Source organism: Salvelinus alpinus, chromosome 32, assembly GCF_045679555.1.
Source record: "Salvelinus alpinus chromosome 32, SLU_Salpinus.1, whole genome shotgun sequence".
Classification (NCBI taxonomy): domain Eukaryota; kingdom Metazoa; phylum Chordata; class Actinopteri; order Salmoniformes; family Salmonidae; genus Salvelinus; species Salvelinus alpinus.
Genome location: NC_092117.1, coordinates 3,794,081 through 3,866,169, shown reverse-complemented (window position 1 = coordinate 3,866,169; position 72,089 = coordinate 3,794,081). Strand labels below are relative to the sequence as shown.

Genomic DNA, 72,089 nt, shown 5'->3' with positions numbered 1-72,089 from the left:
TGCCTACCGTCTGTAAGCTGTTAGTGTCTTAACGACCGTTCCACAGGTGCATGTTCATTAATTGTTTATGGGTCATTGAACAAGCATGGGAAACAGTGTTTCAACCCTTTACAATGAAAATCTGTGAAGTTATTTGGATTTTTATGAATTATCTTTGAAAGACCGGGGTCCTGAAAAAAGGATGTTTCTTATTTTGCTGAGTTCATATAAAGTGTAATTTTGGGATGCAAACTCAAAATGTAATACATTTGAACTCTATATCTGACATGGTAGAGGTGTCGTCCTTTTTTTTCCCATAACTATGTGTGTGAGGTGTATACTTTTGTTTCAAACTAGATTTGTTTAAGACTACCAAGGAACACCCTGTGTGACCACTGCAGTAAAACTTTAAAGTGAAACATTTCAGTCACATATTCTTGACAGAACATTTGTACTTTGATAAATGTTTATTTGCAAGTACATAGTGTGCAGGAGTCCAACCATTCTACTCTCGTTTTGGCTTCTTCTACTCACGTGTAATAAAATGATAGGTCTACTTCATGTTATGAGAAAATATTGCAGGTGTTATATGACAATACTTCTGTTTCTCCCCAGGTGGCGCAGTACATTAATTTTGAGATGCCAGTCCTGGATAGCTTTGTAGAGAAACTGAAAGAGGAAGAGGAGAGGGAGATTTCTAAACTGACCAGAAAGTAAGTATGTCACTCTTCACAACACACAAGTTTACTTAAGGGGTTTGGGTGGTTTTTACGTGTTTTACGTGTTTTTAGTGTTCTTGAGCAACATTTCCTCTCGCAAAACAATTCTGAACTGTGCAAAAACTACTGTAAAACACAATTTATGTTGTAACTTTCATTCAAAGGAAGTAAACATTGCGGAACGTGACGCAATGGCTAGCTGCATTATTCAGAACTTGCCTTGGATAATGGACTGTGCCATTGATACAGTTAGTTTGGTGACAGGAAGATGTCTTGTAAGAGTTGAATGTTCATCTTGTCATTATTGCGCTGCTGTATATTGTTTCTATGGTGTGTCTATGGTTTGTCTTTCAGTGTGTTATTAGTGTGTTATTTCTGTAAACATTGTGCTGAATAGAATGACTTTCACCCACCAACAAAATGTTATGTCCTACTGAACAACATTACTCTGTGTTGACAGGATACCTTAAGGAGGATTTAAACTACAGCACGCGCACGCACGCACGCACACACACACACACACACACACACACACACACACACACCATCTCTGTGGTTCAGTTGGTAAGGCATGGCACTTGCAATGCAGGGTTGTGGGTTCGTTTCCCGAGGGAGACCCGTATGAAAAATATCTGCACTCACTGCTGTAGGTGGCTTTGGATAAGCGAATCTGCTAAATGACTAAAATGCTTATGTAATCCTGTCTGTAGCTTCAATCAATCAAATGTATTTATAAAGCCAATCAATACAGTTTATTTATAAAGCCCTTTTTACATCAGCAGATGTCAAAAAGTGCTTATACAGAAACCCAGCTTAAATCCCCAAAGAGCGAGCTGGGAAAAACTCCCTTGAAAGGTTGGAACATAGGAAGAAACCTAGAGAGGAACCAGGCTCTGAGGGGTGGCCAGTCCTCTTCTGACTGTGCCGGTGGAGATTATAAGAGTACATAGCCATTAAGGCTAGATTGTTCTTCAAGACACTTCTGCGAGCAGGCCTTTCTAATCGACCTGGCCCGGGTATCCTGGAAGGATACTGACCTCATCTCGTCAGTAGAGGATGCCTGGTTGTTCTTTAAAAGTGCTTCTCTCACCATCATAAATTCTCACCATCATGCCCCCTTCAAAAAAAATTGAACTAAGAACAGATATAGCCCTTGGTTCACTCCTGACTTGACTGCCCTTGACCAGCACAAAAACACCCTGTGGCGTACTGCACTAGCATCGGATATTCCCCGGGTTATGCAACTTTTCAGGAAAGTCAGGAACAAATACACACAGTCAGTTAGGAAAGCAAAGGCTAGCTTTTTTAAACAGGAATTTGCATCCTGCAGCACTAATTCCAAAAAGTTTTGGGACACTGTAAAGTCCAGCTGCCCACTGCACTGAGACTAGGAAACACTGTCACCACTGATAAATCCACGATAATCAAGAATTTCAATAAGCATTTCTCTATGGCTGGCCATGCTTGCCACCTGGCTAACCCAACCCCGGCCAACAGCGCTGCACCCCCCGCAGCAACTGGCCCAAGCTCCCCCGGCTTCTCCTTCACCCAAATCCAGACAGCTCTGTTGTCTGGATGTTCTGAAAGAGCTGCAAAATCTGGATCCCTACAAATCTGCTGGGCAAGACAATCTGGACCCTCTCTTCCTAAAATTATCCGCTGCCATTGTTGCAACCCCTATTACTAGTCTGTTCAACCTCTCTTTCGTATCGTCTGAGATTCCTAAAGATTGGAAAGCGGCCTCTTCAAAGAGGGAGGCACTCTAGACCTAAACATTCCTATATCCATCCTGCCCTGCCTTTCTAAAGTCTTCGAAAGCCAAGTGAACAAACAGATCACCGACCATTTCGAATCCCACCGCACCTTCTCTACTATGCAATCTGGTTTCCGAGCTGGTCATGGGTGCACCTCAGCCATGCTCAATGTCCTAAACAATATCATAACCGCCATCGATAAAAGACAGTACTGTGCAGCCGTATTCATCGACCTGGCCAAGGCTTTCGACTCTGTCAGTCACCGTATTCTTATCGGCAGACTCAACAGCCTTGGTTTCTCTAATGACTGCCTCGCCTGGTTCACCAACTACTTTGCAGACAGAGTTCAGTGTGTCAAATCGGAGGGCCTGTTGTCCGGACCTCTGGCAGTCTCTATGGGGGTGCCACAGGGTTCAATTCTCAGGCCGACTTTTTTCTCTCTATATATCAATGATGTCGCTCTTGCTGCTGGTGATTCTTTGATCCACCTCTACGCAGACTACACAATTCTGTATACATCTGGCCCTTCTTTGGACACTGTGATAACAAACCTCTAAACAAGCTTCAACATCATACAACACTCCTTCCGTGGCCTCCAACTGCTCTTAAATGCTAGTAAAACAAAATGCATGCTCTTCAACCGATCGCTGCCCGCACCTGCCCGCCCGACTAGCATCACTACTCTGGACGGTTATGACTTAGAATATGTGGACAATTACAAATACCTAGGTGTCTGGTTAGACTGTAAACTCTCCTTCCAGACTCACATTAAGCATCTCCAATCCAAAGTCAAATCAAGAATTGGCTTCCTATTTTGCAACACAGCCTCCTTCACTCATGCTGCCAAACTTACCCTAGTAAAACTGACTATCCTACCAATCTTTGACTTCAGCGATGTCATTTACAAATTAGCCTCCAACACTCTACTCAGCAAATTGGATGCAGTCTATCACAGTGCCAGTTGTTTTGTCACCAAAGCCCCATATACTACCCACCACTGCGACCTGTATGCTCTCGTTGGCTGGTCCTCGCTACATATTCGTTGCCAAACCCATTGGCTCCAGGTCATCTATAAGTCTTTGCTAGGTATAGCTCTGCCTTATCTCAGCTCACTGGTCACCATAGCAACACCCACCCGTAGCACGCGCTCCAGCAGGTGTATTTCACTGGTCATCCCCATAGCCAACACTTCTTTGGCTGCCTTTCCTTCCAGTTCTCTGCTGCCAATGACTGGAACAAATTGCAAAAATCTCTGAAGTTGGAGAATTATATCTCCCTCACCAACTTTAAGCATCAGCTGTCAGAGCAGCTTACCAATCACTGCAGCTGGAGCTGGAGGGCATCACTGACACTACTGACCGAGTCTGAGTGTGTGTGTGCACGCGTGCGTGTTCACAGGACCTGTACACAGCCCATCTGTAAATAGCCCATCCAACCAACTACCTACCTCATCCCCATATTTGTTTTAGTTTTTCTGCTCTTTTTCACACCAGTATTTCTACTTTCACATCCTCATCTGCACATATATCACTCCAGTGTAAATTGCTAAATTGTAATTACTATTTATTGCCTTACCTCCTTACTTCATTTGCACACACTGTACACAGATATTTCTACTGTATTATTGACTGTACTTTTGTTTATCCCATGTGTAACTCTGTGTTGTTGTTTTTGTCGTACTGCTTTGCTTTTTCTTGGCCAGGTCGCAGTTGTAAATGAGAACTTGTTCTCAACTGGCCTACCAGGTTAAATAAAGGTGAAATAAAGAAATGCTTTTTTTTTTTTAGATGTTCAAAGATTCATAGATGACCAACATGGTCAACTAATAATCAGAGTGGTTGTAGAGGGTGCAACAGGTCAGCACCTCAGGAGTAAATGTCAGCTGGCTTTTCATAGCCGAGCATTCAGAGGTTCAGACAGCAGGTGCGGTAGAGAGAGACAAAGAGAGAGAGAGGGAGAGAGTCAGGCCATCAGACTGCTGAACAGCCATCCTGTAGTTAGTGAGAGTAGTAAGTAGTATGAGACAAAGATAAACTCACTTACACAAAACACACAGACACCTTATACACATGCAGTCTCCGTAGACACACACGCACACGCCCATACACAAACAAACACAGCCAACGCTGCTGTCCCATGAATGAGACTTTATTCTAATATATTTCACTACTGTGCATAATTGCATTTTTGTTTGTTTATACACACTACATATTTATTATTATTATTATAAACATTTATTGAACCTTTATTTAACTAGGCAAGTCAGTTAAGAACAAATTCTTATTTACAATGGCGGCCTACACCGGCCAAATCCGAATGACGCTGGGCCAATTGTGTCTGTCGCTCTATGGGACTCCCAATCACGGCCGTTTGTGATACAGCCTGGAATTGAACCAGGGTGTCTGTAGTGACGCCTCGAGCACTGAGATGCAGTGCCTTTGACCGCTGCGCCACTCAGGGTCCCATATTTATATACTGTATTCTTATTTATGTACTGGATTATATACCGGATTCCTATTAATATACTGTATTCTTCACATAGCTCATTCTAAAATATCTACCACTGTACATAATTGCATTTTTGTCACACTGTTTATACACACCGTGTATTTATATACTGGATTCTTGACATAGCTCACTGTAATATTTATACTGCTGTACATATCGATCTTAGTAGGTCTTTTTGGTGTATATTCGCATAGATTGCATTTTGGATAACTGGTACAGTGTTGGGTTTTCAACTGGATTTGTCCTGACATTCGTTATTTCTTGATTCTAGTTTTTGATTATTATTTGTGTACTTGTTTGACATTTTTACTGAACTGTAACACAGGAGCTAGTAACACATGCATTTCCCTGCACCCGCTATAAAATCTGCTAAACTCTGTACGCAACCAATAAGCTTTTATTTGTAGATGCCTTTAGGAGAATATAAACAGGAAATCAGTTTTTTGTCAAAGTTAATAAGGCCACGACCATTCACCACCATACCGTGTTGTGTGTGTGTGTCCATAGGTACAGCGCACTGAAGTCCATGATTCGACAGCAGCTGGAGGGCATCACTGACACTACTGACCGAGTCTGAGTGTGTGTGCGCGCGTGCGTGTTCACAGGACCATTACACTGTTACAGTGAGAGGAAGTCAAGCGGATTGTTTGAGCACTGAGACCTTTCTTCATGTACTACTACAGTTGAACCATAGCATGTATAGCTTTTTCTAGTAATGACAACTACAGACATGTTGAAAGCCTTCTACAGTAGGGAATGTAATTTAAACAGCAATAAGAATGCAATACTGCCATATCTTGCATCAATGTTTGTCACTTTGCAAATTAACTGTATTCATAGAATTTGTAACTTTTCTGCTACTGTATTGTCTATGATTGAATACTTTCCGTTGATCTTGTTGTTTACCATTTTTGGTCAAATACTGATTTCTGTGTGTCTTCAAGGTCAAGGTCTTCTAAAACTGAGCATTCCTCGAAAGGCAACATTTCTGTCAAGGCCGATTTCTGATTTAGCCACTGTGACAGATTATGTGAGAGCTACAGGGCGTGCAGGCTTTTTTTCCAGCCCTGCACGTCTAACACACATCTCCAGCACCAGAGTTGGAGACCTAAACTTGTGTTCACATAACTGTGCTACAGGTTTCTGCAGGGTTAGCAGACCTGATCAGCCCATACTGTATTTTACCATACAGATAAAACACACACAAACACACACCTCATTGTTCTCCCACAGAAAGGGGTAGAGTTGTTTCCAGGGTGACTGAAGCAGAGTTAGTATTGTTCTAAGAGTGAGTGACCCTCTCCACCTGTGTGTGTGTGTGTGTGTGTGTGTGTGTGTGTGTGTGTGTGTGTGTGTGTGTGTGTGTGTGTGTGTGTGTGTGTGTGTGTGTGTGTGTGTGTGTGTGTGTGTGTGTGTGTGTGTGTGTGTGTGTGTGTGTGTGTGTGTGTGTGAGAAAGAGAGAGTTGGTCACGCCAGTCCTTTATTCTGTTACAGTAATTGAATCAGAACAGACCGTTTACAGGATGTATGTCTCTTTCAGAGAGGTTAGAGGTTTTGTTCCATTCTGTTCTAATAAACACTGTAACTCTAATAGGACTTGGACTCCTGCCAACCAGTGTGTGTGTTAGAGAGAAAGTAATGGCAGCCCATCAGGGTTATACAGCAGGTGGGTGGGTATAATAGATATTACCACACACACAAACACAAAGCATTTCACTGTATGTAAAAAAGACAGGAGACTTTTAGTTTGCAATTATATACAGTTTAAAAAATATGACCGTTTGGATTCCCTTTTCAGTGGTTCATCACACAATGGAGACACGACATTGGAGTTATCAAGAGAATATGAGGTGGAAAATGGAACTCCACAGGGTAGTGCTATTAGTCCTATCTTATTCACGTTGATGATTGATGATATCTTTGGGGATATCGGCAGTGTTACAAGCAGATGATGGTGCCATTTGGAAAAGGGGAATGAATATTGGTGCTGTTGCAGCAGTAGAGGAATGGTCATTATCATGGGGTTTCAAGTTATCTTTATCTAAATCTTGCCACATGTTGTTCGCTAACAAAAAGATTAAGGAAGATGTTAGTGTTTAATTATATGTAGAACGAATGGAAAGGGTAACAGAATTGTATTATTTGGGGCTATAGTTTGATGAAAAGCTTACATGGAGATGTCACGTTACATGTATTGAGACTAATTGTAAGGAAGTATTACATCTTATGAGGACAATAGTTGGGCATGATTGGGGTGCAAATAGGCAATCTTTACTGAATATTTATTGTACTTTGATGAGATCGTCCATAGATAATGGGTGCTTTGTATATGGTTTTGCGGCTTTTACATTGCTGTTGTGTTTTGCATTTAAAACTACACCGGTTGGGAATTAGATACTGTGGAAATGCCACTATCCCTTAGATGAGTTAAGCTAGCCCTGGCAGAATAGGCAAGACTGAAGGGTAGTACAGTATATCATCCTACACTGACAGTATTGAAAGAGTGCTGGGAATATGAATGATATCAAAATAAGGGTTTTGGCCCAGAGATTGGAAAAAGGGTTGAAGAATATAGATATTGTTATATGGCCATCTGTGGCATTAGGAAATGTGCCACCATAGTTTTATACAAGACCATATGTTGATCTTAGTCTGAAGAAAATAAACAGTGGTTAATGTAGGAACAATAGTGGATCAATATATTAGTAATATAAGGGCACAAGGCGAGACCCAGATGCAGACACAGGAGGCAGATGGTTAGAGTCTTTGTAGTTTATTTATAATCCAAAAAGGAGTAGGCAAGAGAATGGTCGTGGACAGGCAAAAGGTCAAGAGGTCAAGAGTCCAAGAGGTAAAAAGTGCCAGAAAGGCTCGATGTCAGGGCAGGCAGAAGGGTCAGGCGGGAACATACAAGATGAACTGGCACAGAGAGACAGGAAACACTGGGATAAATACACTGGGGAAAATAAGCGACACCTGGAGGAGATGGAGACAATCACAAGAACAGGTGAAACGGATCAGGACGTGACAAGTAATCAGTTTTATTCTTGTTTTGCAGTGTATACAAATGGTTCAAAGGATTCCATGAATTCTAAGACAGGAGCAGGTGTATTTATTCCTGCGTTTGATATTAATCTATGTAAGAGACTAACAAATTATTTATCTGTATATTCAACAGAAATGGTTGCGATAATTGTTGGATTGCAGTGGATAGTGGAGGTGCAACCAAGAAGAGTAGTAATATGTTTGGACTCTGCATCAGTTTTGTGTAGTTTAAGCTCTGGAAAGTCAGAATGTGAGGATTTACGGTTAGAAATAATGATGCTGCTGTTGGGGTTACAAAAAAATGGTATTGAAATTCAGTTATTTTGGATTCCGGCTCATACAGGTGCTTATGGAAATTATATAATAGCAACAACAACAACAAAAAAGTGAAAAATAGTATTGTGGATGTGCAGTTGGGTAGAGGGGAAATTAAAACATTGATTAGGAAGAATGGGTTAGATTGCTGTCAGAGACAATAGAATGAACGTAGTAATCCCCGTCACATTTTTATAGTACGAGGAAATCTGTACGGGAGATGCTGTCATATAATGGGAACAGAAGGGAGGAGGTTATGTTGTGTAGGATGAGATTAGGGCATACGGGACTGAATTCATCTTTGAAATTGATAGGGAAACATGGTACTGGAATGTGTAATGGCTGTATGGTAGAGGAAACGGTTGTTTTGTGAAATGTACGATGTAGAAAGGGAGAGGTTGTTTAATAGGGTCAGAGAGGTTAGATGGGAGTGGGTGGTATTTTGGGAGGGGGTTATGGGAGTAGTGAGGTTTTATTAGAAATTCAGGGTTAGTTAAGAGAGTATAGTGATATAGATAGATCGTGCCGGCCTCACACTCCAGTACAGTAGGTTGCGGTGTATGCACCTGTCAGCCGGTTGCGATTCAACAATAAAACTTAAAGAAGAAGAACGCATACTGTCATTATGTGCAACGTTTATGGTCATATCACAGCAGTGTGTAGGAGGGAGATTCCAAGATGTGGGAAGGGTGTAGGAGGGCATGGGATAGAAGATTGTGTAGTTTTGCTGGATAAAGTTGTATGCGTCTGTAGGGGTGCACATGTTGCCGGGGATTGGAAGTGTCCGGTGCGAGAGAGGCAGGTCGAGGTGGGTAGAGTCAGAGTAGCGCAGAAGGTGTTGTATGCTGAGGCAGTGAAGAAAGTAGAGGAGTATGAGTCAAGGGTGAGGGATTCTGAGAAGATCCCTGTGAGTAGTAGATCTGTGCCAGCACCGAGGGATAGGCCAATGAGTGATATATGCTTCAGTAAGGTTGGCTTCTTAGTGTTCATAGCAATGGTTATCAACTGTACTGCAGAAATGTAACATAATCACAGAAAATAGATGTTGTGGTGGCAGCTGCAGAGAAGTACTTGTGGGTACGAGATTTGACTTCAGAAGAGTTACAGTTTATGTTGAGTGGTGGTGTCCCGTCATCTCAGGACGTTGCCCTGGGAATAGATCAGATAGGGTTAAAGTACTGATATCATTTAATGAGTGTAGGGTAATTCAAATTCAATATTATTTTTTATTATTTTTTCATTATAAGCAGGCCCTGTGAGGAGAACTATCTGTCAGGCAAGAGGTCATGCTGGCGTCGGTTCTGTGACACCATTGGAAGGGCGACACCTGTGGGGGATGATTAAGAGGATGAGAGGGATTATCCAGTGTTGTCGAGTGGGGAGTATATGGCAGTAACAGGTGAGAAGGCAGAGATTATGGCCAAAGCGTTTGTCCAAGTGCATAGCTCTGCAAACATGTCAGATGAGAGGCAGAGGGGGAAATATGAAGTGTGCTATGTTATGTTGGCCTATCTTACTGATGAGGCACTGGATAAGGTATTGGTGTTGTACAACAGAGTGTGGGGGGAGGGGAAACAACCAGGAAGCTGGAAGGAGGCAGTTGTGGTACCAATCCGTAGGACCATGTATGTTGCATTGATCCGATCTGTAATTGGCTATGGCTGTATAGTGTATGAGCAAGGCAGAGGCAAAAAGCCTGATGTGGACATTGGTGGGGCAGAGACGGCAGGAGCATTGGAATAGTCATTATAATAGCGCCGGAGAGGATGGCTGACAATTTATGGGCTTCTAACTGTGCTATTTTGTGTGTGTTTTTCCCGCATTGTTTGTACCTTATTTTGTACATAATAAGGCCAACGTGAAATCACTGGAGAATGGCCAACGTGCAATCACTGGAGAATAAACTGGATGATCTCCGTTCAAGACTATCCTACCAACAGGACATTAAAAACTTTAATATCTTATGTTTCACCATGTCGTGGCTGAACGATGACAAGATAATATACAGTTGGCTGGGTTTTCTGTGCATGGGCAGGACAGAACAGCTACGTCTGGTAAGACGATGGGTAGGGGTGTCTATTTCTCAATAACAGCTGGTGCGCAATGTCTAATATTAAGGAAGTCTCGAGGTATTGCTCGCCTGAGGTAGAGTATGTCATGATAAGCTGTAGACTACACTATCTACCAAGAGTTTTCATCTCTTGGTCATCATTTAATCATTTAAGTTTTTACAACCACAAACCGATGATGGCACTAAGACCGCACTCAACAAGCTATATAATGCCATAAGCAAACAAGAAAATGCTCATCCAGAAGCGGCGCTCCTAGTGGCTGGGGACTTTAATGCAGGCAAACTTAAAAACTTTGACCTAATTTCTACCAGCATGCCTCATGTGCAACCAGAGGAAGAAAAAAATCTAGACCACCTTTACTCTACACACAGAGACGCATACAAAGCTCTCCCTCATCATCCATTTGGCAAATCTGATCATAATTCTATCCTCTTGATTCCTGCTTACAAGCAAAAACTAAAGCAGGAAGTACCAGTGACTCGCTCAATACGGAAGTGGTCAGACGACGCAGATGCTACGCTACAGGACTGTTTTGCTAGCACAGACTAGAATATGTTCCGGGATTCATCCAATGGCATTGAGGAGTATACCACCTCAGTCACCGGCTGCATCAATAAGTGCATCGATGATGTTGTCCCCACAGTGACCGTACGTACATATCCCAACCAGAAGCCATGGATTACAGGCAACATCCGCACCGAGCTAAAGGGTAGAGCTGCCACTTTCAAGGAGGGGAACATTAATCCCAAGAAAGCGAAGGTAATCTGCCTAAATGACTACCGCCCCATAGCACTCATGTTGGTAGCCATGAAGTGCTTTGGAATGCTGGTCATGGTTTACATCAACAACATCATCCCGGAAACCCTAGACCCACTCCAATTCGCATACCGCCCCAACAGATCCACATATGATGCAATCTCACTCGCACTCCACATTGCCCTTTCCCACCTGGACAAAGGGAAATACCTATGTGAGAATGCTGTTAATTGACTACAGCCCAGCGTTCAACACTATAGAGCCTGGACTTCCTGACGGGCCGCCCCCAAGTGGTAAGGGTAGGCAACAACGCATCTGCCACGCTGATCCTCAACACGGGGGCCCCGTCCTGTACTCCCTGCTCACCCATGACTGCGTGGCCAAGCACGACCCAACACCATCATTAAGTTTGCTGAAGACACAACAGTGGTAGGCCTGATCACTGACAACAATGAGACAGCCTATAGGGAGGAGGTCGGAGACCTGGCAGTGTGGTGCCAGGACAACAACCTCTCCCCCAACGTGATTAAGACAAAGGAGCTGATCGTGGACTACAGGAAAAGGTGGGCCGAACAGGCCCCCATTAACATCGACGGGGCTGTAGTGGAGCGGGTCAAGAGTTTCAAGTTCCTTGGTGTCCACATTACCAACAAACTATCATGGTCCAAATAGACCAAGACAGTTGTGAAGAGGGCACGACAACACCTTTTCCCCCTCAGGAGACTGAAAATATTTGGCATGGGTCCGCAGATCCTCAAGAAGTTCAACAGCTGCACCATCGAGAACATCCTGACCGGTTGCATCACCGCCTGGTATGGCAACTTCTCGGCATCTGACCGTAATGCGCTACAGAGGGTACATCACTGGCGCCAAGCTTCCTGCCATCCAGGACTTATATACTAGACTGTGTCAGAGGATGGCCCAAAAAATTGTCAAAGACTCCAGTCACCCAAGTCAAAGACTGTTCTCTCTGCGACCGCACGGCAAGCAGTACCGAAGCGCCAAGTCTAAGTCCAAAAGCCTCCTTAACAGCTTCTACCCCCAAGCTATAAGACTGCTGAACAATTAATCAAATGGCCACCCGTTTATTATCTATGCATAGTCACTTTACCCCTACCTACATGTACAAATTACCTCTACTAACCTGTACCCCCGCACATTGACTCGGTACCGGTACCCCCTGTATATCGCCTCGTTATTGTTATTTTATTGTTACTTTTTATTTTATTTTTTACTTTAGTTTATTGAGTAAATATTTCTTCAACTCAATCTATTGAGCTGCATTATTGGTTAAGGGCTTGTAAGTAAGCATTTCACGGTAAGGTCTGCACCTGTTGTATTCGGCGCATGTGAGAAATAAAATTTGATTTGACAGAGACAATAAGGGCTGGCATTTATTCTAAGTAAAGAGGAAAGTCGGGACAGGGAGGACAGAAGGAAGAGACAGAAGAGAGGAGGCAATTTTTTTTACAAGATTAAGGGTGGACACAGCCAGTTGAATAAGACTTTAAATCGGAAAGGAAAAGCATCCAACAGGAAAGTGGGATTATTGCCAGGAAACAGAGACAATGGAGCATGTATTGCTACAGTGTGGGCAGTATGAGACGGAAGGAGAGAGGCTGAGATCCAGTACGAGGGAGAAGGGGATACAGGAAATGAGTTTAAAGAGTATACTGAGTAGAACGTAATTAGATACAGCCTCAAACATTTTGTTGTCTTTTTTAGAGAAAAGGGGCTGGCAAGTAGGATTTAGTTTCTCCTTGTCTCTAGCCCACACCCCAGTACAGTAGATGGCGGTAATGCATCGTAATGTTGGATGCCAACAGCCCCACCGAAGAAGAAGCAACGACCCTCTTAGCAAGCTCTTCTGCCAGAAAGCTCTACTGCTAGATCGAGTAGAGAGAGTAGCTGTGATGGATGCGAAAGATGGCGTAAACTGAGGTTTTGTTTGAAACTGCTAGTGAGTCGAGTGAAGCTAATAGTACAGAAGGTGAGAATGAGTGGGTTACAGTGGCGAAGAAAAAGGGAAACGAGAAGTAAAGCTATGTTGGAAAATAGGTCAGGGTTTTGGATCAATGCTACTTGGGGAATCCGTTTTACGTCTCCAGGAAAATCTGGAATGTGTTGGAAGAAAGTGTGGAGTCGGTGAGAGTCACAAGAAGTGGTCTTATTTAGATTTTTTTGTGTGTCTGTGGAGCAGAAGAGGCGTGTGTTAAGACTGAAAAAGACATCAGAGTGGAATGTTTCCTGCATGGATTTTCATAGCAGGGCGCCTATCAAGGGGGTTATTTCTGGGGTGGCGCAAGAAATAAAGGTAGAGGATATAACTGTAGACATCGATTGAGTAGTTGGTGCACATCGATTGACCTGTATGGTGGACGGAGAAAAGAAGTTCACTTCATCCATCCTACTGTTCTTTGATGAAGAGTCTCTCCCTTCCATTGGCGATTTTAGCATGTAAATCTGGTGGGGCAACAAAAAAAAATGATGTGGGATGCATGTCATACACAACACAACACTAAACAGTATATTAATTGCACTGTAGTGGTGACAAACGGTGCCCACAAACTGTTAGGGCCTACATAAATCTGTCCCAACAGCAGTGCCAACATCTTAGCACTGCTACACCTGGCTATCAGCGGAGCCTTGTCTAGCAGTGATACAGTTCATTCAGCCTCATTTACGGCCTTTTAAAAAAACATAGTTGATATGGCTGACTTTCTTAAACAAATGTGGTTTCTAATGACAATTGAGATGTACAAACTATGGCATAAAGGGGACGACAAGCAGATACGAGGCAATCCATCATTTTGATTAAAACGTTAATGAGCGAGCTAGGGTGGACGTAGTCAAAATAACTATTTGTTTCGCACTTTTGAAATGTACAGCGACAGAATTCAGAACATGGGCCGTTCTTACAGTGTACACCAAGTCAGAACCGTAGGATAAATAAAAGTGGCATATAAGCAGACAATGAAAGCTCTTACAATATTCGATGATTACATTTCTCTAAAACAGGTTATAGGCTACATGTGCACCACCAAGTCAGAACAGTAGGCAAAATTAAGAGGGGTAAATATACCAAATTATTAGGGTGAGGCACATGGGCTACTAACATTTTACTACACAACATACACGTAGTATCACTTTCTTAGCTACAGAATACACATCTCCCGACATATTACATAATTTATGCAGCAGCATACAATACATTTTTGGACTCAACTTGTTGTGCTGTGCTCACTTGAACAAGAAGGTGGCACGGCGGTCCTTCGTGGGTAAATTTTGTCATCAAGTCTGGCATTCTCTGGATTTATGATACCTTCAAAACAACTGGGAACTCTGAAAAAAAACAATGTTGAATCATGAGGACGTCATTGGTCTTCAGGTCGTAGCTCTAAAAAGAGGACGGATTTACAAATTCCGAGTTAGACTTTCAAAGCGTTTTTTCCCAGTCGGAGCTCGTTTATTCCCGACTTCCCAGTTCACTTGAACTCACTGAAGTCAAATTTTCACAGTTCCTAGTTAACAGTTTTGAGCGCGGCACAAATCATGCTTCATTGACAGCATGGCATTTTAAACTTGTAAAAGAGCCCCTTAATTCCAGATTTGGGACCACACAGCCACGGTCACTGATTCCTTCCAAACCACTCATTGTTGAATTTGCGATTTCCAACTTGTTGTGCAATGTTTATGTCCAATGGCCGATGAGAACCGATACGTTTTATCCATAATTTCTCTTAATTTTTTCTCATCATATGACATGGATTAAAAATGATTTGCCAGTAGATTGTCGACTTGATTCACGATGATGACTGCTAGCTAAGATTAGGAAAGTATGATGTTTCCACGATCAATCCAATCAAAGCTACTGTACATATAATATGATTTGATGTAATTTTATCTGTGGCCAATGACCTTGAGCCTTCTTGGCTGGGCACTTCTAATGTAACTCTTGACTAAGACTTGGCGGTGAAGTAGTGTCCCCATGAGTGACAGAACACTGAGCCAATCACGGTGCAATGCTCCATATTTTCTGCTGGCTTGCCCCACCACCACCACAAAAAGCACTGAGCTTGGCTGAAACACCTGCCTTTTGGAGCTGCCTTACTCAAGAAAACAAAAAAGAGACAATGTTTGTATGCAGCTTTAGTAACTCAATTATGTATATATTTTTTACATTGTTGCAAACTGATATGTGACACGTATTAATGCTAAAATAACATGCAAAACAGGCAAGCCCCCCCCCCCCCCCCCAAAAAAAAAAAGATGTGGGGCTCCACTGCTCCCTTCTCATATAAACGTAGGATTCATGAGATGCCCAGTAAGATCTTTTGTGCACAAGCCCCTTCAGTGTCATAAATGTAAAATATTTGGTCATGTGTCAAGTGTGTGCAGAGTGGAAGAAATGCTGCATTTGTGGTGGTGAACATGCGCCTGAATTCTTGGAGTGCCCTATGAAGGGTGAAGGAGAATGAGGTGGCAAGGGTAAGGAGTGTCCAGCGTGTCTCTTATCTGGAGGCGGTGAGAACATGTAAAGGAATGAGTGGCAGGGAAGAAACAATAGTAGTAGAGTCACCACAACCAGTGAAGGTTTCTCATCAACCGAGGGATAGTGAAATGCTACATGTTAAAATGGTGGACTTTGCATTATTTATTGCAATAGTTATAAACTGTACAGCACAAGCGGAGAAGAAGTCTAAGGAAATTGGAATCATTGTGAATGCTGCTGAGCGTTTTTTGGGGTCTTCGTGATTTCACAGCCGATGCAGTGCAAGAAATCCTGTCGGTGAATGTAGCCCAAACACAGGCCCCTGAGCCTGTGTAGGGATGCATTTTGGAGTGGACTGTGATTGAAGAAGTATGATGTTTTTATTTTACGTGTTTTATTTAGTTTGATGTCGTTTTCCCCCCTTCCCGGAATGTTTTTTGTTGTTGTTCTTATTCAATATCCCGTCCAGATGGTGGCGGTAATGAACCTTTAACATTGAATACCAACCCCCGTTAAAGCCCATCGAAGAAGAAGAAGATTGAGTAGAGAGGGAGAGACGAAGACAGGTTGATATACATCAGGACATCGTTATGGCTTTGCGGCACGGTTTGGACTCGCAGATAGTAATAGTTGGCTGTGGAATATCTGGTATTGGAGCAGCTTTGAAGTTAACCAAACATGGTTTCCGCAATGTGAGGATCCTGGAAGCGACGGGGCGGAGTGGAGGAAGGATAAAGACGGGCAAAATGGGTGAGTGTAGAAGTAAACATGAGAGTTCACATGAGGAGAGAAATGCGATCGGATCACTTAATTTTGCCAAGTCAATTCTCACCGAATTTCAGTTGCATTATGGGGATAAAGTCGGCCGATTTACGCTTACATCTCGACTGCAGGAACTTCAAAAATCATGTGATCAAAGGTCTTGAAGTTATGTCTTCACTTCAATAACTGCATCCTGCAGCCATCAAGGTGATAGGCGAAAAACGTGAAGTTGAACGATCCCATTCTAGGAAGGAGCTGTTTTTTTTATGTTGCATATGACAGTAAAACATTCTTATGATGACTATAACATGTTGGCACCTTGAATTTTCTCATAAAAAGTATACTTCAACACTGTCTACTCAGGCAAATTTGGCGAACGGCTAAACTTGAACTCTCGTACACCTCGTGATGAAGACAGCCAATGGCCTGCTTCTAACTACTTACGAGTCGTAAACACAGCCTGTTGTGAAAACGCAAGTTGCTGTCTGATGAAGAGAATAGCTCTAGATAAATATCTGTTTTCGAGTGCACTTGAAATATGCAGCATGCAATACGATTTGTTTTGGTCGTATGAAGAGGTAACATCGTTGACCATTTAGCCAATTTATTGAAAGCTAGGCAATATTACAGTTTGACTAGCCTAGCCAGCTACTATAAACGTAAATTTGTGTTTAATTATCCATATCTCTGTCAGTGAATTAAAATGTTTGGGCATGATTGTCTCATTTCAAGGAACAAGCTGCAAGCTTAATTCTTACAGCTACCCCCCCCCCCCCCCTTCTTTCAATTTCCACCTGAAGACCTACCCAAATCTAACTGCCCAGAAGCAAGGATATGCATATTCTTGGTACCATTTGAAAGAAAACACTCTGAAGTTTGTGTAAATGTGAATTGAATGTAGGAGAATATAACACAATAGATCTGGTTTAGATAATACAATGAAACCATACGTTTTTTCTTTTTAATTGTTGTATCATAATCTTTAAAATGAACAAGATAAAACAAAATTCAGATATGAATATGGGGACAATTTCAGTGAAAAACATAAGAGGGCAACAGTACTTGTGCAAAGTTTCAGAATGATAACTTCCAAAATGAGTGTGCTACATGACATTTATCATGAAGTCACCCAGGTGTCCCACACAAGTAGCCCAAATCAAATCAAGTTTATTTTATATAGCCCTTCGTACATCAGCTAATATCTCGAAGTGCTGTACAGAAACCCAGCCTAAAACCCCAAACAGCAAGCAATGCAGGTGTAGAAGCACGGTGGCTAGGAAAAACTCCCTAGAAAGGCCAAAACCTAGGAAGAAACCTAGAGAGGAACCAGGCTATGAGGGGTGGCCAGTCCTCTTCTGGCTGTGCCGGGTGGAGATTATAACAGAACAGATTTTCAAACGTTCATAGATGACCAGCAGGGTCAGACACTAATAATCACAGTGGCCCGGGAGGTGTGGAGCCAGAGACACCAGGGGTCCTGCTGGATGAACCAGCTTCAGAGGGGGATGGACACGTTGGCACTGGGGGCTCCCAGTCGGAGTCAGTGTCACTGTGAAAGAAAATGTTCAGTTAGAATAGTTTCACATATGAGCCCTGTATCAACAGGTATAATAAACAGATATATAGAGTACAGGGAACATAAAGTGCTGTTCCATTTCACTCAAATAGGCTATTTCATGTGGGGGGTGGGGTGGAGCGGCAGACACACGCACCTCGACCATGCTCCCTCTAATCCATAATATGTAGACTGAGTAGAGGAAGCATGGTCGCTGTGTTGAGATGTGTGGGTTTGCTGTTACATTCTACTCCATACCATTTTTATATGTACACTGCTCAAAAAAATAAAGGGAACACTTAAACAACACAATGTAACTCCAAGTCAATCACACTTCTGTGAAATCAAACTGTCCACTTAGGAAGCAACACTGATTGACAATAAATTTCACATGCTGTTGTGCAAATGGAATAGACAACAGGTGGAAATTATAGGCAATTAGCAAGACACCCCCAATAAAGGAGTGGTTCTGCAGGTGGTGACCACAGACCACTTCTCAGTTCCTATGCTTCCTGGCTGATGTTTTGGTCACTTTTGAATGCTGGCGGTGCTTTCACTCTAGTGGTAGTATGAGACGGAGTCTACAACCCACACAAGTGGCTCAGGTAGTGCAGCTCATCCAGGATGGCACATCAATGCGAGCTGTGGCAAGAAGGTTTGCTGTGTCTGTCAGCGTAGTGTCCAGAGCATGGAGGCGCTACCAGGAGACAGGCCAGTACATCAGGAGACGTGGAGGAGGCCGTAGGAGGGCAACAACCCAGCAGCAGGACCGCTACCTCCGCCTTTGTACAAGGAGGAGCAGGAGGAGCACTGCCAGAGCCCTGCAAAATGACCTCCAGCAGGCCACAAATGTGCATGTGTCTGCTCAAACGGTCAGAAACAGACTCCATGAGGGTGGTATGAGGGCCCGACGTCCACAGGTGGGGGTTGTGCTTACAGCCCAACACCGTGCAGGACGTTTGGCATTTGCCAGAGAACACCAAGATTGGCAAATTCGCCACTGGCGCCCTGTGCTCTTCACAGATGAAAGCAGGTTCACACTGAGCACGTGACAGACGTGACAGAGTCTGGAGACGCCGTGGAGAACGTTCTGCTGCCTGCAACATCCTCCAACATGACCGGTTTGGCGGTGGGTCAGTCATGGTGTGGGGTGGCATTTCTTTGGGGGGCCGCACAGCCCTCCATGTGCTCGCCAGAGGTAGCCTGACTGCCATTAGGTACCGAGATGAGATCCTCAGACCCCTTGTGAGACCATATTCTGGTGCGGTTGGCCCTGGGTTCCTCCTAATGCAAGACAATGCTAGACCTCATGTGGCTGGAGTGTGTAAGCAGTTCCTGCAAGAGGAAGGCATTGATGCTATGGACTGGCCCGCCCGTTCCCCAGACCTGAATCCAATTGAGCACATCTGGGACATCATGTCTCGCTCCATCCACCAACGCCACGTTGCACCACAGACTGTCCAGGAGTTGGCGGATGCTTTAGTCCAGGTCTGGGAGGAGATCCCTCAGGAGACCATCCGCCACCTCATCAGGAGCATGCCCAGGCGTTGTAGGGAGGTCATACAGGCACGTGGAGGCCACACACACTACTGAGCCTCATTTTGACTTGTTTTAAGGACATTACATCAAAGTTGGATCAGCCTGTAGTGTGGTTTTCCACTTTAATTTTGAGTGTGACTCCAAATCCAGACCTCCATGGGTTGATAAATTTGATTTCCATTGATAATTTTTGTGTGATTTTGTTGTCAGCACATTCAACTATGTAAAGAAAAAAGTATTTAATAAGAATATTTTGTTCATTCAGATCTAGGATGTGTTATTTTAGTGTTCCCTTTATTTTTTGAGCAGTGTATATATATATATATATATATATATATATATACACACACACAAACATAGGCTATGGGTCATTCACATACATACAAACATACCCCCACCCACAATGTATAGCCAATGTGTACTTTACACATTTCATAACATTTTTATATATTGCAAATAAAATGTAAAAACAATCACAAATAATATTTTATATTATTAATTTCAAACAACGGCATTAGCATGAGAATAACTTACCAGTCCAAAACAATGTCCTCTCCGTTCCAAAAAATATGCTTCCATTTTGGAGTAATAGCTATGGTCGCTAACTGAGTCCTCTTCCAAAAGCATATCTTTCTCACTTTCACGATCAATTTCCTCTAGATATACGAATGTAGACAAAATTATAGTCTTAGATTTAGCTTTCCCTGACTTATTCGCCATGATGTTCGATATATAAACAGCTGAAGATGCTCGTTACCGAAATAGTGCTGTGCGTAACAAGCTTGGCTCCTTCCAGTATGAATCTTCAATGGCGATAGACCGTCTTTACACCGGAGTTTACTACATGGGTTGGTCTTCCAACACAGAAACATTACATATTGCCGTTTACCTCTGCTCATTGGCTATCTACCCAGCTAGATTTCAAGATGATCAGTGGTCATTGGGTTAAAATACAGTCAATCAACGAAACAGCGGTCATATAATTGGTGCACAATGAGGTCATTACTTGTTGTCTTCCAATCGGTTTCTTTCGGTCAATACGTCCCGCGAAATGACCCATCATGTTTGGTTGTGTTACAAACTAACAGTTGATTGCAATGAAACCAAACATGACTGGATAAAGTCACGTTTAGTCTGTGTATTTACGTCGAATGTTTCGTCGAAAATTGAATGACACGGAATTCAACGAGATAAGCGTTCACAAAATGTTTAGTGTTAGGCTATAAAAATTGATTTAACCGAACAAAAGACCATTCATTGTGTAACAATGAGCCTTGGAATTAATTACTTAAAAATCATACAATGCGGCCTCCCGGGTGGCGCAGTGGTCTAGGGCACTGCATCGCAGCGCTAGCTGCGCCACCAGAGTCTCTGGGTTCGCGCCCAGGCTCTGTCGCAGCCGGCCACGACCGGGAGGTCCGTGGGGCGACGCACAATTGGCCTAGCGTCGTCCGGGTTAGGGAGGGTTTGGCAATTCATTCTAAATAGCCTATGTCACACTTACAGCCACCATCCTTTCTCCCCGTGGGCATATAATGTTAAAACAACAGACTATTTATGGTTTTACACACATCCAAACTTTTCACAGTAGCTGGACAAAGATCCAATATATGCTGAACAAAATTGTAGCATGCAACAATTTCAAAGATTTTACTGAGTTGCAGTTCATATAAGGAAATCAATTGAAATCAATTCATTAAGCCATAATCTATGGATTCCACATGACTGTGCAAGATCGCAGTCATGTTTGGGCCTGGGAGGGCTTAGGCCCACCCACTTGGGAGCTAGGCCCAGCCAATCAGAATTAGTTTTTCCCCACAAAAGGGCTTTATTACAGACAGAAATACCCCCCCCCCCCACCCCACCTAAATAATCCTGCAGAAGCCAAATGTGGAGGTCCTGGGCTGGCGTGGTTTTCACGTGGTCTGCGGTTGTGAGGCCAGTTGGACGTACTGCCAAATTCTCTAAAACAACGTTGGAGGCGGCTTATGGTAGAGAAATTAACATTAAATTCTCTGGCAACAGCTCTGGTGGACATTCCTGCAGTCTGGCCATCTACTCCGATTTCAGGGCACTCTCGTCTGATTGCGCCAGAGTGCAGAATAACTGCTGAATTTAGAAACTTGCAACACCCATTGAATATGACCGGTGTCAATAAACATTGTCAAAAAAAGCATGTGATACAGTAGGCTGTATCTTTATCAATATGCCGTAATATATCAAACCATGATGCTTCTTTTAACTGCAGTCTGTACCATAAAACCATAACACTTATTTTTATTGCTGTGTGTAATTGTGTAACCTACTCATACGCTGTATGTTGCTAAACTTATTTTAATGTATTACTCTCTCTCTCTCTCCCTTCCTACTCTCTCCTCTAGGTAATAACATCATAGAGATTGGTGCTAACTGGATCCATGGTCCGTCGGAGGCTAACCCAGTGTTCTGTCTGTCCAGACAGTACAGCCTGCTGGACCCAGAGAGCCTGACTCCGGAGAACCAGGACCTGGCTATAGGAGGTCACCCACCATGGGTACCAAACTGGTTCTCCAGCTCCGGTAAAAAGTTGGGCCAGGCAGAGACTGATTTTAATGGATGAAAATGTAATATTACGTCACCCAGTCAGTTTTTGTCCGTCAAAAGTTCAAATGAGTTGGGCTAACATGAGTTGCATATGTGCAAGCGACAGACCAAACTGTGGATGCGCTCTCCGTTCTCTTCTTTTGTTTTTGTCAGTCAATGTATGAACCCCATAGAAAAACCATTTGCTCATACAAAGTCTAACTTAGCTAGTCAGTAGTTCGTTAACATTGTGTTATGTTTCTACCAGGTCATAAGCTGACTCCAGAGCTGACGGGTCCTGCTGTAGAGCTGTTTGCTGAGGTGTTGGAGGAGGGAGGAGAGTTCAGCGAACAGGGAGGAGAACCGTACAGCAGTGTTGGGGAGTTCATAAGGACAGAGGTACGTCACGCAACATGCGCCCACACACACACACACACCGTATACCTATATACCTACAGTGGGGAGAACAAGTATTTGATACACTGCCGATTTTGCAGGTTTTCCTACTTACAAAGCATGTAGGGGTCTGTAATTTTTATCATAGGTACACTTCAACTGTGAGAGACGGAATCTAAAACAAAAATCCAGAAAATCACATTGTATGATTTTTAAGTAATTAATTTGCATTTTATTGCATGACATAAGTATTTGATCACCTACCAACCAGTAAGAATTCCGGCTCTCACAGACCTGTTAGGTTTTCTTTAAGAAGCCCTCCTGTTCTCCACTCATTACCTGTATTAACTGCACCTGTTTGAACTCGTTAGCTGTATAAAAGACACCTGTCCACACACTCAATCAAACAGACTCCAACATCTCCACAATGGCCAAGACCAGAGAGCTGTGTAAGGACATCAGGGATAAAATTGTAGACCTGCACAAGGCCGGGATGGGCTACAGGACAATAGGCAAGCAGCTTGGTGAGAAGGCAACAACTGTTGGCGCAATTATTAGAAAATGGAAGAAGTTCAAGATGACGGTCAATCACCCTCGGCCTGGGGCTCCATGCAAGATCTCACCTCGTGGGGCATCAATGATCATGAGGAAGGTGAGGGATCAGCCCAGAACTACACGGCAGTACCTGGTCAATGACCTGAAGAGAGCTGGGACCACAGTCTCAAAGAAAACCATTAGTAACACACCACGCCGTCATGGATTAAAATCCTGCAGCGCACGCAAGGTCCCCCTGCTCAAGCCAGCGCATGTCCAGGCCCGTCTGAAGTTTGCCAATGACCATCTGGATGATCCAGAGGAGGAATGGGAGAAGGTCATGTGGTCTGATGAGACAAAAATAGAGCTTTTTGGTCTAAACTCCACTCGCCATGTTTGGAGGAAGAAGAAGGATGAGTACAACCCCAAGAACACCATCCCAACCGTGAAGCATGGAGGTGGAAACATCATTTTTTGGGGATGCTTTTCTGCAAAGGGGACAGGATGACTGCACCGTATTGAGGGGAGGATGGATGGGGCCATGTATCACGAGATCTTGGCCAACAACCTCCTTCCCTCAGTAAGAGCATTGAAGATGGGTCGTGGCTGGGTCTTCCAGCATGACAACGACCTGAAAGACACAGCCAGGGCAACTAAGAAGTGGCTCCGTAAGAAGCATCTCAAGGTCCTGGAGTGGCCTAGCCAGTCTCCAGACCTGAACCCAATAGAAAATCTTTGGAGGGAGCTGAAAGTCCGTATTGCCCAGCGACAGCCCCGAAACCTGAAGGATCTGGAGAAGGTCTGTATGGAGGAGTGGGCCAAAATCCCTGCTGCAGTGTGTGCAAACCTGGTCAAGAACTACAGGAAACGTATGATCTCTGTAATTGCAAACAAAGGTTTCTGTACCAAATATTAAGTTCTGCTTTTCTGATGTATCAAATACTTATGTCATGCAATAAAATGCAAATTAATTACTTAAAAATCATACAATGTGATTTTCTGGATTTTTGTTTTAGATTCCGTCTCTCACAGTTGAAGTGTACCTATGATACAAATTACAGACCTCTACATGCTTTGTAAGTAGGAAAACCTGCAAAATCGGCAGTGTATCAAATACTTGTTCTCCCCACTGTATATACCTGTCTGCCTGTTAAATGTGCGTGTGTGTGTGTAGGTGCGTCAGCGTGCAGCAGAGCGGTGGCAAGGTGACAGTCTGTCCTGTCAGTCTGTCCGTCTGTCTTTGATCAGTACTCTGCTGAAGGGGGAGTGTTGTGTGAATGGAACACACACTCTGGACACGCTGGGCCTGGGAGCCTTTGGACTGTACAAAACCTTGCCTGGATTGGACTGCACCTTCCCCCGGTCAGTTTGTGTGTGCCCGCAGGGATGGGGGAAAGTAGGGGTGCGGCTGGGGGTTAAATGGAATAGTAACTGAAATCTGGACAATGACTGTACTCCTATAACCTCTCACATGTAGCCTAATATAATATTAGGCTACAAAATTAACATTTGGTGTATTATTTTACTGCAAGAAGCGTTTCTTGCTGTAAAATGATACACCAAATATTAATTTTGTCTCTGGAACAGGAGTGGAGAAATATGATGCATTTATTTCAGCATCTTGAGAGAATGCGAATGGACCGTTAAGTACGGTGCAAACGTGCTATCTTTTTCAGAGAAATAAAGCTGACAGTAGGCTATTTTAACCACATAAAATCTGCTTCTAAGACCAACTGAAATATCCGAATCTTGTTGGATCTTTTTCACAGCTTTTCATAAAACCGGTCAAACTGATGTCATTTGGAAGTTTTACAGAGAATCTTTCACGGGTTATTGCAGTTTCTCCCCGGTCTCTAAACGTTAAAAAAATAACTTTACAGATGTCAGCTAAATTATTGATACATTTCTTCTATTAATGACTTTATTCTGGTGAGCAAGGCTTTATTAAGTATTCTAGGGCAACAAGTAATGACCGAAGAGAAGCTGCATGTATCTAATTCTAAACAAGTTGAGTAACAAATAGCCTACCAAATGTCGTAAATTCCAAGCATAAAAATATCGAAATTAGGCTGTCAAAAAATCCTTCTGCTGTCTGCGTGTGTGTCTGTGCATGCACGTGTGTGTATAGACATCGATTGCACTTCTCTCCGTTTACCGCTGTGCGCGTGGCTTGACTAGACTGTTGTTCTGTCTCTTTCAGAGGTTATGAAGGGTTAATCACCAACTTGATGAACGAGCTTCCTACTGGGGTAGTCTCCTACCATCGACCAGTCAGCTGTGTCCACTGGCAGAGGGTGTTGAGGAAAGGAGGGAGAGAGTACCCTGTAGTGGTGGAGTGTGAAGATGGAGAGAGAATCCCAGCGGACCACGTCATCCTCACTGTCCCTCTCGGTAGGTCTCACACACACACACACACACACACACACACACACACACACACACACACACACACAGATGTCAAATGACTACTGTTAAAATGTTCTCTTATATTACATTTTATGACATCTCTTCTAAGTTTCTAAACATTAACCTTTTATAACCAGTAACAAACATTGTGACCTTACCTTCTCAAACAACTGGAAGTCTGAGTTTTCTGTGCTGCCAGGCTTCCTAAAGAGGCACCATGCCATGTCACTCTTCTCTCTTCTCCTCTCATTTACAATTTTTTAGAACAATAACTACACTGTATAAAAAACATAAATGCAGCCATTTCAAAGATTTTACTGAGTTACAGTTCATATAAGGAAATCAGTCCAGATATGCATCTGTTGGCCTCAGTACGTCACATCTCCTTCACATAGAGTTGATCAGGCTGTTGATTGTGGGATGTTGTCCCACTCCTCTTCAATGACTGTGCGAAGTTGCTGGATATTGGCGGGATCACGCTGTCGTACACGTCGATCCAGAACATCCCGAACATGCTCAATGGGTGGCATGTCTGGTGAATATGCAGGCCATGGAAGAACTGGGACATTTTCAGTTTCCAGGAATTGTGTACAGATCCTTGCGACATGGGGCCGTGCATGAACATGCTAAAACATGAGGTGATGGAGGCGGATGAATGGCACGACAATGGGCCTCGGGATCTCGTCATGGTATCTCTGCGCATTCAAATTGCCATCGATAAAATGCTATTGTGTTCGTTGTCCATAGCTTATGCCTGCCCACACCATAATCTCACCGCCACCATTAGGCACTCTGTTCACAACGTTGACATCAGCAAGCCGGTACAGCTGAAACCAGGATTAATCCGTGAAGAGCACACCTCTCCAGCGTGCCAGTGTCCATCGAAGGGGAGCAGTTGCCCACTGAAGTCGGATACGACGCTGAACTGCAGTCAGGTCAAGACCATGGTGAGGACGACGAGCACGCAGATGAGCTTCCCTGAGACGGTTTCTGACATTTTGTATGGAAATTCTTTGGTTCCGCAAACCCCCAGTTTCATCAGCTGTCTGGGTGGCTGGTCTCAGACGATCCCGTAGGTGAAGAAGCCGGATGTGGAGGTCCTGGGCTAGCATGGTTACACGTGGTCTGTGGTTGTGAGGCCGGTTGGACATACTGGCAAGTTCTCTAAAATGACATTGGAGGCTGCTTATGATAGAAAAATTTACATTTAAATTATCTGTCAACAGCTCTGGTGGACATTCCTGCAGTCAGCATGCCAATTACACGCTCCCTCAGAACTTGAGACTGTGGCATTGTATTTGACAACTTCACATTTTAGTGGCCTTTTATTGTCCGCAGCACAAGGTGCACCTGTGTAATGGTCATTCTGTTTAATCAGCTTCCTGATTATCTTGGCAAAGGAGAAATGCTCACTAACAGGGATGTAAACAAATTTGTGCACACAATTTGAGAGAAATTTGCATAATGTGCGATTGGAACATTTCTGGGATCTTTTATTTCAGCTCATGAAACATGGGACCAATGCGTTTTACATGAAGTGTTTACATTTTTGTTCAGTGTACCTAATAATATCTACTATTATTTTATCAGGTTATCTGAAGAAGCATCATGGTACCCTACTCTCCCCTCCTCTACCCCTCCACAAGCTGCACTCTGTTCAGAGGATGGGCTTTGGAACCAACAACAAGATCTTTGTGGAGTTTGACCAACCCTGGTGGGACGACGACTGTGAGGTCATATACCTGGTCTGGGAAGACGAGGTATGAAACAAATAGCATGCGGGGAAAAGAGTATTGGGCCCAAAACGGATCCTTGAGGACCACAATTATATATCTATCATTGCAAACACACAGACAGTAACAGTAGTTTTACTGTTGCCCTCTAGTCAGACTTGGTGGACCAGGTATCAGATGTGGAGAGACTCTGGATCAAGAAACTGTTTGGTTTCACTGTCCTCAAACCCACTGAGAGGTAACTAAGACATACACACAAACTAAACATCTCTAACTCAATGTCTTGAACTCCCCACGCCTCTTACCTCTCACCCTCTTTCCCCCTCTACCCCTGTCTCTCCAGGTATGGCCATGTGTTGTGTGGCTGGATCGCTGGTCATGAGTCTGAGTTCATGGAGACTCTGCCAGAACAGGACGTCACACACTCCATAACACACCTGATACGCAGGTTCACAGGTAAACCTTCTAACATCTAACCCCTCCATCACATGCAGGTTAACCCATTGTACTTTCATGTCTGTGTTCTACACTTCAGTCAGTAGTGTGTTAATCTTTTGTTCCCTTTTTGTTCACAGAGGCGAACTAGCTACTACTAGGTATTCCTGCTTCCCCACGGTGGAGTTGCTTGGGTAGCTCTCTTGTTTAGTATAGCGTTAAGTCGCTTGGTTATTCTAAACGAACCGTGCTTTGGTCAAAGAGGCTATCTAGCCTAGCTTGGACTGAAAAGACTCCTGGCTAACGTGAGCTAGCAGGCTTGACTTCCTGTGAATGAAGCTTTCCCCCAGCGTTATGGCAACCCCATTCCTATTTCCAATTCCTGGATTTGGAGGATGTCGAGGAAGCGGGTCTTGCGTGCACCTCCGATGAGGAAGCAGCCCCTTTAAACTTGGCTAGGCTAACCCCCGGAGCGAGGGGCCTTAACACGGGTCTGAGCGACCAATGCACCCCTCCCCTCCCCCCTGGGTGTCTCATTACTGGGATTCACTGATGATTCCTGCCTGTAGCTCACTAGTCCCTATGAGGTGTCTAGTGGTACAGGTTATGGGCTCTGTAGGCGATTGGGTGTTGGTAACGGAGTCGAGGGAACAAGCAGGGTTGGATCCCAAAAGGAGCGGTCTTTCTCGAGCTCAACACTTTTCATTCCTGGGAATTCTATTTTATTATGAAACGCCCCTGGGTCATTCCACCTCCAAAAAGCACAATAAAAAGGGGTTATGACACCCACCATCTCAGATTGTTCAGAAATCGTTTATTATGTTAAAAACGGGTAAAATTAGCATTCCTGCAACATTATTACGTTGAAATAGAATTTGATCTCAGAAATTAAGCTAATTGATTGCACCCAAATTGGCAATTTTTTTATTTATAGGATTCATATATTTTAGTGTAGTACATAACATCCAATTTGGATCAAACTTATTTGGACATTAAGAATCCAAAGAAATAGACACGCCAATCACACCCCAACAACGAGTATATAGTATCAGTGCTCAGTGTCTGACAAGTAGTATGGAGCTGCGGATTGGAGTATTGTTTCTTCATCCTTGGATATGAAGTGTGAAAATGCTAATATAGGTTCCATTGACTTGCATTGGATTTGTGCCACAAACGCTAAAAAAAAGTTTGCATTAGAAACATTGGCCAGGTAAACAAAACCAAAGCGTGGGTTTCTGTCATACCTTGTCCATAGACTGCTAACAGGGTAAGGAAACTAATATGTAATTTGGGTGAACTATTCCTTTAACATTGAGGGTGGGGGTGATTCTTAAAAAATTTAATAAAAATCACCTAAAAGCAGGAACAGAACCATCTAGTCGTCAGGATGTACAGTGCATTCGGAAAGACCCTTTCACTTTTTCCGCATTTCGTTAAATCATTTATTTTTTCTCATCAATCTACACACAAAATACCCCATAATGACAAAGAAAAAACAGGTTTTTAGAAATGTTTGCAAATGTATTTAAAATTAAAAACATATCTGATTTACATAAGTATTCAGAGCCTTTACTCAGTACTTTGTTGAAGCACTTTTGGCAGCGATTACAGCCTCAAGTCTTCTTGGGTGTGATGCTACAAGCATGGCATACCTGTATTTGGGGAGTTTCTCCCATTCTAATCTGCAGATCCTCTCGAGCTCTGTCAGGTTGGATGGGGACTGTTGCTGCACAGTTATTTTCCGGTCTCTTCAGAGATGTTCGATCGGGTTCAAGTCTGGGCTCTGGCTGGGCAACTCAAGGACATTCAGAGATTTGTCATGAAGCCACTCCCACGTTGTCTTGGCTGTGTGCTTGTCCTGTTGAAGGTGAACCTTTGCCCCAGTCTGCTCTCTGAAGCAGGTTTTCATCAAGGATCTCTCTGTACTTTTCTTCGTTCATCTTTCCCTCGATCCTGACTACTGAAAAACATCCCCACAGCAGGATGCTGCCACCACCATGCTTCACTGTAGAGATGGTGCCAGGTTTCGTCCAGACGTGACACTTGGTGTTTAGGCCAGAGAATCTTATTTCTCATGGTCTGAGAGTCCTTTAGGTGGCTTTTGGCAAACCAAGCAGGCTGTCATGTGCATTTTACTGAGGAGTGGCTTCCGTTTGGCCACTCTACCATAAAGGCCTGATTGGCGGAGTCCTGCAGAGATGGTTGTCCTTCTGGAAGTTTCTGCCATCTCCACAGAGGAACTCTGGAGCTTTGTCAGAGTGAACATCGGGTTCTTGGTCACCCCCCTGACCAAGGCCCTTCTCCCCCGATTGCTCAGTTTGGCCTGGCTGCCAGCTCTAGGAAGACTCTTGGTGGGTTAGGGTTCTCTCCCGGAGCTCTACGGACAATTCCTTCGACCTCATGGCTTGTATTTTTGCTCTGACATGCACTGTCAACTGTGGGACCTTATATAGACAGGTATGTGCCTTTCCAAGTCATGTCCAATCAATTGAATGTACCACAGGTGGACTCCAATCAAGTTGTAGAAACATCTCAAGGAAACAGGATGCACCTGAGCTCAATTTCAAGTCTCATAGCAAAGAGTATGAATACTATTTAATATATTTTTTTTCAATCTAAAAACCTGTTTTCGTTTTGTCATTATGTGCTATTGTGTGTAGATTGAGGAACATTTTGTCATTTAATCAATTTTAGAATCAGGCTGTAATGTAACAAAGTGGAAAAGTGAAGGGGTCTGAATACTTTCGTAAGCACTGTAGGATGGGACAAAAACTTTACTTTGTCATGACTCTCCTGATAGGATCCAAAGATCAGGTTACAATGGATCAGTTTCTACTGAGCCCTCTCACCCACAGAGGGGAGGAGGAATTGGTGTGGGGGTTTTATGACACCTCACGTAGATTGTAAATTGTGCAAACTTCAGTGGCTTCTTCCATGGTGTCCTCCCATGAACACCATTCTTTAGTGTTTTATGTATCGTACTTTCTCCATTTATAGACGATTTGCCTTACAGTGGACTGATGAACATCAAGGCTTTTAGAGATACTTTTGTAACCCTTTCCAGTTTTATGCAAGTCAACATTTCTTTATCTTAGGTCTCCTGAGATTTCTTTTGTTTGAGGCATGGTTCATATCAGGCAATGCTTCTTGTGACTAGCAAACTCAAATTTTGTGAGTGTTTTTTATAGGGTGAGGCAGCTCGTCTCATTGATTGGACTCCAGGTTAGCTGACTCCTGACTTCAATTAGCTTTTGGAGAAGTCATTAGCGAAGGGGTTCACATACTTTTTCCAACCTACACTGTGAATTTGTAAATTATGTTTTCAATATAGACAAGAAAAATACAATTTGCGTTATTAGTTTTTAAGCACATTAACTTTGTCTATTGTTGTGACTTAGATGAAGATCAGATCAAATTTGATGACCAATTTATGCAGAAATCGTAATTCCAAAGGGTTCACATACTTTTTCTTATCACTGTAGCAGCAAGGGTTACCTAGCGGTGTACGTGCCCACTCTACCCAGGGGTCTGGCAGCGTCTTGGGCTTTATTTAAAGAATTGACTGTTGGATATTTGTGCGGTGGCAAGTTGGGCATCACCACACTTTTGTGAGGTTTGTCGCTTGGATGTCACTGCTCCAAGTGTAGCCCATAGCGTGCTGACAGGAGAGGGCCATTAGGCAGCGTGCAATACCCAGACTACTGCATCTTGCAGGGTGGAGGTCTGGGTGGTCTTCCATGGGCCATTTCACTTGGTATCCATTGGGCCGGCTTGGGGCAGTATTACATTTCTCCATAGTTGTGTTGTACCTAGAGTACCAACTGAAAGTGAATGTAACGTTATGACTATAACTACTTTTCCTTGGAGGAAAATGAGGTACAATGTCTGTTTGTCCCTGCGCCACCCGGTTCTGGGCGCAGTGAGGTGTGGTACTGAATTGAAGGAATATATCCGAGCCTCAGGGTTATCACCTGTGGAAGGCAGGGCTTCCAGCGAGGCGTGGATTTCATTGGCCTTGACAGGAGTGACTTTAGTTCTCCAATATAAGTTGCGACTGTGTTACTCCACATAGTTGGATTGTACCTCGTCTCCGTCCTTCAGGGAACAGTAGTTATAGTCATAACGTTACGTTTCTGTGTGTTTGTGTCTGTGTATGTAGGGAACCCAACCATCACCCCACGGCGTGTCCTGAGGTCTCAGTGGTTCCATGACCCATGGACCTGTGGCTCCTACACCTACACCGCCACTGGAACCTCACTGCAGGATATACACAACCTGGCTGAACCACTACCACAACAAGGGGAACAGGTATACACACATACACAGTTCATGTGGTGTATTCTGTCATCTTTTGACCCACTTTTTCTCTCTCTCTCATATATTCTCTCTCTTATATATTCTCTCTCTCTCTCAGCCTCTCCAGGTGTTATTTGCTGGAGAGGCCACCCATCCTTCCTTCTTCTCCACTGTCCATGGAGCGCTGCTTACTGGCTGGAGGGAAGCTGGTAGACTCATATCTCACTACTCCGCGCCCAGCACATTCCAGCCAACCAGATCAAAGCTATAAGGACAAGAACTCACTCGTTGTAAAAGTGTTATATACTGAACAAAAATATAAATGCAACATGCAACAAGATTTTACTGAGTTACAGTTCGTAGAAGGAAGTCAGTCAATTGAAATAGATAAATTAGGCCCTAATCTATTCATTTCACATGACTGGGCAGGGGCACAGCCACCCACTGAGGAGCCAGGCCCAGCCAATTAGAATGAGTCCCCCCCCCCACAAAAGGGCTTTATAACAGACATAAATATTCCTCAGTTACCTTTTATTGTCCCCAGCACAAGGTTCACCTGTGTGATCATCTTGCTGTTTAATCAGCTTCTTTATATGCCACACCTATATATATATATATATATATTATTTTTTTTATTTTTTTTCCGACTCAAGAAACATAGGACCAACACTTTGCATGTTGCGTTTTATATCTTTGTTCTGTATAACTCTGGGTATAAGTTACCCTTATGTTTAGTTCTAGGATCCGCTTACCCTTCAAGTCCTAATATTAACCATTATTGGAGAAGCACAAAACAGAACTTAAAACAGTGTGTAGGGACAACTTGATCTTACACCAAAGGGCTCCATATCTTTGACTTTCCAACGTGGGTTAATGTTCCCAGAACCTATTGCTACTGAACCATTTTTTGAGTATTATGATCTTCACCACAGATTTGTTTTAGGAGATTATTCACAATTTGAAATTTGTTTTGATTATTACTTAAATCAAATCAAATTTATTTGAAGCCACTCAGTCTCATGGTGTCTGATTTTTCTGTTAACAATTGGTGTTTAAATCTAATGATTTTAGATTTCACAATGTTCGCCATTACTTTCGGTGTCTTAAATTATTTTTTTATGTCATGTTTAATATCACGCCTTAAATCTGTCCTCTTAAATATTCTGTTCATATCAATAAAAAACGGATGTATTGCACAAAAACTTGAATAGGAAATGTTTTGTTCTCTCTCTTTAATATATATATATATATACAGTTGAAGTCGGAAGTTTACATACACTTAAGTTGGAGTCATTAAAACTCGTTTTTCAACCACTCCACACATTTCTTGTTAACAAACTAGTTTTGGCAAGTCTGTTGTGTCATGCACAAAGTAGATGTCCTAGGTCATTTTTCAAACAATTGTTTACAGACAGATTTTTCAAACAATTGTTTACAGACAGATTATTTATCTTATAATTTACTGTATCACAATTCCAGTGGGTAAGAAGTTTAGATACACTAAATTGACAGTGCCTTTAAACAGCTTGGAAAATTCCAGAAAATTATGCCATGACTTTAGAAGCTTCTGATAGGCTAATTGACATCATTTGAGTCAATTGGAGGTGTACCTGTGGATGTATTTCAAGGCCTACCTTCAAACTCCGTGCCTCTTTGCTTGACATAGGAAAATCAAAAGAAATCCCAAAAAAATTGTAGACCTCCACAAGTCTGGTTCATCCTTGGGAGCAATTTCCAAACGCCTGAAGGTACCACGTTCATCTGTACAAACAATAGTACGCAAGTATAAACACCATGGGACCACACAGTAATGTGGAAAACTGGTGTGAAAAGTGCAAATCAATCCCAGAACAACAGCAAAGGACCTTGTGAAGATGCTGGAGGAAACAGGTACGAAAGATATCAATATCCACATGTAGCAACCAAACAAGTGTTAAACAAATCAAAATATATTTTATATTTGAGATTCTTCAAAGTAGCCACCCTTTGCCTTGATGACAGCTTGGCATTCTCTCAACCAGCTTCACCTGGAATGCTTTTCCAACAGTTCCCACATATGCTGAGCACTTGTTGGCTGTTTTTCCTTCACTCTGCGGTCAAACCATCTCAATTGGGTTGAGGTTGGGTGATTGTGGAGGCCAGGTCCTCTGATGCAGCACTCAATCACTCTCCTTGGTGAACTAGCCATTACACAGCCTGGAGGTGTGTTGGGTCATTGTCGTGTTGAAAAACAAATGATAGTCCTACTAAGCGCAAACCAGATGGGATGGCGAATCGCTGCAGAATGCTGTGGTAGCCATGCTGGTTAAGTGTGCCTTGAATTCTACATAAATCACAGACAGTGTCACCAGCAAAGCACCATCACACCTCAATGCTTCACGGTGGGAACCACACATACAGAGATCATCCGTTCACCTACTCTCCGTTCACTTACACGGCGGTTGGATCTAAAAATCTCAAATTTGGACTCATCAGATCAAAGGACAGATTTCCACTGGTCTAATGTCCATTGCTCGTGTTTCTTGGCCCAAGCAAGTCTCTTCTTATTATTGGTGTCCTTTAGTAGTGGTTTCTTTGCAGCAATTCGACCATGAAGACCTGATCCACATATTCTCCTCTGAACAATTGATGTTGAGATGTGTCTGTTACTTGAACTCTGAAGCATGTATTTGGGCTGCAATCTGAGGCTGGTAACTCTAATGAATTTATCCTCTGCAGCAAAGGTAACTCTGGGTCTTCCTTTCCTGTGGATGTCCTCATGAAAGCCAGTTTCATCATAGAGGTTGATAGTTTTTGCGACTGCACTTGAAGAATGCTTGTTCTAGGTCCCAAGAAACAAAGAGATCTTCTGTTGAATCTGACAATTAATCTTGATGGTTGTACAGTCGTCTCAAATAAAACTGTGAAGGACCTCAGCATTCCTCTGGACCCTGATCTCTCTTATGACGAACATATCAAGACTGTTTCAAGGACAGCTTTTTTCCATCTACGTAACATTGCAAAAATCAGAAACTTTCTGTGCAAAAATGATGCAGAAAAAGTCATCCATGCTTTTGTCACTTCTCGATTAGACTACAGCAATTTCTCTACTTTCCGGATACCCGGATAAAGCACTAAATAAACTTCAGTTAGTGCTGAACACGGCTGCTAGAATTTTGACTAGAACCAAAGAATATGATCATATTACTCCAGTGCTAGCTTCCCTACACTGGCTTCCTGTTAAGGCAAGGGCTGATTTCAAGGTTTTACTGCTAACCTACAAAGCATTACATGGGCTTGCTCCTACCTATCTTTCAGATTCGGTCCTGCCGTACATACGTACGCTACGGTCACAAGACGCAGGCCTCCTTACTGTCCCTAGAATTTCTAAGCAAACAGCTGGAGGCAGGGCTTTCTCCTATAGAGCTCCATTTTTATGGAATGGTCTGCCTACCCATGTGAGAGACGCAGACTCTGTCTCAAGCCTTAAGTCTTTATTGTACAAATAAAGATTTATTGTACAAATCTGTCGTTCTGCCCCTGAACAGGGCAGTTAACTTCTTCAGGCTGAAGGGGCAGTATTGAGTAACCTGGAAAGAGGTGCCCATTTCAAACGGCCTCGTACTCAATTCTTGCTCGTACAATATGCATATTATTATTACTATTGGATAGAAAACACTCTCTAGTTTCTAAAACCGTTTGAATTATTTCTCTAAGTGAAACAGAACTCCTTCTGCAGCCCATTTCCTATCCGGAAGTGAGATTTCCGAAAGCGAGGTCTCTGTTCAAGAGCTTGTCTATAAATGGGCATGTCACTTAGAACTATAGATACACGTCATACACCTTCCCCTGGGTGTCAAGCGGAAGTGAGAGCAGAAATGAGTTGATTATCTTGTTCTGAGATTGAATACATTATCTTGGAATGAGAGGTCCGCCATTTTTTTTGTTTTCGAAAGCGCGAAGTTGGACCTGGAATCGCCTTCTCGAAAGCCGTCGTTATGGGGCGAATACAATCTCCGGCTTAGATTTTATTTGATACATGTCACAATATCATCCTAAAGTATGTTTTTTCAATATAGTTTTATTATATTATTGAAATTTTTTCAGGACTTTAGGTGTGTTGCGTTGTATGAATTTGTTCACGAAGGAGAGATTAGCGCCGCATGGCCAGTGTGCTTGCTAATTCAAGAGGGAAAGAGTTCGTTCTGGATCCAAACAAAGACAGTTCTGGACAAAGGACCCCTTGTACAACATTCTGATGGAAGATCAACAAAGGTAGGACCCAATTTGGGATGCTATTTCATATATCTGTCGAACTGTGCTATCGCTACCGATTACCTGGAATCAATGCTGTTGTGTGTTAGCTATTGCAGTAAGCTAATATAACGCTATATTGTGTTTTCGCTGTAAAACACTTAAAAAATCGGAAATATTGGCTGTATTCACAAGATCTTTGTCTTTCATTTGCTATACACCATATATTTTTCTGAAATGTTTTATGATGAGTAATTAGGTAGTTGACGTTGGTGTCTGTATTTACTCTGGCTACTCCCGTGCTATTTCTGACTGTAGCTATGATAGTAGCAGTAATGAATAAAACTGTAATAAAACTGATTTATAGCTCAAATATGCACATTTTATGCACATTTTTCGAACAAAACATAGATTTATTGTGTAACATGTTATAGGACTGTCATCTGAGGAAGTTGTTTCTAGGTTAGTTTGGTTGGTTCTAGGTTAGTTAGGTTGGCTTTGTGCATGCTACCTGCATGCTACCTGTGCTGTGAAAAATGTCTGTCCTCTTTTGTATTTGGTGGTGAACTAACATAAATATACGTGGTGTTTTCGCTGTAAAACATTTTAAAAATCGGACATGTTGGCTGGATTCACAAGATGTTTATCTTTCAAATGCTGTATTGGACTTGTTAATGTGTGAAAGTTAAATATAAAAAAAAAAAAAAGATTTTGAATTTCGCGCCCTGCACTTGAGCTGGATGTTGTCATAAGTGTACCGGCTTCGGGCTTGCAGGCCGTCATTGAAAATAAGAATTTGTTCTTAACTGACTTGCCTAGTTAAATAAAGGTAAAAACAAATGTTTAAGACTCATCTCTTCAGTAGGTCCTATGATTGAGTGTAGTCTGCCCTAGGAGTGTGAAGGTGAACGGAAAGGCACTGGAGCAACGAACCGCCCTTGCTGTCTCTGCCTGGCCGGTTCCCCTCTCTCCACTGGGATTCTCTGCGTCTAACCCTATTACAGGGGCTGAGTCACTGGCTTACTGGTGCTTTTCCATGCCATCCCTAGGAGGGGTGCGTCACTTGAGTGGGTTGAGTCACTGACATGGTCTTGGGTTGTGCCGTGCCAGAGATCTTTGTGGGCTATACTCGGCCTTGTCTCAGGATGGTAAGTTGGTGGTTGAAGTTATCCCTCTAGTGGTGTGGGGGCTGTGCTTTGGCAAAGTGGGTGGGGTTATATCCTGCCTGTTTGGCCCTGTCCGGGGGTGTCATCGGATGGGGCCACAGTGTCTCCCGACCCCTCCTGTCTCAGCCTCCAGTATTTATGCTGCAGTAGTTTATGTGTCGGGGGGCTAGGGCCAGTCTGTTATATCTGGAGTGTTTCTCCTGTCTTATCTGGTGTCCTGTGTGAATTTAAGTATGCTCACTCTAATTCTCTTTCTCTCTTTCTTTCTCTCTCTCGGAGGACCTGAGCCCTAGGACCATGCCTCAGGACTACCTGTCCTGATGACTCCTTGCTGTCCCCAGTTCACCTGGCCGTGCTGCTGCTCCAGTTTCAACTATTCTGCCTGCAGCTATAGAACCCTGACCTGTTCACCGGATGTGCTACCTGTCCCAGACCTGCTGTTTTCAACTCTCTAGAGACAGCAGGAGCGGTAGAGATACTCTGAATGATCGGCTATGAAAAGCCAACAGACATTTACTCCTGAGGTGCTGACCTGTTGCACCCTCGACAACCACTGTCATTATTATTATTTGACCCTGTTGGTTATATATGAACATTTGAACATCTTGGCCATGTTCTGTTATAATCTACACCCGGCACAGCCAGAAGATTACTGGCCACCCCTCATAGCCTGGTTCCTCTCTAGGTTTCTTCCTAGGTTCTGGCCTTTCTAGGGAGTTTTTCCTAGCCACTGTGCTTCTACACCTGCATTGCTTGCTGTTTTGGGGTTTTAGGTTGGCTGGCTTTCTGTACAGCACTTTGAGATATCAGCTGATGTAAGAAGGGCTTTATAAATAAATTGGATTTGATTTGATTTAAGAAACTTTCAAAGTACTGAGTAAAGGGTCTGAGTACTTTTGTAAATGTAATATTTATTTTTTGTTTCTATTATATAAATTTGCTAAAATTTCAACAAAACTGTTTTTGCTTTGTCTTATGGGGTATTGTGTGTGTGTGTGTGTGTGTGTGTGTGTGTGTGTGTGTGTGTGTGTGTGTGTGTGTGTGTGTGTGTGTGTGTGTGTGTGTGTGGGCATTAATATGGAGTTGGTCCTCCTTTTGCTGCTATAACAGCCGACTCTTCCAGGACTAGATGTTGGAACATTGCTGCGGCGACTTGCTTCCATTCAGCCAGCCACAAGAGCATTACTGAGGTCGGGCACTGATGTTTGGCGATTAGGCCTGGCTTGTAGTCGGCGTTCCAATTCATCCCAAAGGTATTCTATGGGGTTGAGGTCAGGGCTCTGTGTAGGCCAGTCAAGTTCATCCACACCGCTCTTGAGAAACCATTTCTGTATGGACCTCACTTTGTGCACGGAGGCATTGTCATGCTGAAACAGGAAAGGGACTTTCCCAAACTGTTGCCACAAAGTTTCAAGCAGAGAATAGTCTGGAATGTCATTGTATGCTGTAGCATTAAGATTTCCCTTCACTGGAATTTAGGGGCTTAGCCTGAACCATGAAAAACGGCCCCAGACCATTATTCCTCCTCCACCAAACTTTACACTTGGCACTATGCATTCGGGCAGATAGTGTTCTCCTGGCATCTGCCAAACCCAGCTTCGTCTGTCGGACTGCCAGATGGTGAAGCATGATTCATCACTCCAGAGAACACCTTTCCACTGCTCCAGAGTCCAATGGCAGCGAGTTTTACACCACTCCAGCCAACGCTTGGCATTGCGCATGGTGATCTTAGGCTTGTGTGCGGCTGCTCGGCCATGAAAACCCAATTCATGAAGCTCCCCGACAAACAGTTCTTGTGCTGATGTTGTTTCCAGAGGCAATTTGCAACTGCAGTAGTGCAAAGCCTTCCCAGAAGAGTGGAGGCTGTTATAGCAGCAAAGGGAGGACCAACTCCACATTATTGCCCATAATTTTGGATGTTTGACAAGCAGGTGTCCACATACTTTTGGTCATGTAATGTATAATATGGTGTCCACCAACTCTGCCCAGGGATGACATTTCACTTTCTTATGTTGTAAAATATACTGAACAAAAATATAAACACAACGTGTAAAGTGCTGGTCCCATGTTTTATAAGCTCAAATTAAAGTATCCCGAAATGTTCCTTACACACAAAAAGTGTATTTCTCTCAAATGTTGTGCACAAATTGGTTTACATCCTTGTTAGTGAGAATTTATCCTTTGCCAAGATAATCCTTCCACCTGACTGGTGTGACATATCAAGAAGCTAATTAAACAGCATGATCATTACACAGGTGTACCTTGTACCAGGGACAATAAAAGACTACTTTAAAATGTGCAGTTGTGTCACAAAACACAATGCCACAGATGTCTCAAGTTTTAGGGAGGGTGCAATTGGCATGCTTACTGCAGGAATGTCCACCAGAGCTGTTGCCAGAGAAGTTAATGTTAATTTCTCTACCATAAGCCATCATCATTTTAGCAGTACGTCCAACCAGACTCAACCGCAGACCACGTGTATGGCGTCATGTGGGCGAGCAGTTTGCTGATGTCAACGTTGTGAACAGAGTACCCCATGGTGGTGGTGGGGTTATGGTATGGGCAGGAAAAAGCGACAGATAACGAACACAATTGCATTTTATCAATGGCAATTTAAATGCACAGAAATACCGTGACAAAATCCTCAGGCCCATTGTGAGGCCCATTTTTTTTAAACAGATGCGTATATGTATTCCCAGTCATGTGAAATCCATTGATTAGCGCCTAAAAAATGGTCAATTGACTGATTTCCTTATATGAACTGTAACTCAGTAAAATCTTTTAAGTTGTTGCATGTTGCGTTTTATATTTTTGTTCAGTATACATTTTACCAAAACAAATATGATTCTTCATGTTCTGAATCATCCAGTGGGCTCTTTCTCTAACATGTCATTAACATTATATCCCCAAAAATTGTATTTCATAATCTAATGCACATCCCATAATAAGCAGGAAGCTCTATTGAGAGCGGTGCTGCTTTCTCGCAGCGACTTTTGAGGATTTTATATGTTGTTGTGGTCGTCTGCAAAGTTGTTTCCATTGGTCGCAAAAAACAAAATTAAAATGACACGAGCTGAATTAAATGTAAAAGGACTTTGAAAAATACAAGGCTTGCGGTATGCTCAGTGCTCCGTTGACATTTGACAGATACGCTTGTTTTTGTGCGAAATCTTTGAACAGGAATTTTGCATTAATATGAAAAGTTAATACTAAAATATTAAAATACTACATGTCATGTCTCAAAATTGATAGTTATCATACCTCTATATTGTTTTATGTCCATTGGATTTGAGAAGAAAGGTGAATTCAACAGTGAGCCTGTCACTTAATTCTCACAGAGCATCCAGCCATGATCCAATACCCTCTTCCTGATTTTTGACCGATTTTTTTCTCTGGCCTCTGTTGCTTTAGTCATCCTAATTTTGTCCATCCTACAGGGATACATTTTAGTAAACACTCTTATCCAGAGCAACTTACATTTGCAGTTAGGGTTAAGTACCCTGTTTAAGGGCACACGGACAAGATTTTGTTCACCTTTGGGATTCTAGGCTACCTGCTAACAATTATTTCTGATTCCCCCCACCTCCACCTGTTCTCTATCCCTATGGGGAACTCCAATCACTTTTGAATGGATTATGATAGACATAAGGTTCGGACCATTTGTTTTCTTAGAGGAGTATATATTCTACACAATTAAGATATTCGTTTACCCATTGTTCAAAAGATGTGTTTTGATTGGACACCCTAATATACTGTATATAAGTTGTATCATTAGCTATGAGTATTCTTTTTATGATTATTGGTATTGTTATGATGATTATTATACAGTATAATTCTGACATTTAGTGCCTAAAGAATAATTGTAATGGCGGAACTCAATCGCTGTGACAATAGGGAAAGTCGGGATGTAAACAGTGTAACACCAATGTGAACATGGCTTCAGTAAAATGCTGTCAATGACAGAGGACTTCAGACCAACGATTTACATATACACATCATTGCTTCAGACACGTGAAAGAAACTAATATTTCGGTTTTTTAAACAACAAATATGAGGCTTCATCAGATACTCCGCAATGCAGCAAACTTCAGGACGGTCTTTGACTTCGGCGACAGAGAGGTTGCCCACTGGTTCCCCAGACATATGGCAAAAGGTTGGTGAGCACTCTCAGCTAAGCGTGAGCGGTCTGGTCAACGTGTTAGCTAGCTAGCTAGGTATCTTTATGTCAGTTGTTGGCTATATCTAGCTAAACGCTTGTAATTAACTTACTATGTGACATGACTTATTAGAGGTCACAAAATGAATACAGAATCCAAGAAAGCAAAAAGTCAACTAACTAACATAGTTAGCTAGCCCAGGTTTCTAACATAAACCTAGTATCCTGGGCAGCCCTCCCTTCGCGTGAACGCGCACGCACTCAATTCTTCAATGCTGCGACTTGCTTGCTAGTTGAGATTTCTGCTCTTCACTTTGTTGACAGTTTAAATCAAATCAAATCAAATTTTATTAGTCACATACACATGGTTAGCAGATGTTAATGCGAGTGTAGCGAAATGCTTGTGCTTCTAGTTCCGACAATGCAGTAATAACCAACAAGTAATCTAACCTAACAATTCCACAACTACTACCTTACACACACACACAAGTGTAAAGGGATAAAGAATATGTACATAAAGATATATGAATGAGTGGTGGTACAGAACGGCATGGCAGATGCAGTAGATGGTATAGAGTACGGTATATACATATGAGATGAGTACTGTAGGGTATGTAAACATAAAGTGGCATAGTTTAAAGTGGCTAGTGGTACATGTATTACATAAAGATGGCAAGATGCAGTAGATGGTATAGAGTACGGTATATACATATGAGATGGGTAATGTAGGGTATGTAAACATTATATTAAGTGGCATTGTTTAAAGTGGCTAGTGGTACATTTTTACATAATTTCCATCAATTCCCATTTTTAAAGTGGCTGGAGTTGAGTCAGTATGTTGGCAGCGGCCGCTAAATGTTAGTGGTGGCTGTTTAACAGTCTGATGGCCTTGAGATAGAAGCTGTTTTTCAGTCTCTCGGTCCCTGCTTTGATGCACCTGTACTGACCTCGCCTTCTGGATGATAGCGGGGTGAACAGGCAGTGGCTTGGGTGGTTGTTGTCCTTGATGATCTTTATGGCCTTCCTGTGACATCGGGTGGTGTAGGTGTCCTGGAGGGCAGGTAGTTTGCCCCTGGTGATGCGTTCTGCAGACCTCACTACCCTCTGGAGAGCCTTACGGTTGTGGGCGGAGCAGTTGCCGTACCAGGCGGTGATACAGCCCGACAGGATGCTCTCGATTGTGCATCTGTAGAAGTTTGTGAGTGCTTTTGGTGACAAGCCGAATTTCTTCAGCCTCCTGAGGTTGAAGAGGCGCTGCTGCGCCTTCTTCACAACGCTGTCTGTGTGGGTGGACCAATTCAGTTTGTCCGTGATGTGTACACCGAGGAACTTAAAACTTTCCACCTTCTCCACTACTGACCCGTCGATGTGGATAGGGGGGTGCTCCCTCTGCTGTTTCCTGAAGTCCACAATCATCTCCTTTGTTTTGTTGACGTTGAGTGTGAGGTTATTTTCCTGACACCACACTCTGAGGGCCCTCACCTCCTCCCTGTAGGCCGTCTCGTCGTTGTTGGTAATCAAGCCTACCACTGTAGTGTCATCCGCAAACTTGATGATTGAGTTGGAGGCGTGCATGGCCACGCAGTCGTGGGTGAACAGGGAGTACAGGAGAGGGCTCAGAACGCACCCTTGTGGGGCCCCAGTGTTGAGGATCAGCGGGGTGGAGATGTTGTTACCTACCCTCACCACCTGGGGGCGGCCCGTCAGGAAGTCCAGGACCCAGTTGCACAGGGCGGGTTTGGAGGGTACCCAGTTGATGACGAGTTTGGAGGGTACTATGGTGTTAAATGCTGAGCTGTAATCGATGAACAGCATTCTCACATGGGTATTCCTCTTGTCCAGATGGGTTAGGGCAGTGTGCAGTGTGGTTGCGATTGCGTCGTCTGTGGACCTATTGGGTCGGTAAGCAAATTGGAGTGGGTCTAGGGTGTCCGGTAGGGTGGAGGTGATATGGTCCTTGACTAGTCTCTCAAAGCACTTCATGATGACGGAAGTGAGTGCTACGGGGCGGTAGTCGTTTAGCTCAGTTACCTTAGCTTTCTTGGGAACAGGAACAATGGTGGCCCTCTTGAAGCATGTGGGAACAGCAGACTGGGATAAGGATTGATTGAATATGTCCGTAAACACACCAGCCAGCTGGTCTGCGCATGCTCTGAGGACGCGGCTGGGAATGCCTCCTGGGCCTGCAGCCTTGCGAGGGTTAACACGTTTAAATGTTTTACTCACCTCGGCTGCAGTGAAGGAGAGCCCGCAGGTTTTGGTAGGGGGCCGTGTCATTGGCACTGTATTGTCCTCAAAGCGGGCAAAAAAGTTGTTTAGCCTGTCTGGGAGCAAGACATCCTGGTCCGCGACGGGGCTGGTTTTCTTTTTGTAATCCGTGATTGACTGTAGACCCTGCCACATACCTCTTGTGTCTGAGCTGTTGAATTGCGACTCGATTTTGTCTCTGTACTGAGACTTAGCCTGTTTGATTGCCTTGCGGAGAGAATAGCTACACTGTTTGTATTCGGTCATGCTTCCGGTCACCTTGCCCTGGTTAAAAGCAGTGGTTCGCGCTTTCAGTTTCACGCGAATGCTGCCGTCAATCCACGGTTTCTGGTTTGGGAATGTTTTTATCGTTGCTGTGGGTACGACATCGTCAATGCACTTCCTAATGAACTCGCTCACCGAATCAGCATATTCGTCAATATTGTTGTTGGACGCGATGCGGAACATATTCCAATCCGCGTGATCGAAGCAGTCTTGAAGCGTGGATTCAGATTGGTCGGACCAGCGTTGAACAGACCTGAGCGCGGGAGCTTGTTGTTTGAGTTTCTGTTTGTAGGCTGGAATCAACAAAATGGAGTCGTGGTCAGCTTTTCCGAAAGGGGGGCGGGGGAGGGCCTTATATGCGTCGCGGAAATTAGTATAACAATGATCTAGGGTTTTTCCAGCCCTGGTAGCACAATCGATATGCTGATAGAATTTAGGGAGTTTTGTTTTTAGATTAGCCTTGTTAAAATCCCCAGCTACGATGAATGCAGCCTCAGGGTGTGTGGTTTCCAGTTTACAAAGAGTCAGATAAAGTTCGTTCAGGGCCATCGATGTGTCTGCTTGGGGGGGAATATATACGGCTGTGATTATGATTGAAGAGAATTCCCTTGGTAGATAATGCGGTCGACATTTGATTGTGAGGAGTTCTAGATCAGGTGAACAGAATGACTTGAGTTCCTGTGTGTTGTTATGATGATCACACCACTTCTCGTTAATCATAAGGCATACCCCCCCGCCCCTCTTCTTACCGGAAAGATGTTTGTTTCTGTCGGCGCGATGCATGAAGAAACCAGCTGGCTGCACCGACTCCGTTAGCGTCCCTTGAGTTAGCCATGTTTCCGTGAAGCAGAGCACGTTGCAATCCCTGATGTCTCTCTGGAATGCTACCCGTGCTCGGATTTCATCAACCTTATTGTCAAGAGACTGGACATTGGCGAGTAGTATGCTAGGGAGTGGAGCGCGATGTGCCCGTCTCCGAAGCCTGACCACGAGACCGCCTCGTTTGCCCCTTTTCCGGCGTCGCACAGGGTCGCCGGCTGGGATCAGATCCATTGTATTGGGTGGAAGGCAAAACACTGGATCCGTTTCGGGAAAGTCATATTCCTGGTAGGAACGATGATGAGTTGACGTTAATCGTATATTCAGTAGTTCCTCCCGACTGTATGTAATGAAACCTAAGATTACCTGGGGTACCGATGTAAGAAATAACACATAAAAAAACAAAAAACTGCATATTTTCCAAGGAACGCGAAGCGAGGCGGCCATCTCTTTTCGGCGCCGGAAATTACCGAAATTTAGCCTACGTTTCACTGATCGTAGTAACAGAAAGCATTTTTTTACTTGTGTCCTTTGATCGCGGGGGAGGCACCAGTAATGTCTGCAGTTTTCGGTTTGGCCATTTGTTTCAAGTGTATTAGTCTAAATAAGTCTCTTTGACAAAATTCGCCTTCTCTCCCATTTCTTATTCGACTAGAAGTTGTAATGAAATGCTTATTGCTTGCCTACATTTTACTCCCTCCTATGTTTAATACAACACAAAAATGTATGATTCATTTCGGTTGCCTATCCTGACGTGAAGTTTGTTCTATAGAAAGTATTTGACTCTAGTGCCAAAATTAAGGAAATTAGAAGGGGGGTGATTTCGGCAAGGCCATTTTCTTGCCTGCCGAAATTCTTCCCGCCCTTCTATCTTTGGACTGCAAGGCCTGGCACACTTCAGAATAATTTTGGTAGCTCATGTTGACCAGTAGTGTGTGCCACATAAAGTATTTGACTCTAGGCAAAAAATTAAGGAAATTAGAAGGGGGGGGGGGGGGGGGGTTCGGCAGGCAAGAAAATGGCCTTGCCAACCCCGCTTTATAATTTCCTTAATGGGAGGGCGCTTCCATTGCGACAACCAGACCAGGCCGTGGACTCTTCTAATGGATGCAGAGTCCTTGGGGCTAGACCACTATCCAGAGATGGATGACACGGTGGCTGCCATGATCCTCATTGACAAGGAGATCGTTGGCAAGGTGCCTCACCTCAAACCAGGACCTGAAAAAGTAAGCAATGAACAGCTGCAAAGCACTTTTGGGAATCTCTTCATCACGACACCCCTCAAACGTGGCTATGATGCTGCAATCCTACCTCGCCCTGCTGATCCCTCCCAGGGGGTGGTGACTAGCTTCTTAAGGAGGTCACAGAGGTGTCCAGGCTGTTCACTATGCTCCAGACAGACATGGCACGTGCCAACGGCAAGGCTTTGACATTAGTTAAATCAAATTGTATTGGTCACATACACATGGTTAGCAGATGTTATTGCGAGAGTAGTGAAATGCTTGTGCTTCTAGTTCCGACAGTGCAGCAATATCTAACATGTAATCTAACAATTCCACAACTACCTAATACACACAAATCTAAGTAAAGGAATGGAATAAGAATATATACATATAAATATATGGATGAGCAATGACAGGGCAGCATAGGCGAGATGCAATAGATGGTATAAAATACTGTATATAATTATGAGATGAGTAATGCAAGATATGTAAACATTGGTGGCAATATTAAAGTGACTAGTGATCCATTTATTAAAGTAGCCAATGATTTCAAGTGTGTCTGTAGGCAGCAGCCTCTCTGTATTAGTGATGGCTGTTTAACAGTCTGATGGCCTTGAGTGGTGACTTCATGCCGCCATCTTTGGCTGGCACATTCTAAACTGCCACCGCCAGTTCAGAAAACTTTCTTGGAGCTCCCCTTCACGCCAGGTTCCACCTTTGGGCCAGGGGTCAACAATACAGCAAGACTACAAAACTGCACAAAGACAGTGAGACTTTGCCGGAATTCTTGGCGACTGCGCGCCCTACCGCTGCCCCTCGGAGGAGCTGGAAGACAGGGCAGTGTGTCTCGAGGGCGGCGCAGCAACGTCTTGGCCCCCCTCCTCCACCGCCGAGACTGCAGGGAAATTGGAACCGGCGTTTTACACCCCGACAGCAGGACAGGCGTCGTGACCACCCTTACAAGCTGCGGCACGCAGTCCTTCTGAGGTGCTGGCGGTCGGCGTCGGCTGTCTCTCCCAGGCCCAAAGGGCAAACTGTACTGGGCACAGTCCTGAGTAGGGATGGGTACCGAAACCCGGTATTAAACGGGCCCCGGGGCTAAATTATGAAATACCGTAGTATCGATAAGCTCCGACGCTTTCGGTACTGGAGAAATTAAGAAAATACATTTCCTATTTATTATTGCTATATAAACGTTATCGTGCACATTTTATCTCACCAACCGTTTCTAATTTGCAATAAGATTAAGACATTTGTCTATGATGCATTTTTGCTGTTCCCAAATGCTACAGCACACACATCACCCTGCTCTTAAGCAACCATTAGCAAGCTGATTGTTTAGCTATGGGTGCATTCATAAATTCAATCACCCATTTTAAAGATTTTGCAATTTTTTTGTTAAAGTTGCAGCTACAATGAACCAACCCACTCCTCCCTCTAATACCGCTGGTCCAAGCCAAAGATCAGCCCAAAGCCCCTTCACGCTGGCAGCTAGTGGGAGGATGACTGAGGAGAGGGTGAATGAGTGCCACCTAGCTGTGACCAAGTTCATAGTGAAAGACCTACACCCCTTTGCAACAGTGGAGTCCAAGGGCTTTAGGTAACAGTCTTTCAGTAAATATTGAGTTGTATTAATTTGTAGGATATAGTAGTATAAAAGGGATGTATGTTAGTCCTATCACTCCACAATACACAACAACACAATAATGATAATTCAACACATGAAAACAATATATTTTTTTATGTAGGGAGATGAGCAAGGCACTCAACCGCAAATATACCCCTCCCTCCAGGAGTTACCTCAGTGACACATTCATTCCTTCCACACGGCCCCGTGTGGCTCAGTTGGTAGAGCATGGCGCTTGCAACGCCAGGGTTGTGGGTTCATTCCCCACGGGGGGACCAGGATGAATATGTATGAACTTTCCAATTTGTAAGTCGCTCTGGATAAGAGCGTCTGCTAAATGACTTAAAATGTAATGTAAAAAAATTCCTACCTGGTATGGTGTAAAAAAGGCCCATGTGATCACTGAGCTGAAGGACGTTCCAAAGCTGGCTATCACATCAGATGGGTGGACCAGTCTCTGTCAGGACCACTATCTCACAGTTACAGTGCACTACACAAGCCAGGGCAGTGTAAAACAGAACGTCCTCCACACCAGGGCAGTGTACAAATTGCAAACTGGCCAAGTAGTGGCAGAGGAGATCTCAGACATTCTGGAAGAGTTTGAGATAGAGCCGAGCAAGATTGTAGCCGTGACTGTTGATAATGCTGGAAATATGGATGTTGCCATCAAGAGGCTACACATCCTAAAAATAGGACACATTGAATCTGGCAGCGCAGAAAATCATGAATAAATGGGCAGCCTGAATCAGAGCAGTGGTTGTGTGGTTCAAGAGATCCTCAATGTCCAAAACAGTCTTGAAGGAAAAGCAGCAGCTCCTTGGTAAGAAGCCTGTTTAATCTATTAAAGTATTATTTTGAAATTCCCACATTTAACAATTTCATTGAATATTCAAGTGTGCGGTAATTAAATGTATGTTTTTTTGTTGTTGTTTCAGGCATTCCGCAACACTCACTCATCCTTGATGTCAAGACCAGATGGAACTCGCTCTATCTAATGATAGAGAGATTCATGGAGCAGTATCCCGCCATCTAAGCAGCAGCCTTGGACCCACGACTGCGAAAAGCAACGACCAAGGACAACCTGGACCGTCTGAAGGACGAGGACTTCCATAAGGCTGAGGAGTTTGTCCAGCTTATGAGAATCCTCTATACATCCACACTGTGTGTCATGTGAAAGGAATGCCACCTGTGGACAGATCATACCCATCCTCCAAAAACTGGAAGAGCACTTCACTGTGAAGCATGAAGATACAATGTTTGTGGCAACCATCAAAGAGAAGGTATGGGAGAACCTCTCAAAGCGCTATCAGGATGAGGACATTCAAGCCTTCCTGCGTGAGGCCACAGCAATGAACCCCATATTAAATAAAGGTTAAATTAAAAATATTTTAAAAATTTCTCCAAGGAGTGCCTTGGAGGAGCTGTTCTCAGAGGAGGACAGGGAGTTGAGGTTGACCATCCAACAGGACACCCCGTCCCTCTCCCTCAGCGAGCGTGTTGACCTAGAGGTCGAGCTCTACAAAGGCCCATGGCTGAAGATCCTGTGATGTGGTGGTGGGAGAAGAGAGATACTCTGCCCCTCACATACATTGCAACAAGGTACCTCTGTGCTCAAGCCTCCTCCACCACTAGCGAGAGGGTATTTTCGACTGCAGGAAAGGTCCCCACTTCTGCCAGAGAAGGCAAATATGTTTATCTTTCTCCAGAAGAACTGCTAAGAACTGTTAGTCCTTTTGCAGCCTACCTGCATGCCCCACCAGTGTGCTCTATACCACTGTATTTTCTTTTGCAAGAAAATATTGTTTATTTAATTTGTTTTACATTTCCATCATCACAACATTAGTCTATAATAGTGATTTGTTCAAAACATTGCTGTTTCTTTTGCTGTAAATAATTGTTTATTTGATTTATTTTACATTTCAGAAAATAAAGCAATGTTAATTCTGTTCTTAATTTGTTTCGTTTTTTTTTCATTAAAAAAAAGAACAAAAAGAACTGATAAGAATACCGTTAAAGTACCGGATCAATAAGCAGTATCGGTAAGAGTAGTACATCTGTTAAAATCTTAACGATACCCGTCCCTAGTCCTGAGGGATACAAACTCCAGTTCTGATGCCGACCACCGTCCTACAGAGACATCTGGGTCACCTCAGTGCTCCGGTTGGTGATAGCCTTGCTCCTGAGCAAGGACGCAATCGGGAAAGTAGAGCCGCTACGGCTAAGTGGGTTCTACTCCACGTATTTCATAATTCCGAAGAAGGACGGCAGCTTTCGGCCGATTCTGGACCTGCGGGGCCTCAAGAAATGTTTAAAAGAGCTCAAATTCAAGATGCTCTCGCCAGCGTGGGTGTTGCAGGCAATCTTGAGCGGCCAATGGTTGACCACGCTCGACCTGACGAATGCATACTTCCATGTTCCTGTTCATCGAGATCACTAGAAGTACCTCCGGTTTGCCTTCGAAGGAGTGGCTTACGAAAGTCCTCCCGTTCTGCCTCATTGGTGCTGCGTACATTCACAAAGTGCATGGACGCAGACCTAGTGCCTATCATGTTCCAGGGCATTCTAGTGCTGAACTACCTGGATGACTGGCTGGTGTGTGCTCATTCAAGAGAGCAAGCTACAGCAGACAAGGATAATCTTGAAGCACATTCAAGACCTGGATCTCACCATAAACAGGGAGAAGAGCAACCTGACTCCCTCAGACGGTGGTCTTCCTGGGGATATTGATAGACTCAACTCTTATGAGAACACGTCTCCCTCAGGTGAGATCGGAGAAGATACAGGCCTACCTAGACCGTTTCTGGCTTGGACGAGCCGTGTCCGTATTAGAGTGCCCGGAAGTTACTCGGCCTACTCGCGTCGGCTTCTCTGATTCCGCTGGGCCTTCACCTCAGGCCACTCCAGCCGGCTTCTCTGATTCCGCTGGGCCTTCACCTCAGGCCACTCCAGCCGGCTTCTCTGATTCCACTGGGCCTTCACCTCAGGCCACTCCAGCCGGCTTCTCTCACCATCTACACAAGAGACGACACAGACATCATCAGCTATCGGTGACAAATGCATGTGTGAGGACTATGTTGAAATGTCACTCTCACTCCTTCCTGTTGGAGTGATACAGAACAGTCCACCGAAGGGAGCTAGTGTGTATCGATACCTCGCTAGTGGGTTGGGGGGCGGAATGTTTCTTGCCGAGCGAAAGGATACCATATTGTAGTGCTCCAATAGCTCACATAACCGTGGTTACTCACGTAACCTTCGTTAACCTTGATACCTGTGTAACTCTCTTTTCATAGTAAGTGAAGGTTACAGTAACCCATCCTCCTCTCCTCTGGTCTCTCTTCAGGTCTGAAACAGATGCAGGCCAGTGTGAAGAATGTTGACTGCATCCTAGAAATCCACGATGCCAGAATATCCTTTAATGGGCGATTGCTCTTCCTGATTTGGTGTTTTTAATCAGTGCTCATTAAGAAATGCTAGCGGCTGCCTTGACTGAAGGCAAAAGACAGTTGTCTTGAGGGTGGGGTTTGATGTGGGTGTGTCTTTGCCATTCTGTCACAACAAACAAGTCCAGTAGTGAGTACAGCGAGATAAGCTAGCTTTGCTATGGAGAGAACAAAGTTTTGAAGTAGAGGACTTCTCCCTTCTCATAATGGTCAGCAAATTCAGAAACGTGTAGGCTAAAGTCTGAGCTGACCTTGTCTTTAGCCAAGCTGAAAGCAGCTTGTGGGTTATTCATTGTGAACATCCCACACATCTTCCTCTGAAATGCTACATCACATAACACGTTAGCTTGATGTATTTAGCTAGCTACAGAATCGTTCCCCTTTAATCTGTGGTATCATAGATAGCCTGGCTTGCTAGCATTATCAAATTAGTTTGTATAACCAAAAGTAGCTACTAGCTAGCTAGTACCAGCTATCTACTTAGATAACATACTCACCAACACCAGTACTTTGACAGTTGCTGTCAAAACTTCCATTCCTAGCCATCTGGCAATATTGTTGAAATGCATTGGAAGTTTGAACTAAATTTATGGAAGCCCATTTTCACTCCTATTTGCCGAGCTAAATGCTTGTGCTTTGCACCCATATGCAGACTTGACAACACATGTCCACGTGGCAGCTTGGGACAGACCTTAACATGTTGTCTCTGGGCAATTGGACATCATTGGAAAAAGTGGGCATGTAAGTTATCCATACCCATCCCCCCCAGTAAGTCATGACGAACTCACGTAAGACTGACTTTATGACCAAAATGATCCTATTTACACTTTGTAGTAAATTTTGACACTATAATAAATGTTTATGGCTCATATTGATGCCACATAAGCAGTTTAAAACTAGAGGAGTTGGTTCTAAGGGGCAGGTGTGGCATACATCGCTTGCCCTACCTTGCCCCATCACCCTCTGATGGACTCACATCACCAACCACGGTTGCTGGATGAGTCGCCTTGTCTGAGACCTGAAGAATTGTGTTAGCTCCCAAACGAATGACTTTAGCTCAGTGGGTTAACACAGACTTGCACAAGTTTCTTTAACAGTAGAACATCCCGTTCTCAGGTAGAAACCCTCTTTTCCAGGATAGTCTGGACGTCAGACCTCATCTCCTGGTGCTGAACAAGATGGACCTGGCTGACCTGTCTGCCAAGCATGTAGGCTACTGTAGCAGATCATTGTTTTGTTTCTGTAACCTGGAAGCTTGTCTGTTTCTGTTGATGCATGACAATGTCTGGCATCCAGACTGGTTGTTTTGTGTTTTTCCAGACAAACCTGTGTGAGTGTATATGGCCAATCGTGTAGTAGATTAATTGGAATGGCCTCTATATAATGAATTGAGACCGAGCGTTCAGTGCAGCACTGTATGTAGTCCTCATGCAGACTTGTGTGAGTTCTGATCCAGATCTCAATGTTTTGCTCTCCAGATGATTTTGAAACAGCTTGAAAGACATGGAGTGAAGAAGGTCCTGTTCACAGACTGCCTCAGACAGAGAGATGACAACGTCAAAAAGGTAAGAGAGACCGAGAACAACATCAAAAAGGAGAGGGAGAGCCTGTGAGATCCTTAAAGGAAATATCCACCCAAAACCACAAATTCTTATAATTTACAGTGTTAAATATAACACTAATGTGTGAAAACAATATTTTTTTGTGAACAAATGTTTCATTTTGTTGTTATAATAAGATTGGTAGCAACGTGAAAATTGTAGAAATCTTTTGCAGCTCAAGTCGACTACAAATCCCACAATGCTATCTGTGGGCTGGCTAGCAAGGTAGCTAGCTAGCAAATTTAACTACACACAATTAATACCAAAGTCAATATCAGTGACTTAGCTGTAAAATCGCCTAAACAAACTGCACTATAAATTTAGGAGTCATTTTCAGTTCGATGTGCCTCGCAGAGTGGAGTACGACATTCGCAACGGCCACGCAATGCACCCTGGACTGCAGAGGCAGACAAATAGAAGAAATGTGGTGGACCCTCTATCAAATGACAAATTTCAAGAGGTAGGAATATCGCAAAAAATATGATCAAATAGCTCATTGCAGAGAAGATAAACTCTCGTGTTATGACATCGGCCAGAATTGAAATCTGACGTGTATAATAGACATTTTTGCGATCTGAAAGTTGTATTCCTATTAACTTCCAGTGTAGGGAGCAGTTTTATCGCAATGCTACGTCATACCAGACGAGTTTCTGTATGCTTTAACGGCAGTAGCTCAGATAAACATTAAATGACCCCGGGAATCGATAGTTTACTCAGAGATGCACAAAAACAATATAACATTCAAAATGGGTGAATCTTTCCTTTAAGAAAGGGTGACTTTGCAGTTTGGTTATAACAGTTCCACAGAAGACCGAGTTAGTTAGTAACATTGTGACAGTGCTCTCCTACTCTGTTAATCTTCCTTTCTGTTGTTGCAGCTGGTTCCCATGGTCACAGAATTAATCGAGAGCCAGCCACGCTTCCACCGAGAGGAGGTGAGGTCACGGCCTTTAACTGATTGAGGAATGATTGATTGGTTTAGATTTTGTGTTAGAAAAAAACGAATGTGTAGTATAGGGCTACGTTCAGTCCTAGATGATAACAAATGAGAGGTTTACGACCCTAAATTCCAGTTCATTTGGTTGTCAATTTGAAGGTATGTTAATGTGTCCAGTCTCCTTTCCATCCTCCTGGAATTCTTACGGGACCAGCCCTGAGCTCGTTTTTCAATTGTGTTGTCCCACGAGGATCCGTTCTTGGACACATCCTGTTCGTTCTGTTTACCCTCGGTCGTGTCATCAGCCGTAATGAAATCTCATTCCACTGCTATGCTGATGACACAGCTGTAAACTTCCCCAAGTCCCTCTGCTCATCTTAACACCTGACTTGAGGAGATAAGGGCTTGGATGAAGCAAAACTTCCTTCAACTCAACAGCAGCTAAATCACTCACCTATAACCCACCTCACAGGCAAGAACATCCCCCTCATGCAATGTATACAATCCGGACATTAAGCTTGACTCCTCTCTAACCTTCGACAATCACATCAAACATCTGTGCAAAGCATCACTCTTATCACCAAGAACATTGCCAAACTCTGTCTCACCCTTACTCAGTCTGATGCAGAGAGGCTCTTCCATGCCTTTGTCGCCTCAAGGCTGGACAACTGCAATGCACTCTGCACACTTCACGGACACTGTGGTGAAGAAGGCACGACAGTGACTCTTTAACCTCAGGAGGTTGAAAAAGTGTGGCCTATCCCAGAGTGCCCTCAGTGTAATAAAGGAGCGCCATAGAGAGCATACGGTTGGGCTGCATCACAGCTTGGTACGGCATCCACTGTCGCTGACCGCAAGGCACTACAGAGGGTCAGCTGAACGCACCATTGGGTGCACACTGCCTGTCGTCCAGGACACCTACAATACCACGGCCTGTTCTCCCAGCCTCCATCACTCAGACATGGGCAGTACAGGAGCATTATGGCGAAAACGAAGACTGGCCAATAGCTTCTACCCCTAGACCATCAGGCTGCTGAATAGCTACACTACCGGTCGAACGTTTTAGACCACCTACTCATTCAAGGGTTTTTTCTTGATTTTTACTATTTTCTACAATGTAGAATAATAGCGAAGACATCAAAACGATGCAATAACACATGGAATCATGTAAAGATGGCGCCGAAGAACATGGCTGACGTTTTACATTCTCCCAACCAATTGTGCTATTTTGTTATTTTTTTTGTTTGTTATTATTTTGTCGGATATCCTGCATTCACTGGACAGGCCCAGATCCACACCTTTTGCGTGAAGAAAAGACGCCGGAAGAGGGGACGCAGGTCGAGGATCCTTCTGGGAATCCGGAGGCTAGCTAGTAAACTCCCAATGCCTTACATTCTACTTGCTAACGTCAATCATTGGAAAATAAAATTGATGACCTACTATTAAGATGATCCTACCAACGGGACATTAAAAACTGTAACATCTTGTGTTTCACCGAGACGTGGCTGAACGAAGATACAGACAATATAGAGCTAGCGGGATTTTCCATGCACCAGCAGAACAGAGACGCTACCTCTGGTAAGACGAGGGGTGGGGGTGTGTGTCTTTGTCAATAACAGCTGGTGCTCGATGTCTAATATTAAAGAAGTCTCTAGATATTTCTCGCCTGAGGTAGAGTACCTTATGATAAGCTGCAGACCACACTGTCTACCAAGAGAGTTATCATCTGTATTATTCGTAGCCGTCTATTTACCACCACAAAACGAAGATGGCACTAAGACCGCTCTCAACCAACTCTATAAGGCCATAAGCAAAGAAGAAAATGCTTTGCATCTGTGCTGGTAATTTTACTTGTCCTCATAACTGAAAAGCTTTCAATCTCTCCAACTCTTGTCCAGTCCACTTAGTTGTCAGAGTTTAGTCACATAGATAATTCCGTCTCGTTTTAGTGAAGTGAAATGGAAACAATCTTTTTTGTTTAGTGTTAGTTTTCTCTGGGTCTATTTAGTCAGTTATAGTCTCGTCAATTTGCCACTGAAAAATAGGTGTTTGACGAATATTTTTGTCACCATTTTTGTTGACGAAATTAACACTGGCTCGACCGCCCCCCACCTCTGGAATGCACTCACGGCACTACAGACTCTGGGCTCCTTTAAAACGGTCATAAAAACCACTTTCTTTAGAAAAGCCTTCTCTTAGATATAGCTGTGTTCCTTGGTGTCTTTGTCCTTGTAGCGTCAGCTGTGTTCTTTGTCAGTTGCCCTGTCTAATTGTGTCCTTATTTTGTCTGTCTTGTTTTTATATATTTTTATGCATTTCCCTGTAGCACTTTGAGATTGTTTTTCAATGAAAAGCGCATTAAATTCAATTTATAATTATGATTTACAAATTCACTTCAATCAGTAATTGGAAGATAGCCTGTTACAGCACCCTGTGTGTCATGGCTGAGGATGATGTAATCACTACGTTACAGTTCTGACCTGCGTCTGACCAGGAAGTTTGTTGTGTTCCACGTCATTCATTTGTCCTTTTGATCTTGTTGTGACTCATTTAATTTTTGGGTGTTTTTAGTTGCCGTCGTCGAGGATTGTATGGTGAATAGAGGGGGGGGTAAACGACGCTCTTTTATGTGGCCTGAATGCGGTTACGGTCATATTATGTGGTCATGTTTATTCAATGTTCAGAACACCAACTTCTGTCTGATGGTGATTGGGGTGCCCAACGTTGGGAAGTCATCGCTCATCAATGCTCTGAGGAGAACCAACCTCAAGAAAGGTACAACTTAACGTTACAATGAGATGTTGGGGTTTAGGATAATTCCTTGTGGTCTGGATAGTTTTGTCATGTGCATTTCATTGAACCCTTGTTGAAGTAATGAGGATCCATCTTTTTCTACCTGTAGGTCGGGGGTCAAAAGTAGGAGGGGAACCAGGCATTACCAAAGCAGTGTTGACTAGAATACAGGTGAGTGACGGTTTCACCTGTCTGCTCTCCTGTCACTTGTCTGTTTTTGTGTATATTCTGTACTTACTCAATGTGTTTGTGTGTTCCTCTTGTGAGGTGTGTGAGAGACCCATCATCCATCTTCTAGATACGCCTGGTGTCCTTCCTCCGAAGATACAGAGTCTGGAGACAGGCATGAAGCTAGCCCTATGTGGTGAGTGCAGACTAGGTCTGGCCAATGATGTATAGCCTCTTTCCATGACATAGACTCACCAGGTGAAAGCATGATCCCTTATTGATGTCAGTTGTTAAATACACTTAAATCAGTGTAGATGAAAGGGAAGAGGCGGGTTAAAGAAGGATTTTTTAAGCCTTGAGACAATTGAGACAAATTGTGTATGTGTGACATTCAGAAGATGAATGGGCAAGACAAAAGATTTAAGTGCCTTTGAACAGGGTATGGTAGTAGTTGCCAGGTGCACCAATTTGAGTGTGTCAAGAACTGCAATGCTCCTGGGTTTTTCATGCCCAACAGTTTACTGTGTGTATCAAGAATGGTCCACCACCCAAAGGACATCTAGCCAACTTGACACAACTGTGCATTGGAGTCAACTTAGGCCAGCATCCCTGTGGAACACTTTTGACACCTTGTAGAGTCCATGTCCCGGCAAATTGAGTCTGTTCTGAGGGCAAAAGTGGGTGCAACTCAATATTAGGAAGGTGTTCTATTACATATATGGTTCTTGACCCACCTGGTCTCTGTATTCCATGGTACTACAGTGCCACCTAGTGGAATCTAATATGTTGTTTATTTTATTTATTTATTTTCTCCCCAATTTCGTGGTATCCAATTGTCTCATCGCTGCAACTCCCGTACGGACTCGGGAGAGGCGAAGGTTGAGAGCCATGCGTCCTCCGAAACACAACCCAACCAAGCCGCACTGCTTCTTGACACAATGCCCACTTAACCAGGAAGCCATCCGCACCAATGTGTTGGGGGAAACACCGTACACCTGGCGGTAGTGTCAGCGTGCACTGTGCCCGGCCCGCCACAGGAGTCGCTATTGCGCAATGGGACAAGGACATCCCTGCCGGCCAAACCCTCCCCTAACCCGGACGATGCTGGGCCAATTGTGCGCCGCCCCATGGGGCTCCTGGTTGCGGCCGGCTGTGACAGAGCCAGGACTCAAACCCAGAATTTCTAGCGGCACAGCTAGCGATGCAGTGCCTTAGACCACTGCGTCACTCGGGAGGCCATTGGAATCTAATATAACAACAGCCAAGCTCTGATGGGCCTCTCACACTGTATGGATAAATATGAACTTTCCAATGCTCTCAATCATATAACAATCGAAGCATGTGTGAATTATATTGGCAGCCCTTTGACACAGTGACTCCACATCAAGCCATGTGATTATCAGCAGGACATGCAGTATGGCCGTTGTAATGATGACTCCCTCCTCTGCTGTTACTGTCAGGAACCATCCTGGACCATCTAGTAGGAGAAGACATCATGGCAGACTACCTACTGTTCTCTCTCAATAGACTGGAGAAGTACAGGTACAGGCAGCTTTCCTGCCTCTGTAACATAACATGGCCATTTTTATAATTTTACACTATTGTTTGCACAAAGCATTGATTCCAATATTGTATATTGCAGCGACATTGAATCCATTGAGTTACTCAACAGTGATTTGAATGTCGCTCTGTTTGGTAACCTTGGGAGTTGAGTGTTTCTCTGTGTCTAGTTACATGAAGTGTGTGTGTGTGTCTGTGTGTAGTTACGTGGAGAGGTATGATCTCAGGGAGCCTAGTGATGACATCCAGCAGGTGTTGAAACGTATCGCTGTCAAACTGGGAAAGACTCAACGAGTTAAAGCCATCACTGGAGTGGGTAAGAGTAAATCATATCATACTAAATGTATAGTAAAACTGTGTATTTACATAGTAAATTGTATTTACATATAACAATTTACATAGTAATTGCAGAGTAATAGTACAGTTCTTACAACTATTAAAGGGTAAAGTTTTAGCATCGAGACAAATCTTTAGCATCGAGACAAAGGCTTTTGTTAGCTAATGGTGTATGTACTTAATCTCTGTGTTCCCTAGGTAACATCACCCTCACCGTGCCTAACTACACAGCAGCAGCATATGATTTCATCAGAGCGTTCAGGAAGGGAGAGCTGGGACTGGTCATGCTGGACTGACCACTACCACACCACAGACTGACTACAACACAGACTGATCACGACCACAACACAGATGATTGGTCTGGCAGACACACACCGTACTCACAGACTCAGGAGTCTGGTCTCTCACCATAGACCTCTACCTGACAGAGACCTTGTTGGAAACTGAAGAGTGCATCCTCTCTACAGTAGACTGGTTTCTAGTCTCTGCATTCTAGTCTCTGCTCTCTAGTCTCAACCAACACAGAGCAGCTGATCAGTAAGAATGCCGACACTGTTGTTTGTACATAATCTGTTTATGTACCTGTTAGTGTAAATGCACACAGTCATAATAAAATGTATTTTATGTACAGTATCTTGATTGCACAAGAGTTTTAAATGGGATTGTACAGTAACGGGCGAGGGGAAAGTGCTTTGGGAAGCGAGTAGCGGGTTAGGGATAGGGGGTTGATTTGGGATTGGGTGTGGCAGTTTGTAGCATTCGATTCATAGATGGGGTCGATTACATTTCAATTCATTTGACTCATTGCTTTTGTCATTAACATTTTAGAAATAATTGTGTAGCTAGCAGTCGTCACTCATTCATAGGAACAGTACAACTATTGCTGACAGTCATGGAAAGTCAGTGTCTAAGAACTTAGACGTGTTAATTAGCCTGCAGGGGCATTGTCATAAATGTTTACCAATAAAAGCCACATATTTAAGTGTATACAGTTCACAATGTATGCTAGCGATCCATTTGATATATGACTCTGTCTGCAAATGAAAATATAGCTTCTTAGGTGTATGAGAGAGATTCGTAGTTAGTGAAAGTAACTGTTCAATGAAAATCCCATTTTTAAAAGCTCATTCTGTACACTCTAAATAATGATGTTGACTCACCAAAAAACCCACTTCAAACTTGTATCTGAAACAGACGGTTTCAAAAATGCTTGCTATTTCCTGATATTATGTGACCTCACATACTTTGGCAAGACGTCTGTTTGGCTTATTGGCTGAGCTAGAAAATCAGATGTTTACTTGTAATTAATATTTATAATAACCAGGACAAGCAGGGGTACACAGAAAAACTGCTTTTTAACATACTTAAATACCTATTTCACTCGTATTGTAATTCATTATTAGGTAATATTTCATTAAAATCTGGAACACTGGACAACTAATGAGACTAAGTGAGAGATTTTTCTCACAAATCATGTGATGCTGACTTGTCAATGCTCCTTTTTAACAATACATTTTAGTTCCCACCAATGTCTGGCCATCCTGAATTCTGTCCCCGGCGCTAAAATAGCTTTGCCTCCCCAGGGCAGGATAGCAGACCTGTAGAACGAGCCACAAGGCCCCTCTTGTCACATCTACTCCAGCTCCTCCCCTCTGGCATTCCATGTCGACGGTATACTAACCACCGGACCTGGGATCCATCATTACGCACACCTGGCATCAATCATTCCGCGCACCTGCACGTCATCATGAGGCACACCTGGACTCCATTTTACCTCACTTATTACCTCCCCATTATCTGGCACTCCCTTAGGTTCCCCAGTCAGTATTGTTTCTGTGTTTATGCTAAGACGCTACTGTTCTGTTTTCTCGTTTGTTGTTTTATTAAATGTTTCACCTACACCTGCTTCTCGACTCACAGCGTGTTCGTTACAGAATACTGACTCAAACAATGGAACAAAATATCTCCCTGACGGTCGTCGAGCAGGAATACCTTCTACGTGAACACCATAACCAGCTGGCACAACTGGGGACGGCTATGGGAGAGGTTCTTCGCAGTGGGCAACGTTTCAAACATACCCGGGTAGCGTTGCCGTCAACTAGCGGAGGATACTCTACAACCAGTCGACCCAGCGAGCCAGCACAGCAGCTCATACAGCAACACGCTCAGGTCAGCGATGCCCGTTTGTCCCTCCTGGATAATGCCGTGGCTTCCTACTTCAGTGCTCCCTGTATACGCACTAGAGGGGAGCTCCCACCACCGAGAGGTCCAAGGTTGCCATGGTTATTTCTCTGCTGACTGGGCGGGTGTTGGAGTGGGCCACGGCCATCTAGGAGAGAGAAGAGGAGGAGCTAGATTCATATGAGGGGTTCATGGCTCTGTTTTAAATGTTTCTTCGATCATCCCCCAGATGGCAGAGGTGGGTGAGCGTTTACTCCAATTACGGCAGCGGGTCCACGAGCCGGCGCTTCGTACGCTATTCAGAAGAGGTCTGTGCGAGGAGGTCCAGATGGAACTGGCCTGTCGAGACGACAAGCTCTCCTTGCACGCACTCATTGCAATGGCCATCCGTCAGGATAACCTACTTCGGGAGCGTTGGTACTCTCATCTCTTTCCTTAAGGGTGGTCCCTGTAGGTTGGTGTGGAGCCCAGCAGCCGACGAGGCCTTCTGTTCACTCAAGGGACGTTTCACCTCCGCCCCATTGCTCAAACACCCAGATCCCACGATATCCTTTGTGGTGGAGGTGGACGCTTCAGAGTTGGGCGTTCTGGTGGCAGTTCTGTCTCAACGACAGAGTAATCCTCCGACCGTGGCCCCCAATTCACATCACGGGTACGGAGAGCCTTTATGGATAATCTTGGGATCACTGTCAGCCTCACTTCCGGGTACTGGCCTCAGTCCAACGGCAGATGGAGAGGATGAACCAGGAGCTGGGGAGGTTCCTAAGAGTCACTGTCAGGACCGGCAAGGAGAGTGGGCTCGATTCCTTCCATGGGCAGAGTATGGCCAGAACTTGCTACGTCACGCCTCCACTGGGTTGAGTCCCTACCAGTGTGTTCTGGGTTTTCAGCCGGCCCTGGCTCCGTGGACCCCGGGTTAGACCGAATCTTCTGCGGTTGATGAGACTCCAGCTCGCCGTCCACCATCAAAAGGAGCAGACAGACTGATACCGCAGTACGACCCCTGTTTTCCACCCCGGGGATCGTGTCTGGCTTTCTACCAGGAACATCCCACTCTGCCTGCCCTGAGGCCGTTCAAGGTCCTCCGGAGGGTCAACGAGGTGACGTATAGATTACAGCTTCCCAGTGACTACCATATCTCACCTTCTTTTCATGTCTCCCTTCTCAGGCCGGTGGTTCCTGGTCCCCTAGCTGATGCTGTCCCCCACGACACCCCTCCACCCCCCCTGGACATCAAGGGGAGTCCGGCCTATGCCATCAGATCCCGACTGGACTCCTGACGTCGTGGGGGTCGGCTCCAGTACCTGGTGGACTGGGAGGTGTATTGCCCAGAGGACCTGTGTTGGGTTCCGGTGGAGGACATTCTGGATCCCAACATCATCCGTGATTTCCACCTTCACAGCCTGGACCGGCCCGCTCCTCATCCTCGGGGTCATCCCTCTGGTTGGCGTCGTCCTGTGGCTGGTGCCGCGCATCAGAGGGGCGGTACTGTCACGTCTACTCCCGCTCCTCCCCTCTGGCGTTCGATGTCGCCGGTATACTAACCACCAGTCCTAGGATCCATCATTACGCACACCTGCACGTCATCATGAGGCACACCTGGACACCATTACCTACCCTATATCTGGCACTCCCTTAGGTTCCTTCCCCAGTCAGTATTGATCCTGTGTTTATGCATAGAACCTACTGTTATGTTGTCTCATTCCATGTTTGTTGTTTTATTAAACGTTTCACCTGCTTCTCGACTCACAGCGTCTTCATTACACCTCTACATGTATGCTGATTATTTAGCCTTATTAATCCATAAATAGTATAACTAATTTACTAATCAAACAATATATTGTCTAAGAAGTAAACATATCTGAGGAATATCGTGTCGAAGATGATGACCGAGTAAATGTTGGTTCTGATTGGATCAAATCAAAGTTTATTTGTCACGTGCGCCGAATACAAGACCTCTAGACCTTACAGTGAAATGCTTACTTACAGGCTCTAACCAATAGTGCAAATAAGGTATTAGGTGAACAATCGGTAGGTAAATAAATGATTTAAAAGACAGGCTATGTACAGTAGCGAGGCTATAAAAGTAGCGAGGCTACATACAGACACCAGTTAGTCAGGCTGATTGAGGTAGTATGTACATGTAGATATGGTTAAAGTGACTGCATATATGATAAACAGAGTAGCCGCAGTGTAAAAAGAGGGGTGGGGTTTGGGGGGGGCACACAATGCAAATAGTCCGGGTAGCCATTTGATTACCTGTTCAGGAGTCTTATGGCTTGGGGGTGAAAACTGTTGAGAAGCCTTTTTGTCTTAGACTTGGCACTCCGGTACCGCTTGCCATGCGGTAGTAGAGAGAACAGTCTATGACTGGGGTGGCTGGGGTCTTTGACAATTTTTGGTGTAGAGGTCCTGGATGGCAGGCAGCTTAGCCCCAGTGGTGTACTGGGCCATACGCACTACCCTCTGTAGTGCCTTGCGGTCAAAGGCCGAGCAATTGCCATACCAGGCAGTGTTGCAACCGGTCAGGATGCTCTCGATGTTGCAGCTGTAGAACCTTTTGAGGATCTCAGGACCATGACAAATCTTTTTAGTTTCCTGAGGGGGAATAGGCTTTGTCGTGCCCTTTTCACGACTGTCTTGGTGTGTTTGGACCATTCTAGTTTGTTGTTGATGTAGACACCAAGGAACTTGAAGCTCTCAACCTGCTCCACTACGGCGCCGTCGATGAGAATGGGGGCGTGCTCAGTCCTCCTTTTCCTGTAGTCCACAATCATCTCCTTAGTCTTGGTTACGTTGAGGGATAGGTTGTTATTCTGGCACCACCCGGCCAGGTCTCTGACCTCCTCTCTATTGGCTGTCTCGTCGTTGTCGGTGATCAGGCCTACCACTGTTGTGTCGTCTGCAAACCTAATGATGGTGTTGGAGTCGTGCCTGGCCATGCAGTTGTGGGTGAACAGGAAGTACAGGAGGGGACTAAGCACGCACCCCTGGGGAGCTCCAGTGTTGAGGATCAGTGTGGCAGATGTGTTGCTACCTACCCTCACCACCTGGGGGTAGCCCGTCAGGAAGTCCAGGATCCAGTTGCAGAGGGAGGTGTTTAGTCCCAGGATCCTTAGCTTAGTGATGAGCTCTGAGGATACTATGGTGTTGAACACTGAGCTGTAGTCAATGAATAGCATTCTCACATAAGTGTTCCTTTTGTCCAGGTGGGAATGGGTGGTGTGGAGTGCAATAGAGATTGCATCATCTGTGGATCTGTTTGGGAGGTATGCAAATTGGAGTGGATCTAGTGTTTCTGGGATAATGGTGTTAATGTGAGCCATTACCAGCCTTTCAAAGCACTTCATGGCTACGGACGTGAGTGCTACGGGTCTGTAGTCATTTAGGCAGGTTGCCTTTGTGTTCTTGGGCACAGGGACTATGGTGGTCTGCTTGAAACATGTTGGTATTACAGACTCAATCAGGGACATGTTGAAAATGCCAGTTGCCAGTTGGTCAGCACATGCCCGGAGCACACGTCCTGGTAATCCGTCTGGCCCCGCAGCCTTGTGTATGTTGACCTGTTTAAAGGTCTTACTCACATCGGCTACGAAGAGCGTGATCACACAGTCGTCTGGAGCAGCTGATGGTCTCATGCATGCCTCAGTGTTGCTTGCCTCGAAGCGAGCATAGAAGTGATTTAGCTCGTCTGGTAGGCTCGTGTTACTGGGCAGTTCGCGGCTGTGCTTCCCTTTGTAGTCTGTAATAGTTTGCAAGCCCTGCCACATAAGACGAGCATCGGAGCCGGTGTAGTATGATTCAATCTTAGCCCTGTATTGACGCTTTGCCTGTTTGATGGTTCGTCGCAGGGCATAGCAGGATTTCTTGTAAGCTTCCGGGTTAGAGTCCCGCACCTTGAGAGCGGCAGCTCTACCCTTTAGATCATTGCGAATGTTGCCTGTAATCCATGGCTTCTGGTTGGGGTATGTATGTACAGTCACTGTGGGGACGACGTCCTCAATGCACTTATTGATAAATCCAGTGACTGATGTGGTGTACTCCTCAATGCCATCGGAAGAATCCCGGAACATGTTCCAGTCCGTGATAGCAAAACAGTCCTGTAGTTTAGCATCTGCTTCATCTGACCACTTTTTTATAGACCGAGTCACTGGTTCTTCCTGCTTTAATTTTTGCTTGTAAGCAGGAATCAGGAGGATAGAGTTGTGGTCGGATTTACCAAATGGAGGGCGAGGGAGAGCTTTGTACGCGTCTCTGTGTGTGGAGTACAGGTGATCTAGAATTGTTTTCCCTCTGGTTGCACATTTTACATGTTGATGGAAATTTGGTAGAACTGATTTAAGTTTCCATGCATTAAAGTCTCTGGCCACTAGGAGCGCCGCCTTTGGGTGAGTGGTTTCCTGTTTGCTTATTTCCTTATACAGCTGACTGAGTGCGGTCTTAGTGCCAGCATCTGTCTGTGGTGGTAAATAAACAGCCACGAAAAGTATAGCTGAATCTCTCTAGGCAAGTAGTGTGGCCTGCAATTTATCACAATATACTCTACTTCAGGCGAGCAAAATCTTAGAGACTTCCTTAGATTTCGTGCACCAGCTGTTGTTTCCAAATATGCACTGACCGCCCCCCCCCCCCTTCTTACCGGAGTGTGCTGTTCTATCCTGCCGGTGCAACGTGTATCCCGCTAGCTGAATATCCATGTCGTCATTCAGCCACGATTCGGTGAACATAGGATATTACAGTTTTTCATGTCCTGTTGGTAGGATATTCGTGATCGTACCTCATCTAGTTTATTGTCCAATGATTGCACGTTGGCGAGTAGTATTGATGGTAACGGCAGCTTTCCCACCCGTCCTGACCAGGCATCTGGCTCTTTGTCCTCTGTACCTGCGTCGCTTCCTCTTGCAAATAACGGGGATGTTGGCCCTGTCGGGTGTTTGGAGAATGTCTTGTGCGTCTTGCTTATTGAAGAAAAAAATCTTTATCTAATCCGAGGTGAGTGATCGCTGTCCTGATATCCAGAAGCTCTTTTTTCCCGAAGATACGGTTGCAGAAACATTATGTACAAAATAAGTTACAAATAATGCAAACAAAACACATAATAGCCCAATTGGTTGGACGCCCGTAAAACTGCTGCCATTTCTTCCGGCGCCATTTTACTGACACTGGTCATGTAGCAATCGGTCCTCTTGTTATCCTTGTTATCCTTATCCTTGTTATCCTCCCCATTGCAATCCGAGTTGACATGACTGCACCGGTAGGCCGAGCGGAATAATCTATCAGCCGTTAATGCAATCGCCGCACCAGCTGCCGCCGCACCAGCTGCCGCCACACTCGCCACATGGTCTTGAACCAGACTTTTGTTGAATGGGTCCTGGTTCGGAAACGGCTGCTGCTACGAGACGAGACCCTTCCCTCCACTCCTCCATCTCAAAAGTCTACAAAGACTTCATCCCCATTCATCTATCTCAATACAATACTGTGACTTCCTCTCCATCTCAGTAGTCTACAATGACAACCTCTCAAGTCTCCAATAAATTCCTTTCCTCCCCTCCATCTCAATAGTCTACAGTGGCTTCCTCTCCTCCTTTCCTCTAAATAAACTACAGTGGCCTTTGTTTCCACCTGTCCTGTTATTTTACAAAAGAACAGTTGTAGGAATGACATTTGTTGTTTTGGCTCTGTACTCCAGCACTTTGGATTTGAAATGATACAATGACTTTGAGGTTAAAGTGCAGACTGTCAGCTTTAATTTGAGGGTATTTTCATTACTGCACTTTTTGTACATAGTCCAAAAGTATTGGGATAAATTCACTTGTCTTAAAGTAGTCCCATATTCCTAGCACGCAATGATTACATCAAGCTTGTTGAATGCATTTGCCATTTGTTTTCTTGAGCTGAAATACAAGATCCCAGAAATGTTCCATACGCACAAAAAGCATATTTCTCTAAAAGGTTGTGCACAAATTTGTTTACATCCCTGTCTTGGTTAGAAGGCATGATGTGTAATGATTTTTTATGGAGAACTTTTCAGGAGATGTCCTGACAACTGATACGCAGATACAGTGGGGAGAACAAGTATTTGATACACTGCCGATTTTGCAGGTTTTCCTACTTACAAAGCATGTAGAGATCTGTAATTTTTATCATAGGTACACTTCAACTGTGAGAGACGGAATCTAAAACAAAAATCCAGAAAATCACATTATATGACTTTTAAGTAATTAATTAGCATTTTATTGCATGACATAAGTATTTGATACATCAGAGAAGCAGAACTGAATATTTGGTACAGAAACCTTTGTTTGCAATTACAGAGATCATACGTTTCCTGTAGTTCTTTACCAGGTTTGCACACAGTGCAGCAGGGATTTTGGCCCACTCCTCCATACAGACCTTCTCCAGATCCTTCAGGTTTCGGGGCTGTCGCTGGGCAATACGGACTTTCAGCTCCCTCAAGATTTTCTATTGGGTTCATCTCTGGAGACTGGCTAGGCCACTCCAGGACCTTGAGATGCTTCTTACGGAGCCACTCCTTAGTTGCCCTGGCTGTGTGTTTCGGGTCATTGTCATGCTGGAAGACCCAGCCACGACCCATCTTCAATGCTCTTACTGAGGGAAGGAGGTTGTTGGCCAAGATCTCGCGATACATGGCCCCATCCCTCCTCAATACGGTGCAGTCGTCCTGTCCCGTTTGCAGAAAAGCATCCCCAAAGAATGATGTTTCCACCTCCATGCTTCACGGTTGGGATGGTGTTCTTGGGGTTGTACTCATCCTTCTTCTTCCTCCAAACGCGGAGAGTGGAGTTTAGACCAAAAAGCTCTATTTTTGTCTAATCAGACCACATGACCTTCTCCCATTCCTCCTCTGGATCATCCAGATGGTCATTGGCAAACTTCAGACGGGCCTGGACATGCGATGGCTTGAGCAGGGGGACCTTGCGTGCGCTGCAGGATTTTAATCCATGACGGCGTAGTGTGTTACTAATGGTTTTCTTTGAGACTGTGGTCCCAGCTCTCTTCAGGTCATTGACCAGGTCCTGCCATGTAGTTCTGGGCTGATCCCTCACCTTCCTCATGATCATTGATGCCCCACGAGGTGAGATCTTGCATGGAGCCCCAGACTGAGGGTGATTGACCGTCATCTTGAACTTCTTCCATTTTCGAATAATTGCGCCAACAGTTGTTGCCTTCTCACCAAGCTGCTTGCCTATTGTCCTGTAGCCCATCCCAGCCTTGTGCAGGTCTACAATTTTAGCCCTGATGTCCTTACACAGCTCTCTGGTCTTGGCCATTGTGGAGAGGTTGGAGTCTGTTTGATTGAGTGTGTGGATAGGTGTCTTTTATACAGGTAACGAGTTCAAACAGGTGCAGTTAATACAGCTAATGATTGGAGAACAGGAGGGCTTTTTAAAGAAGAACTAACAGGTCTGTGAGAGCCGGAATTCTTACTGGTTGGTAGGTGATCAAATACTTATGTCATGCAATAAAATGCAAATTAATTACTTAAAAATCATACAATGTGATTTTCTGGATTTTTGTTTTAGATTCCGTCTCTCACAGTTGAAGTGTACCTATGATAAGAATGACAGACCTCTACATGCTTTGTAAGTAGGAAAACCTGCAAAATCGGCAGTGTATCAAATACTTGTTCTCCCCACTGTATGTTCCTGCAACGTTCCCATACAACGTGTCTAGAACATTAATATGTTATATTCTGAGAACATGGCAAAGGGCTTGTAAGTAAGCATTTCACTGTAACGTCTAAACGTGTTGTATGGCTGTGACCAGTGGCGATTTTAGCATGTAAATCTTGGTGGGGGCAAACTCAACCATTTTTTTTAGGTGCATGTCAGAAAAGCCACAACAAAACACTAAACCATACATTAATTGCACTATAACGGTGACAAACAGTGCCCACAAGCTGTTAGTGCCCACATAAAGCTGTCTTGACAGCGGAGCTGAACTGTTAGGGCCTGCATACTGTAAAGCTGTCCAGACATCAGAGCTTTCCTTTCAGCACCATGGAGTGAATCCTTACCACCTCTACACCTGGCTATCAGCAGAGCCTCATCTGGCGGTAAAACAGTTCATTCAGCCTCATTTACTGACTTTTAAAAACCCATAGCTGGTATGGCTGACTTGTTTAAATAAATATAGTTTCTACTGATAAGAACTCGATAAGAACTGCATTCTCCTTCAATAATAAGCTGTACACACTATGTACATTTGAGCTCTACACACTATGGCATAAGGGAACGATAAGAGAAAAGACATAATTTCGATTAAGATGTTAATTAGCGAGCTAAAACAGACGTAGTCAATATGCCTATTTGTTCAGGACTTTTTAAATGGCCAGCGACAGAATTCACAACATGAGCCATTCTTACAGTATTCTCCCTGTATACCAAGTCAGAACTGTATGATAAATATCGGGGGCATATAAGCAGACAATGAAAGCTCTTACAATATTCAATGATGACATTTCTCTAAAACAGGCTACAGGCTACATGTGCACCACCAAGTCAGAACAGTAGGCTAAGTTCTGAAGGGGAGAGGGACCAAATTCTTAGGGTGAGACACATGGGCTACTAACAGCTTACTACACAACATAGACTTAGTATTACATTCCGATACGTTTTATCTATAATTTCTCTTCATATGACAAGAATTGAGAAAGATTTTCCAGTAGATTGTCGACATGATTCATGATGATGACTGCTTGTCTAGCTAGCTTGCTTGCTAAGATTTAGAAAGTATGTCCAATCAAAGCTACGGTAGATATAACGTGATTTGACGTAACTTTATCTGTGGCCAATGACCTTAAGCCTACTTGGATGGGCACTTCTAATATTAATCTATGGCAGAACCCAAGGGGGCTTTAACTGCAAAGCTCTCCCTGTAGATTCTGTGGTGACGTAATGACCCCATGAGTGACAGATCACTTAGCCAATCACGGCGCAACTAGAGAAGATTACCAACGCCTACACTCTGTGCTTTCGCTGGCTGCCCCTCCACCACAGAAAGCACTGAGCTAGGCTGAAACCAATGCATTTTGGAGCTGCCTTACTCAAGAAAGAAACCATGTTTGTATGCGGCTTTATTAACTCAAGGATTATTATTTTTTACATTGTTTGCAAACTGATATGTAACAAAAAAACAATGCCAAAATAACATGCAAAACAGGCCAATTGTATTATTATTATATAATTTGGTTTGTATTATTTTTTAGCTAAACAGGTGGGTCTCAAAACATGAATGGAGGGTCGTCACTGCCTGTGACAAATACAATTCAATTTGATTTGTATGCGTGTCCATATGCGTCCTCAGAGCATAGTGTTATTGTATGAGACACCCTATGAAGATCATTCCACTTTTCTATCTTCTCTTCCTCTAGTCAGCCTTGACTACCACCCATGGACCACTTCAAAGCACACGGTTGTCCTGAACCTCCATATCTCCAACTACAGAAAATATATGCATATCTGGGCCCAAAATCCACCTTTCCAGAAACAAGTCTCTCCCCATTGCCGCTTGTTATAGACCCCCTTCAGCCCCCAGCTGTGCCCTGGACACCATATGTGAATTGATTTCCCCCATCTTCAGAGTTTGTACTGTTAGGTGACCTAAACTGGGACATGCTTAACACATGCAAAATCCGTAACCATGGGCACCCTCATAGATTTCATCCTGACCAACTTGCCCTCTAAATACACCTCTGCTGTCTTCAACCAGGATCTCAGCGATCACTGCTTCATTGTTTGTGTGCATAATGGGTCCCTGGTCAAACGACCGCCCCTCATCACTGTCAAACGCTCCCTAAAACACTTCAGCGAGCAGGCCTTTCTAATCGACCTGGCCCGGGTATCCTGAAAGGATATCGACCTCATCCCATCAGTAGAGGATGCCTGGTTGCTCTTTAAAAGTGCCTTCCTCACCATCGTAAATAAGCATGCCCCATTAAAAAAAAATTGAACTAAGAACAGATATAGCCCTTGGTCTGCCCTTGACCAGCATAAAAACATCCAGTGGCGTTCAGCATTAGCATCGAATAGCCTCCGCGATATGCAACTTTTCAGGGAAGTCAGGAACCAATATACTCAGTCAGTTAGGAAAGCTAAGACTATCTATTTCAAACAGAAATTTGCACCCTGTAGCACTAATTCCAAAAAGTTTTGGGACACTGTAAAGTCCATGGAGAATAAGAGCACCTCGTCCCAGCTGCCCACTGCACTGAGGCTAGGTAACACTGTCACCACCGATAAATCTACGATAATCGATCATTTCAAGAAGCATTTTTCTACAGCTGGCCATGCTTTCCACCTGGCTACCCCTACCCCGGCCAACAGCTCAGCACCCCCTGCAGCAACTTGCCCAAGCCCCCCACCCGCTTCTACTTCACCCAAATCCAGACAGCTGATGTTCTGAAAGAGCTGCAAAATCTGGATCCCTACAAATCAGCTGGGCTAGACAATCTGGACCCTCTCTTTCTAAAATTATCCGGCAAAATTGTTGCAACCCCTATTACTACATTTACATTACATTTAAGTCATTTAGCAGACGCTCTTATCCAGAGCGACTTACAAATTGGTGCATTCACCTTATGATATCCAGTGGAACAACCACTTTACAATAGTGCATCTAACTCTTTTAAGGGGGGGGGGGGTTAGAAGGATTACTTTATCCTATCCTAGGTATTCCTTAAAGAGGTGGGGTTTCAGGTGTCTCCGGAAGGTGGTGATTGACTCCGCTGACCTGGCGTCGTGAGGGAGTTTGTTCCACCATTGGGGTGCCAGAGCAGCGAACAGTTTTGACTGGGCTGAGCGGGAACTGTACTTCCTCAGAGGTAGGGAGGCGAGCAGGCCAGTTCAACCTCTCATTCGTATCGTCTGAGATTCCTAAAGATTGGAAAGCGGCCTCTTCAAAGAGGGAGACACTCTAGACCCAAACTGTTATAGACCTATATCCATCCTGCCCTGCCTTTCTAAAATCTTCGAAAGCCAAGTGAACAAACAGATCACCGACCATTTCGAATCCCACTGTACCTTCTCCACTATGTAATCTCGTTTCTTAGCTGGTCATGGGTGCACCTCAGCCATGCTCAAGGTCCTAAACAATATCATAACCACCATCGATAAAAGACAGTACTGCGCAGCCGTCTTCATCGACCTGGCCAAGGCTTTCGACTCTGTCAATTACCGCATTCTTATCGGCAGACTCAATGGCCTTGGTGAACCAGGCGAGGCAGTCATTTGAGAAGCCAACTACTTCTCAGATAGAGTTCAGTGTGTCAAATCGGAGGGCCTGTTGTCCGGACCTCTGGCAGTCTCTATGGGGGTGCCACAGGGTTCAATTTTCGGGCAAATCTTTTCTCTGTATATATCAATGATGTCGCTCTTGCTGCTGGTGATTCTCTGATCCACCTCTACGCAGACGACACCATTCTGTATACATCTGGCCCT

At 44.1% G+C, this 72,089-nt stretch overlaps 3 protein-coding genes across 4 annotated transcripts in view; all 3 read left to right on the top strand.

Moving 5' to 3' along the window:
* The window catches only part of rassf4a (Ras association domain family member 4a), an 89,684-nt gene extending 83,831 nt beyond the window's left edge, over nt 1-5,853 (top strand). For both annotated transcript variants that reach the window (XM_071379747.1, XM_071379748.1), the window contains exons 10-11: nt 595-692; nt 5,468-5,853. In XM_071379747.1, the coding sequence (XP_071235848.1) occupies nt 595-692; nt 5,468-5,537 (168 nt within the window). In that variant the 3' untranslated portion in view covers nt 5,538-5,853. The remainder of the gene's footprint in view (nt 1-594; nt 693-5,467) is intronic.
* A 10,306-nt stretch (nt 5,854-16,159) lies between these two features.
* Nucleotides 16,160-33,060, top strand: paox (polyamine oxidase). Its single transcript, XM_071379746.1, has 10 exons — nt 16,160-16,390; nt 21,878-22,054; nt 22,327-22,457; nt 24,163-24,350; nt 25,189-25,379; nt 26,985-27,154; nt 27,280-27,365; nt 27,471-27,583; nt 31,722-31,870; nt 31,977-33,060. Exons 1-10 carry the CDS (start codon nt 16,231-16,233, stop codon nt 32,127-32,129), a joined length of 1,518 nt encoding a protein of 505 aa, XP_071235847.1. The 5' UTR covers nt 16,160-16,230; the 3' UTR covers nt 32,130-33,060.
* Nucleotides 33,061-41,170: 8,110 nt separating this feature from the next.
* Nucleotides 41,171-59,082, top strand: mtg1 (mitochondrial ribosome-associated GTPase 1). The gene is made up of 11 exons (XM_071379745.1): nt 41,171-41,410; nt 50,955-51,021; nt 52,160-52,262; nt 52,533-52,619; nt 53,534-53,590; nt 56,277-56,367; nt 56,495-56,556; nt 56,653-56,749; nt 58,014-58,095; nt 58,317-58,429; nt 58,648-59,082. The coding sequence occupies exons 1-11, from the start codon at nt 41,308-41,310 to the stop codon at nt 58,743-58,745; spliced, it is 960 nt and encodes a 319-aa protein (XP_071235846.1). The 5' UTR covers nt 41,171-41,307; the 3' UTR covers nt 58,746-59,082.
* The last annotated feature ends 13,007 nt before the right edge of the window (nt 59,083-72,089 follow it).

Coding starts and splice junctions, on each gene's coding strand:
- mtg1 (XM_071379745.1), top strand. CDS start 41,308: ATGAGGCTTCATCAGATACTCCGCAATGCAGCAAACTTCAGGACGGTC. Junction 56,750..58,013: donor CATGAAGCTAGCCCTATGTG/GTGAGTGCAGAC, acceptor TGTTACTGTCAG/GAACCATCCTGGACCATCTA. Junction 58,096..58,316: donor AATAGACTGGAGAAGTACAG/GTACAGGCAGCT, acceptor GTCTGTGTGTAG/TTACGTGGAGAGGTATGATC.
- paox (XM_071379746.1), top strand. CDS start 16,231: ATGGCTTTGCGGCACGGTTTGGACTCGCAGATAGTAATAGTTGGCTGT. Junction 27,155..27,279: donor ACCTGGTCTGGGAAGACGAG/GTATGAAACAAA, acceptor GTTGCCCTCTAG/TCAGACTTGGTGGACCAGGT. Junction 27,366..27,470: donor GTCCTCAAACCCACTGAGAG/GTAACTAAGACA, acceptor CTGTCTCTCCAG/GTATGGCCATGTGTTGTGTG.